Source organism: Brassica napus, chromosome C7, assembly GCF_020379485.1.
Source record: "Brassica napus cultivar Da-Ae chromosome C7, Da-Ae, whole genome shotgun sequence".
NCBI lineage: Eukaryota > Viridiplantae > Streptophyta > Magnoliopsida > Brassicales > Brassicaceae > Brassica > Brassica napus.
Window position 1 is genome coordinate 16,109,940 of NC_063450.1, and position 72,089 is coordinate 16,182,028.

Consider the following 72,089-nt stretch of genomic DNA (forward strand, 5'->3'; position numbering starts at 1 on the left):
TCCTGCACCTCAAAAGGCTCCAAAATCACCATATTTCTCCAGAACGTACTTCAACCTGTAAACACTCTAAATATACTCTATATAGTAGTAATTAGTTATTAAAACAATTATAGACCATGACTAAAAGTGGGTAAAATCCATGGTCTATCAATCATTTTATTTATACATATACAATATTTTTTTTTTTTATTATATAATTTCTTTCGATGGACCGGATCAATTTTTATTAAAAGTTGTGGAACTAAAATATAATTAATATATCATGGATTGATCATATTAGACATTAAACAAATTATGACACAAAAACCTTATTTTTTTCCACCGAACACATTCTTGAAAAAAATGAACAGTATTGTTTCCACAGTTGAATTATTTTAACATTTATCTTCCATATGGTTTTGAAAGATTTCTGATCAACCATCGAGTTGATACATGTCATTTAAACGCTTTTAGTCGTATACTTAAGGAAAACTTACATTTTTTAATTTAAAGTCGTTTTAAAATAAACAAAATATAACATATAAGAAAAAATATAACATATAAGAAAAATATAACATATAAGGTTTCCTCATTTTGTAATTTAAAGTCGTTTTAAAAAATTTAAAATACAACATATTAGGTTTCCTCATTTTTTTAAATTTAAAGTCATTTAAAAAAAATCAAAAAATAACATATAAGAAAAAAATCTATTTTTTATTATATGATTAATCTGATTGTTTAATTTTTTTTAATAATATAAAATTAAACAAAAATGAAGAAGGATGCAAAATTGTTATCAAATCTTTATTATTCATAGTCATTAATTGACATATATATATGCTAATCATATTAGGTCATCCATGTATCACAAATCAATTTCAATTTTATATCAATCCTTATATGAGAAGAACTTTCATTTCTCAAACCAACCATATGTTATCTACGAACCATAAGTGTATACACATACTTTAATGATAATATAATAAATAAATCAGAAGCATAACTTTATGTGAATTCTCAGTGTCAAATACATAATGAGCATCCCATAACTAAAACAGCAAAGCCTTATCTATAATACCCATATGTTCTACATGGCCATTGAACTCTTTGGGTGGTAAACCTTTAGTTAGCGGATCCGCTACCATCATGTCCGTCCTTATGTGCTCAAATGACACTCTCTGTTTCTGAACTTCTTCTTTAACAGACAAGTACTTCAACTCCATGTGCTTAGCACCTTTCGAGTACTTATCGTTCTTTGAAAAGAAGACAGCTGCAGAATTATCGCAGTAAATTCTCAACGGCTTGGCTATAGTGTCGACAATTCGAAGCCCTGAGATAAAGTTCTGCAGCCATAGTGCATGAATTGTGGCCTCAAAGCATGCCACAAATTCAGCCTCCATAGTGGAAGTAGCAATGACAGACTGCTTTCTACTTTTCCATGATATTGCTCCCCCAGTTTGTAGAAACAAGTAGCCAAACGTCAATTTTCTGCTATCAACGCATCCATCATAGTCTGAATCTGAATATCCAATGACTTCTAGCTGATCAGATCTCCTATATGTAAGTAAGCATGTGCTTTTGGTGCCTTGCAAGTACCTGAGAACCTTCTTTGCAACTTTCCAGTGGTCCATTCCGGGATTACTTTAACATCGACCCAACATTCCAACAGCAAAGTTGATATCGGGTCGAGTACATGTCTGAACATAATTCAAACTCCCAACCACCGATACATAGGGAATTCTTTCCATTTCTTTACGCTCCAATTCATTTTTAGGACATTGCATTTTACTGAACTTGTCCCCTTTCTGAATTGGAGCTATTCCTGCAAAGCATTTCTCAATTTTATATCTCTTTAAGATCTTATTGATATATCCTTTCTGAGACAAACTTAACAGTCCTTGTGATCTATCTCAAAATATTTCTATCCCGATCACATAAGATGTCTCACCCATATCTTTCGTTTCAAAGTTGTTAGAGAGATATTTTTTCACATCATGTAACATACCCATATCATTTGTAGCAAGAAAAATATCATCAACATATAGAACTAATATAACAAACTTATTCCCAATGATCTTAATATAGATACATCGATCAACAATGATCTCTACAAAACCATATGACATGATGGTATCATTAAACTTTATAACGAGAACACCATTAACCGAAACATGTCAGTGACAACATATCATATTGATTAAATCAAATACGTATTTCCTTTGATAGATAATTCACGTTTATGCACACTAAATGAATTGCCATGTGCTAATGGTTATGCATATGCTATCAAAGATTTCATACACGTAAAAGCTTATTCCATTGTAAATCATTACGAGAATAACATACTTGATCTTGTGATACCAAATCATTATATACGTTCTTTTCTCTTACGATGCCTTACTTTAAGGCCAAATTAATTACTATGATTTAAAACAAATCTCATGAACACTCTTTAAAATGGTTGATACCATATATGTTCATGAACAAAAAAGAGAATCTATTCTAGATTGAAATAATTAATTTATGCATGTGCCTTAACGATAACAACCGAATGTTGGTAAACTCAAAGTTGGCTTGAGAAACAAGCTATCCTAATCCTACCGAGTTATGGTTATCTAAAAGGATTATGATATACCTAAAAGTGTTATTACTAATAGGATTAGGAGTTATCTAGTCTTATATAAGGAGATGCATATGTTGTTGCGTAACTTAATGAATTGTGTGAGTGATTGAGAGTTTAAGGTTTTGAGTGATTTTCCTTAAGAGATTAATAAGAGAGTTATACTTATTAAACAAGTTCTTAGTTCGTGTGTGTGTGTTATTGAAATCGTGATAATAACTTGAAACCGAGATTATATATTTGGAATCAAAGTCGATATCACAATGAACGACGTCAAAGAAGAATATGAGATGAACGTCAAAGAAGACGGACCTTCCTCGATTAGGTTTCCAGTGATGAGGTCTATGAATTATACAGTCTGGGCCATGAAGATAAAAATTGCTCTCAAGGTCAACAAAGTGTGGGAAGCCATTGATCCATGCAACAAAATCGAAGAGAAAAACAACATGGCTATCGCCTTGATTTTTCAATCAATACCCGAAGAATTGACTCTACAGGTTGGAGATCTTGACACAGAGAAAGTAGTGTGGGATGCAATCAAGGCGAGACATGTTTGAGCTGAAAGAGTAAGAAATGCAAGATTACAGACGTTAATGGCAGAGTTTGATCGACTCAAGATGAAAGAAGGAGACACGATTGATACATTCGTTGGAAGACTGTCCGAAATATCTTCAGAGTCGACCTCTCTAGGAGAAGTCATTGAAGAACCTAAAATCGTCAAGAAATTTTTGAAAAGTCTTCCAAGGAAGAAGTATATTCACATTGTTGCGTCTTTAGAGAAAGTTCTCGATCTAAACACTACAAGCTTCGAGGACATTGTGGGAAGGTTAAAAGCTTACGAGGAACGAATATGTGAAGAAGAAGAAGAAGAAGAAGAAGAAGAAGAAGAAGAAGAAGAAGAAGAAGAAGAAGAAGAAGAAGAAGAAGAAGAAGAAGAAGAAGAAGAAGAAGAAGAAGAAGAAGAAGAGGAGCAACAAGACGATCAAGGAAAACTGATGTATGCCAACTCCGAAACTCAAAAAGATGGATACGGAAGTTACAGTGGTAACAGAGGAAGAGGACGAGGAGGTCGCTCTACCTGGATAAGAAGAGGTCGTAGTAGGTTTGGAAACTTCCAAGCTCAACGAGATGCGTATAAACAAGGGCTAGGACGAGATACTTCTCATATCACATGCTTTCAATGTGAAAAACTAGGTCATTACGCGTCAGAATGTCCAGATAGGTTGCTGAAACTTCAAGAAACAGTTGAGAAGAAGACTGAAGATACAGAAGAAGCCGATGAACTGATGATGCATGAAGTAGTCTATCTCAATGAGAAGAAAGTAAATCCAACCGTGTTTGATTCTGATCCCGATGCTAAGAATGTATGGTACCTTGACAATGGAGCTAGCAACCATATGAGCGGTACTCGAATGTTCTTGGTGAAACTCGATGAGTCAATAACGGGAAAGGTGAGGTTTGGAGATGATTCCCGCATTAATATAAAGGGAAAGAGATCGATTCAGATTCTCTTTAAAGGAGGAGAGAAAAGGATCTTGAACAACGTCTACTATATACCCGGTTTGAAGAGTAATATAGTTAGCTTGGGTCAAGCAACAGAAGCCGGATGTGAAGTAAAAATGAAGGATGATCTACTGATATTGTATGACAGGTTCGGAAACTTGATAGTTAAGACGACCAGATCCAAGAATAGATTGTATAAAGTCACTTTGTCTGTCGAGAATCTCGAATGCTTGCAAATCACGGCAATGACCGAGTCATCTAAATGGCATGCCCGCCTTGGCCATATCAACACTGATACGATGAAGACAATGGTTAACAAGGAACTTGTGATTGGGGTACCAACTATGCAGGTCGATAAAGAAACGTGTATGTCATGCCTTCTTGGGAAGCAAACGAGAAGGCCCTTCCCTCAAGCAACTATCTACCGAGCAACTAATCCTCTTGAACTTGTCCACGACGATCTTTGTGGGCCTATCACACCGCCTACACCAGCAGGCAAGAGGTATATCTGTGTACTCATTGACGATCACACTCGTTACATGTGGACTGTGTTGTTAAAGGGGAAAAGTGAAGCGTTCGAAAAGTTTAAACGATTCAAGTTGTTAGCTGAGAAAGAAACAAGATCAAAACTTAAAACGTTTAGATCAGACAGAGGCGGCGAGTTCATGTCACATGAGTTCCAATTCTATTGCGAGAAAAATGGCGTCAATAGGCACTTGACAGCTCCATATTCTCCTCAATATAACAGAGTTGTCGAGCGATGGAATTGAACTCTCCTAGAAATGACTAGGAGTATTCTTAAACACATGAGTGTACCGAATATATTTTGGGGTGAAGCTATAAGGCATGCCACTTACCTAATCAATAGGATCGCAACACGATCGGTTGTTGGTAAGACACCGTACGAGGCTCTACGATGCAAGAAACCAAACCTTGCGCATCTGAAGATATTTGGGTGTGTCTGTTATGCCAAAACAGATACGATAGGAAGAGAAAGAAACTCGATGATAGGTCTAAACTCTTGGTCTACTTGGGAACGGAACCTGGCTCTAAAGCCTACCGACTACTTGATCCTGAAAAGAAAAGAATAGTAGTCAGCTGCGATGTTGTCATTGACGAAGACATAAGCTGGAACTGGAGCAACTCCCAGTCAATGGATTACAACGACATAAAAGGTTTTGAGGTTACATTAATAGGAGTTAGTGAAATTATCGAGATAGAAGGCACACAAACTCAGAATGAGACTGAAGCTATTGTTGAAGATGACTATGGAGGTGAGGAGAATGATGATGACGATGACGATAATGATGAAGAGGAGCAAAACCAACTCAGATGATCTTCGAGAGTTAGCACCAAACCCGCATACTTAGAGGATTATATACTTATCGCCGAAACAGAGTGTGAACGTCTTCTTATAATAATTAACGATGAGCCCTGGGATTGGTCTGAAGCTAAGGAGCTAGAAGTCTGGGTTGATGCATGTAAAGATGAGATCTTCTCAATAGAGAAGAACAATACTTGGAAACTCGTGGATCTTCCTGTAGGTATAAAACCCATAGACTTGAAGTGAGTATTCAAGATTAAGAGGAACGCTGATGGTAGTATTAGCAAATACAAAGTGCGGTTGGTGGCAAAAGGTTATGTTCAACGTTATGGAGTTGATTATGATGAAGTCTTTGCGCCGATAGCTTGTATTGAGACGATATGTTTGGTCATTGCAATCGCAGCATCACAAAAGTGGGAGATAGATCATCTTGACGTGAAAACTGTGTTTCTACACGGAGAACTGAGAGAAGAAGTGTTCGTCACGCAATCAGAAGGGTTCCAAGTCGCATGCAAAGAAAGAAAGGCTTACAAGCTAAAGAAGGCTCTTTATGGCTTAAAACAAACACATAGGTCTTGGAACACTAAGTTAAACAAAATAATTAGAGAGTTCAAGTTTCAGAGGTGCTCCAAGGAGCCTTCAATGTAATAGAAAAGACGAGAAAACTGGAACTCTCATCGTGGTAGTATATGTCGACGATCTGCTCGTCACAGGGACTTCGATAAAACAGATTCTTGAGTTTAAACGAGAGATGGCGACTAAGTTCGAGTTGAGTGATCTTGGCAAATTGACGTATTATCTAGGAATTGAAGTGCTTCAGTGTCAAGAAGGTATTGCGTTGAATCAAGAAAGGTACAATAATATCTATGCTGTAAAGCCTCTAAAACCAATGAAGTTAAAATCTCAATCGGATCCTAGTATAAGATGTCAGGAAATTATACTTTAGCAACGTAATCAATATCTATGGACAACAATAGGACCATAGATCTAGATTTTTGTTTTGGTAATTGTGATATACAATGTCAAAGGTTTTTGAGTTGGTCATGACAGCAAACAAATTATTATTATGGAACAGAGGCCCGAAAGCCCAACATGATAATTATTACAAACATCTTAAAAAGTCAAAAGTACAAAGTGTGCCCTAGAATCCGGAACTTCATCTCTTTCTTCCCCCCCAAATTGAGCCGCCGTGGCAATCTCATTCTCAGGCCGTCGCCTAATTGCCGGAACATGTCGCCAAATTCTCACGCTTAATCAAAGAATCATGTGAAAAGAGCTTCAATTTCGCAAAAAAAAATGGATACGAAATCGAAGATCTCGCAGTCCCGCAAGAACCATAACAAGTCAAGCAAGAAGCACGACGCCAACAAGAAACATCAACAACAAGAGGACGATGTCGGAATCACGAACTCGTGGATCTGCAAGAACGCGTCTTGCAGAGCCAACGTGCCGAAAGACGATTCCTTTTGCAAGAGATGCTCTTGTTGCGTGTGCCATTCTTTCGACGAGAACAAAGATCCAAGCCTCTGGTTGGTTTGCGAGTCCGAGAAACCAAACGACGTCGAGTTCTGTGGCTTGTCGTGCCATGTCGAGTGTGCGTTTCGTGAAGACAAGGTTGGGGTTACGAGTATTGGTAACCTGATGAAGCTTGATGGGTGTTTCTGTTGCTACTCTTGCGGAAAAGTCTCTGAGATTCTTGGGTAAGTTTTCTTCTTTTGATCAGGAGACATAGTTAGAGTTTCTGATGTGTGTTTTGTATGATGAAGATGTTGGAAGAAGCAGCTTGTGGCGGCAAAGGATGCGCGAAGGAGAGATGTTCTGTGTTACAGGATAGAGATGAGTTACAGGCTTCTCGATGGGACTTGTCGGTTTTCTGAGTTACATGAGGTTGTTAAAGCTGCTAAGTCTATGCTGGAAGATGAAGTCGGTCCTCTTGATGGGCCTTCTGCGAGAACTGACCGTGGCATTGTTAGTCGGCTTCCTGTTGCGAGCGACGTGCAAGAGCTCTGCACTTCTGCTATCAAAATGGCTGAGGATTGGTCAGCCAACGTAGCTAGAGGTTTGATTGTAAAGACATCTTTGGTTTAGATATGTTTTGCTTAAAAGGGAGAATGGTGATATAAGTTTTGTTTTGCAGATTCGATTCCTGCTGCATGCAGGTTTCATTTTGAAGATGTTGCGTCTACACGAGTGACTCTTCGTCTGATTGAGCTTCCTAGTGCTGAAGAATGTGGAGTAACGGGTTATAGGTTATGGTGTTTCAAGAAAGGAGAGACGCCTGAGGATGACCAGTTTCTTGATTTGAGTAGAGCAGAGAGGAGGATATTATTAGCTGACCTTGACCCGTGCAAGGAGTACATGTTCCGTGTTGTATCTTACACAGAAGCTGGTTGTTTAGGTCATTCTAACGCTAGATGTGTTACAAAGAGCGTTGAGATATTGCGTGATAACTCTGTAGAGGGTAGGACGAAGAGGAGGATTAACGTATTAGGAAATGATCAGGCTTCAGATCGAGAGGAGAAAAGCAGCATTTCCTCGGGATTCCAAATCGGGCAACTTGGGAAGTATGTGGAATTGGCTGAAGCTCAGGAGGATGGCCTGCTTGACGCGTTTTACGATGTAGATACTGATAAAAGCAGTGAGCCAGAGGAAGAAGTGCCACCTCGACGACCACTTGGGTTTGACCTTAATGTAGTTTCAGTACCAGACTTGAATGAGGAGTTCACTCAACCTGATTCTTCTGGTGGTGAAGACAATGGAGTGCCATTAGATTCACTAGCTGAGGCTGATGTTGGTAACGGTAATGGTAATTATAATGATGATGATGATACTGTGTCTAACGGTACACAGAAGAACAACAATTGCTTGGTGAGATCAGATGGAAGCGGTGATGATCCCGAGTTTGATTTCCTCATGACCAGGAAGAGGAAAGCAGATTCAAACAGTCACGGATCAGAGAACAACGAGTGTGACAGTTCACCGATTGATGACACTATTGAGAAATGCATGAAGGTGGTTAGGTGGCTGGAGTGCGAAGGCCACATCGAGAAAACATTTAGGATCAGGTTCTTGACATGGTTCGGCTTGAGCTCGACTGCTCAAGAGCAATCTGTTGTGAGCACGTTTGTGCAGACTCTAGAAGATGATCCAAGCAGCCTTGCTGAGCAGCTTCTTCATGTATTCTCTGATGTTATCTCCAACAAAAGGCCAAACAACGGATCTGGAAGCAGTAGCAAGCTCTTTTACTAATCAATTCTTTGTTAGTATTAGTATTTATGAATAATAGATTGATAGAACCAAAATAGTCCATGATTTCTCCCTAATATGGATTTCGGATATTATTCTATCTTTGGATTGGGTGTAGGATTTGACCTAAGACTCTTGAGGGCAAGCATTTTGCCTTTCTTCCTTGTTTATGTTCATATCTATTAAAACTAAGAGGTCTTGAACTATTTGCTTTGCTGTGTATCTCACTCACTATGAATAGTTGTTATTATCTCCCTGCCAAGTTCAAATAGTCAGGTGTTTTTGTAAGACTAAGTGGAATTAAGAGCATCTCCAATGTAAAACTCCATTTTTTCCTTCAAAATGGAGTAAAAGTGGAAGTAAGTAAAATTGTTCCAACTTTACTCCATTTCCCACTCCATTATAAAGTGATGAACAAACAAAAAATAAACTACTCCATTTATGGAGTAAATTTCATTATGGAGTGAGATATGGAGTTGGGTTGGAGCATTCCTTACTCCATATCCACTTTTAATCCATTTTAGAGGAAAAAAATGGAGTTGGGATGGAGATGCCCTAAACAAATGCTACATGTTGGTTAAGTTATAAGGACAATGGTTGTACTATTGCCTGACAGTTGAGAAATGTTCATGGTCAAATATCAAAAACCTGAACACATTAATCCTTAATCTCCTTGCTATAATGAAGAGTATCCACGGCTTGTTGCATCAATGGGCCGTTTATTCATGTTCCACTTGGTGGATATTCTGATGAGAGTGCCATTTCTGTCCCGCATTCACTAGATAATCATTCTGAAGTCGTAAGTCGTGGATCAGTTATTTCCCCAAGCTTTGATCATGGGACAATTAATATCGCCCGACAACTATGCTTTTGCTTCTCTAATTTAGTACTGTATCTTTCAGACCAGCTAGAATGTAAGCAAGATCACAACAGATGTGAAAACATCTGACTTTGTTCCGGACCACATACCTACATTACACAACTGTCTTGAGATTGAAAAATCGTATGTAAATCAGAATTGTAGAACAAAAGCTAATGTTATATAATTTACCTGCTTTTTAAATACTTAGGAGGTTCGTATTTAAATCGGCATATATCCGTAGTTTGATTCAAGATAAAATAGTCTGCATTGTGTTGCTGAAGAAAATCCAAGCATGGGTATTAGTCTATAAGATCATAAACAAAAAAGAGGAATAAGAAGAAATATGGAAATAAATCACTACCTCATCAAGCATATGCTACTCATTCTGAGTTCTCGAGCAGTGGAATGCTACTGCTATTACGCTGGATCGGGTGAGCGGTTTCAGACCCATATCTTGTTGCAATGCAATATACAAGGTCGTCTCTAAGATTCTGGCCAAACGTCTGGAAAAGGTCCTCCCGGGTATGATCTCCTCCTCTCAGTCTGCTTTTGTGAAAGGGCGACTTCTGGTGGAAAATGTGCTCCTCGCCACTGAAATGGTACATAGGTTCGGTTCCAAGAATAACTCTCCGCGAGGCTTGCTGAAAGTTGATATTAGGAAAGCATTTGATTCTGTTGGCTGGCCCTTTATCCTCCAGATTCTTGAAGCGGCTGAGTTCCCGAGCGTCTTTGTAAACTGGATAAGGAACTGCATCAGCACAACCTCCTTCTCTGTAAGCGTCAACGGTGAGCTCTGTGGGTATTTCCAAGGGGAGTGCGGTCTCAGGCAAGGGGACCCTATTAGTCCAACTTTGTTCATCATAGCCATGGAGGCTTTCTCTGTCCTTCTCTCTGAAAAATTTGATGCTGGTTTGATTGGGTACCACCCCCTAGGTCTTAACCCAAAGGTCTCTCATTTGTGCTTCGCGGATGATCTTATGATCTTTTTCGATGGTAAATGTAGCTCGCTCAACGGCATTGCAAAGGCCTTTGATGATTTTAGAGATCTTTCCGGTCTGGGGTTAAACAAGGAAAAGACTTCCCTATTCCACTCGGGTCTGGACAGCCAGGAGGAGATTGCGCTATCAGACAGTGGCTTCGCTTCCATCAGGGTACCCTACCCATTAGATATCTTGGCCTTCCTCTCCAGTCTCCACAGTTGGCAGCTCAGGAAATCAGAGTACCCCCCTCTCATCGATAACATTAAAAAGCGGCTGCAGAGTTGGAAAGTTAGACTTCTCAGTTATGCAGGTAGGCTGCAATTGATTAAGGCAGTGATCTACAGCGTGGTTAATTTCTGGCTCTCTGCTTTTGTTCTCCCAAAAGGCTGCTTAAAGGAGATTGAAAGCTTATGCCGGAACTACTTGTGGTCTACAAACCCAAATGCCCACAGCAGTGTAAAAGTTGCGTGGAAGGACTTATGCCTTCCAACAAACGAAGGAGGTTTGGGTCTGAGGAACTTCTATCTCTGGAACAAGGCCTTAATGCTGCGGCTGGTTTGGTTGCAGTTTGCAGGAACCAACTCTCTGTGGGTGGCTTGGAACAGAGAGCACCGTCTCAAGCGTTGCACCTACTGGACTGCTGCTATTCAGCAAAGCCACTCATGGGTTTGGAAAACGCTGATCTCTCTGCGCCCCTTAGCTCGCCGCCTCATAGAGTGTATCATTGGAAACGGCTCTACAGCGAGCTACTGGTGTGACGATTGGCTTCCACAAGGGCCCTTGATTGACCTCATTGGCGATACTGGTCCCTGCAGATTGGGTATCCCAATCTCGTCTACGGTCCTCGAAGGTTGCTCTCGCAATGGTTGGATCCTCCCTTCAGCTAGATGCCGGACAGCGTCGCTTGCTGCTCTTCGCACTACACTGCTAGACATCGAGCCACCAGAACCTAATGACCCGCCTGATCAATATACATGGGGCATCTCTGGAAACAGAGCACATATGTTCTCAATCGTAACAACGTGGGAGTTTATTCGGGAATCTGCTCCCTTAGTATCTTGGGAGAAAGCAGTCTGGTTCAAGTTTTCCGTCCCAAAGCATGCATTCCATTTTTGGGTTACTAACCTTGACCGGCTCCCTCTTAGAGGCAGATTAGCTAAATGGGGTATGTGTGATCGAGATACTTGCTGCCTTTGTGGGCAAGCGCAAGAAACAAGGGACCATGTCTTTCTTCATTGTGGAGTGGCGACTCAGCTGTGGGATATGATCATGCCTCGTCTTGGACAGGCAGGTTTGTCATTTGTGAATTGGTCTTCTCTTATCGATTGGTTGCTGTCAGATACTGCAGGCCTATCAACTGTCCTGAAAAAACTTACTGTCCAGAATGTCATCTACTCTCTTTGGAGGGAGAGAAACAGTAGACTTCATGCCAATGGCCCTGACAGCGCGATGGTCCTGTTCCGGAAGATCGACAGATCACTTCGGGACGTTCTCCTGGCTCGCTTACCCCATAAGCGATGCCGTGGTATTCTTGCCCAATGGTTTAGGTTTGCCTAGCATGCCTCTAAATTGATCATAAATTCATTATTTGCCTAGTTCCATCCTGGTTTTTTATTTTTTTTTGAGCCATATGTAACTTCTTGCTGTTAAAGCCTTGTAAAAAACTCTTGTTCCATTTTGGTATAATATTCACATTTTATCAAAAAAAAAAGTGGATACAAAAGCTTTAGCTGCTCCAATGGGCTATCTTAACATGTATAATCACTACTTAATCCCTCAAAAAACATGTCCTATAGATTTCACTTGTTCCAGCAACTCATAGTTTTTGTGCCCAATCAAATACAATTTACACAACATATATAAGGTCTTTCTAAAAACAAGAGCAATCGTTACCATCTATGAACCAACCTATACTCTCTGACGTTCTTCATTGTTTTCCTCAGTTTCCCAAAGCTGAAGACTCTCAGATTTTGTTCTTCCACCTCAAACTTCTTATGAAAGTTATTATACGTAAACGAGAAAAGTGCATTTGATAAACTGATATGTACGAGAAACAAATATGAGAGGCTTGTAGGCCATGGAAATATGGAACGAGGTTGTTGTTTCAAAGACTTCAGAAAGTTTTCCATTGTTGATGGATATATATATATATTTGTTTTTAAGAATTGTAATACATCTTTTTTGTGCTATTAAAAAGTTAAAATCTGCAATTGTCAGCCCAAAAAAAATTTCAAGATCAAGAAACGAATATTATCTCTCACTCAAAGCTCCCAAAAAAAATCCTTAAGGTTGCTAGGAAGACAATCCAACCCAGATCAACAACACTCTCAAAGGCTGAATGGAGAAGCTGGTCCTTCTGAAACATGCAAACAACCGCAAATGCACTTAATCCCAACTATCGCCAAACGGAGGATGGATTTTTAAGCTCCTACATTCCTAAGTTTTTAGTCATAGCAAGCTAGAACTGTTGTGGGTTGAGGAATCTCATAACGGTCTAACGCCTAAAAGAGACCCAGAAAAGAAACTCCAGGCATTGTCTTCGTCATGGAGACAAAAATCCCGACGCAACGCAATGGTCATTAAAGAGTTGAAATGGTTTCAGATGAAGGTGTTTTGCATTGTTTCCCCCACATAGTCCAGGAGGTGTGGCTTTTAACTAGAATGGAAATATGATTTCAATCTGACTGTTCAGAGGACATCACAAACTAAATCGGCACAAATATATGTTACAACGACTCTTATTTCCATGATATCTTCACCTATGGGGAACCAGACCATTCTAAAAACATGCTGTATGGAATGAATTAGCTAGCCTACATCCAGATTTAGGAGGTGCATGGTTTCTGACATGAGACCTTAATGAAATAGTAAACAATAGCAAGAAGTCTGGTCCAACCAGACAAAGAAGAAGGTACTTTTTGTTCGTTCATCATGTTCCTATCTCAAAATGACTTCTTTGACCTGAAGAAATTTGGCAGATTCCTTTTATGGCGAGGGAAGAGACACACTCATTTGGTCCAATGTAGACTAGATCAAGCTCTGAGCAACAGTGATTGGGCATACTTTTTCATTCATGCAGAAGCTGATACCTAAGGTACGAAGGATCAAGATCACCAACCCCTTCTATCCTTCCTAGATACAACAAGGAGGAAAGGACATATAATATTTAGATATGACCGTTTTCTAAGAGAGAATATGGAAATCAAGCAGCTCATTAAAGACATTTGAACCACTTACTCATATTTTCACGTGGAAGAGAGGCTAGCTATATGCTATAAAGCTATCTTCAAATAGAGCAAAGAGTATCAAGATAACTACATAAAGCAAATTGAGAAAAGATTGGTACATCTTAACCTAGCTATGGCCAACCCATTTCCAGATGAATGAACTCAATACCAATTCTAAAGGCTTCCAAAAGCGAAGGAAGAATTCTAGAAACAGATCGAGCCACCAACTATGGTTAACCCTGGGTGATTCAAACATGGGTTATTTCATGGAAAAACCAAAGGAAAGCAAACCATATACTTTTGGTTCTGGAGGGCGAAGATGGCTCACTTTGGTTTTAGGAAGGGTAATCTACAAATATTATGACAAGTTTTTCACCTCCATTCTTTTTGGCGACATACTTATTGTGGAAAGGCAATGTCCCCATGTGTCTCACAACAAAGGAATGAGGAGCTAATCAGAGAGCCAACACCTACTGAAATTAAGGATGCTATCTTTGCAATCCATCTAGATAAGGCACCGAAACCTGATGGTTTCTTAGCCAGTTTTTCAGCCCAATTTGGAAATGATAAGATCTTCAATAGTCAAATAGATTCATTTATTCTTCAACAATAAAAGTTCTCTCACCATAATTGAATGCAAAACACATAAGATTAATCCATAAGGCTATAGATGCAAGAAGCGTGGAAGACTAACGACCAATAGCCCTTTGCAATGTTTATTATAAGACTATATCAAAGCTCCTAACCCCATGACTGAAACAGGGTTGAGTAATATAATTTCATAGAACAAGTCTGCGTTTATATAGGGAAGAGCTGTATCAGACAATGTTTTCATAGTATATGAGGTTTGCAATTCCTGAAGACATTGAGCCCAAAATATGTTAATAGCAGTAAAAACATATATGTCTAAGGCTTATGATCGCATTGAATGAGATTTTATATCACTAGTGCTCAAGAGAGTTGGTTTCCATGAAACATGGATCAAGTGGATCATGCAATGTATTACAAAAATCTCGAACTCCTATCTAGTGAATGGTGCAGTGTATGGTTTAGTAAAAGTTCACTGGGTCACTAGGCATGGAGACATGCTTTCTTCTTATGTGTTCATCCTTTGCGGGAAATATTTTTTTGGGTTTTATAGAAGTGCATAGAGTTTGGGTGAACTCAGAGTAATCATAGTTGCAAGGGTAAGCCCACGAGTAAATCATCTTCTATTCGAAGATGATACCATGTTTTGTGGAAGATGTCTGTAGAAAGTTGTCATTCACAAATGTCAGTCTTCTCGGAGTACGAAAGAGAATCATGGCAGAAAATAAACAGAAGCAAGTCAGCAATCACATTCTCATCAAAAACACCAATCAATATTAAGGAAGCAAAAAAAACTATGATTGATATCAATAGAGAAGGAGGAGTGAAAAAGTATTTAGTCTTACCCGATCAAATTAGAAGGAGAAAAAGGGAGTTCTTCACTTCAGTGGTGGACATGATAAGGCAAAAAGATGTCAACTGGTTCACACGGTTCCTGTCCAAGGCAAGAAAGTTTTTGATAGCAGTTCATACATATATTCCTACTTATAAAATGTTGTGCTTCCAACTATCATTTAGCTTCTGCAAGCAAATTCAGTCAACATTAACAAGATTTTGGTGGAATGGACCAAATCACTAGAGGAAGATACATTGGATTTCCTGGAAGACCATAACAAAGCCTAAATCGAATGGTGGTTTGGGACTACGAGACATACAACTCTTTAACCAAGCCCTTTAGCTGCACTAGTAGCATGGCGAATCATAACTAATCAAGACTGCTTACTCTCTCGAGTAGGAAAATATTGTCATAGCAAAGGACTCCTAGAAGCTAATGTACATGTTGTTTGCTCCTATGGATGACGAATCATCCTTCACGGTCGTGACCTGCTAAATTCCAACCTAGGAGAGTGATGAAGCGGAAGCAATGATAAACAGCTCAACCAAGGGATTATGGAACCACGCTTGGGACCTGCTAGCTCAACCAAGGGATTCTAGGGAAACCTTGCTTGGGACATGCTTCTTGATCGATGAATCTAATCAAATCAATACAAAGGATAAATAATATTATTCTCCCAAAAGCCAAAGGTCTTTATTAATCAAATCAAAACTAAATACAATTTTAGGCTTGAATACATATTTATAATAAATTCTTAAATCTAAGAAACCCATAATCTTAATTAAAACAAGAAAACCAGCCAAATATGAAAAATACAAATAAAAGGTAATTATCATATAAACTAGTAAATAATCAAGATATTTGGAAGTATTCCAAATATCCAGCTGCATCAGAAAGGCGATAAAAAATAGTGAATCAACAAACGTTTGGCAAAATTATTGGATATCTATTAGTGATAATATCAAACCTTTAGGACCCTGTCCAGAAGCGGTCATAGACCTGAGAGTGTATGACTGTCTCACCAATGACCTTGAATGGAACAAGAAAAGGATATGACCTTAGAATGGAGCAAGAAAAAGATACAGAAGATCCTACCTAATCTTTCTTCGCAGATACAATGCCTAAAACCAAGCATGAGAGGAGCAGAAGACATGACATCTACATATGGCAACCAATCCAATCATGTGTTACTCTACAACTTCAGTTTACTTTACAGCGACTATGCAAAATCCAAGTATCAACTCCCAGCAATCTGAGCAGGATTTCAACTGGATTTGAGATGTGTGGTCATGCTCCTTCTCCCCAAAGATGAAGGTGTTCCTTTGGTCCATCATACAAAAAGCGTTACTTTTGGGTGATAACCTGCAAAGGTAGAGGTATACTATCATATTTGGGTTGCCACAAATTCTAGGAACCAAAATTTCATATGAATACCTTCTTTTGTTCTCCTTTTCCGTAAAGGTTTGGGACAAGGTACAACTCCTCATAGTAGTTTTGTTGAAGATGACTTCCAGTCGATGTTAGTCAAATTGCGGAGAACCATATGCCTTCCACCATCAGAAGTAACAAATATTATACTCATGTGGACCTGTTAGGCATCTGGACGACCAGAAAAAAAAAACTGATTTTTGAAGATCAGATTTTCTCCCTGAAGAAGTGGCAATGAATGGTCTCGTGTTAGCAAGAGAATGGAATCAAGCTCAAAAGTAAATAGAAAAGACAACGACATCTTTAACTGATCATTCAGACAGCTCCAACAATCAGTTCTCCAAACCAATATTTCATATAAGCCCCCGATGACATGCATGACAGACGCTTCGTGGTAAAAGGTCTCAAAGAAGGCATGGCTAGCTTGGATTATCAAAGCTCAACGAGGCGAAGATGCTAGACAAGTATCAGAGACTCAGGATTCCGTCAACTCCCCCACTGATGGCTGAGGCCTTAGCAATCAGATTGGGTATCACCATGGCAGCAACGCTCACTCGAGATTTTCAGTCTCTCAAGTATGCTTCGACTCATTAACGCTCATCAGACCAATAAACAACAAAACATTTGACAAAGAGATCTATGGAATCGCCTCTGACATCCATCATATTTCCTCTATGTTCAACTTCATCTATTTCTCGTATATCTCTAGGTCGGAGAATTCGAAAGCTGATAAGTTAGCAAAATTATCTCTTGGGCTTCATTCTGATGTATTGGGCCTATTAGTGGGCTTGACTCTTTCTTTTGGTTTTAATACAGTACTAGTTGCACAAAAAAGGGTTGAAACTAATTTTCAAGTGTGAAGGAATCATGAGACTGCCCTGTAGGTTATACACTTGATAAAAAAAATTATGATGACTTATCTATAAATGGAAAAGTTGGGGAAAATTTTCAAAACCTACTTTGGCCAGTTGATGAAGAAAAAATCAAAGTCTACACGTCTTTTGACTTTGAAAGATTACTAATGTTAAGAAAAAATTGACTGAAGGATATATAGAATGAAGCCAAACCAATGTCATAGGAGATACCGAAATAGTACCAACTTATTTTGTGGTAGAATTCCAACCTAGATAGATTTATATTTTCCACTAAATTTTTTGGCTACCAATTTAACATTGCTTGGTTTTAGGTTAATAATGTTTATATGATATTGTTTATAAAAATAATTGGTTATTTGATAGGGTATAGGAGTCCAGCATATTTGGTGTGAATTAGCATCAATATGGTGACTTAGTATGGCATCTGATTTACTTACTATACAGATCACCACATTAACATCAAAGTCAACTTTTTAACACCACACCCACGCAACTTTGCAAATACCCGACCGACGAGATCCCAAGCATCGTAAACTACCACAAGCAGTAGGATACAATGACTCGAGAGCCGATGACCACTAGTCGCACCAAAGAGCCCCGAACGCGCCAACCGCTAGATACCTCTAGAGCCACGAAATCACACTTATTAGGCTCGACTTCGAAAACAAATGCGAGCCAGAACAATAACTCGGGATGCAGCAAGAGCCACATCTTGATAATGCTCATCCAACCCTACACATTGAACAAAATATTAACCCACCACCGGGGACCAAGTGGCCAGTCGATGACGCTGGGATGTCCAACCGAGAAACATGACTCCCATAAAGATCAGAGACCCTGAAGACCAGACAGAGAACCAAGAACGTCGTCACGAGCTAACACCGAGAATTGACGTAAGCTCCAAAGTGCCTCCACGGTGAGACATCAACAGAGGAGAACCACCGAGCACACCAAGAAACCACAAGAAGCCAGAGAGGAAGAGTCGCCACCTACAGGAGATGAAGCACAACATCATCAAAAGCAATGATGAACCAGAAGACAAAGGCTGAGCAACCACCAGAAAGACCAAAGATAGGTCATAGATAGCCAGCTTCAAATTAAAAACCGAAGGCCACACACAAAGACTGCCGCAGCACCAACAGACACACAGCAATCAACACTATGACGCTCGCACCTATGGAGATAACCTCCAAAGCCAACCTTGGCCAAAGAGTGTTGGGTATGTTAATTTAATTAACCAGGTGAGTCATTACAAATAAAGGGGCAACTTTGGTTGTTAATGAGGTTGTGTCTGTAACAAATAGCTAACCATAATATCATTACAATTTGTGGCTTTTCTTATTGCATTCTCATTTTTGTAAATCTCCATACTCATCTCTATACCTCTCTCTCACATGTGTCAACCAGAACACGTCTTTGAAATGCAACAACAAATCATTCTGATCATTAGAAATAGTCAACAAAAAATTAGAAACCTAATTTTTGCCGGATGTGTTCGTAGCCAATCCACTAGATCACACTCACATCAGAAGCAATTAATCTCTTAAGAACCACAAGAAGAGTCAAATATTTGTTTATAATAATACTCTAGTGATTTAACCCTCATTAAACGTGAGATTGCAAATGACTTCAAATTGACCCAGCTGTATTCACAACTAAACCATTGTTCTTGATCAAACCAATTACCGTTTTGATTCTTAGCTCTTTTTTTTTTTTTTAACACAACATTCATTAATTAAAAGAGTCATGTGGTCGTGCCACCAGATACAATGCATAGGGCCTGCTTCGCCAAGCGATCATCCTCAGAGTTTTTTTCCCTAGGAATCCAACAAAAGGTAGAGAATTCGAAATGAAGACAAGAAATTCTAATATCAGCCACAATTCCATAAAGTTCCGTCGGTTCCACCATTGAGTTCAACGCCTTTATAAGTTGAGCTGAGTCCGATTGGAATATGACTTGCTGGAGCCCCAGTTCCTTACTCTTCTTCACTGCCTCATGCATTGCCAAGGCTTCCGCCACTAGGGGCGAGCTCACGAGTTTGGCTGATCCCTGAAACGACAGAGTTTCCCCTGTTTGCTTGATGATCCATCCTATCCCGGAATTCTTGGTTGCATCATTCCAAGCTGCATCGGTTTGTATGATAGAGCTGTGTGATGGCACAGTTATCTGTGCTCGTGGGATCTTCGCCTTGCTTCCTTCCTTGTTCTGGGCGTTGAGCCATTCCTTTGCTGCTACAATTGCCTTTGTGATAACATCTTTCGGAGAGCAGATCTTATTATTAAAGATCAGGTTATTACGAGCTGTCCAGATTGCCCAAATGATCCAAGGTGCTAGCTGCCCATCGACAATGCCCACAGGTGGTAAGCATGGGTTCTCTATTAATCCCATCCAGGTAGCTTCCAAATCTATTAATCCTCTCCTATCAAATCTCCTTACCAACGGAGTTTCCTCCCAGACTTTATCAGCAAAGTCACATTTAAAAAGGAGATGAGTAATAGATTCAAGTTCACCACAGCGTTTGCACAAAGGATCGATGTTAATATGTTGATGGAGTAGCGCTTCTCCCACCGGAAGGGCTCCACGAAGAGTTTTCCAGAGCAACAGTTGCACTTTTGGAGCAGTCTTCAGGCTCCATACCCCTTTGTTCGAGTTCAGGTGTTTCAAAGGTTTATCTTCCTCCTGTTCATCCCTGAACTCGACAGCCGCCGCATATCCCGTTTTTGTTGTGTAGACTCCATCCTTTGTATGCAGCCAGAAGAGTTTGTCAGGAGCTCCGAGCTTGCTTGGTTTTATGCTTAAAATGGCTTCTGCATTAAACGGGAATTCTTGGTTGATCTTCGCCATGTTCCACTCTTGGGTTTCGCTACACAGGAGATCGGCCACCTTAAGTTCGCTGCTATGCTCTGGTTGTGGACCCATGGGCTTGGCCAGTCTTGACGTGCTAAGCCAAGGATCATTCCAAGCGTTTATTTGTCGTCCGTCACCCACTGCCCAGCCCATATTTTGCATCAGGAGGTTGATTACGCGTTTAAGCACACACCAATTAACCTAATGTGCCAACAATACCACAATCGAATGGTATGTCATTGTAGCATTTTAGGATCGAATCCACAGAGAACTAGAGACTTATAACACCAAGAATACACAAACCTTCCTAATCTAAGCAAACAAGAAGATAGATGATTTGTAACAAACTAATATCCTAGAAATATAAACAAGTGAATCCATGGGCTAAGGGAATTGATTTCAAGTAACTAAGATCCAATCTAGGTGACAAGCTTTCAATCAAAGTAATCTCTTAAGTCTAAACACAATTCTAGACAAGTCCTATGTCTAGGTAAATGCCCATTTGCTTAGAAATCATTAAACATCAAATGTCTTTGGCTTAATTCAATCAAGCAATCTTTAATTTCAAGTTCAATAACTATCTAGCAATTTTAACATCAAGTGTCCTTGGCTAATCTCACTAGAGCTTAGTTGAGTTGATTCAAACACTTCATCTAATCATGTCTGATGAGAAGTGTTTAGAAATCAGGTTTAGAGTGATCAAGACTAAACAAGCATTAAGAATACTCAACAAGCAAGTTCATACAAGGATCTAATACAATAACACCATAGATCTTCACTAAGTTACTCTAATCTCCCTAACCCATGAATTCTTAAGGAAACTACTCACTAATCTCCATGAAAACACTTAATCTCATAATAGATTGAAGCATATTCAAGTAGATACAACAGAGAATAAAGATAAACAAGGATTTAAACAAGCAAAACGAAATTAAAACTCAAGAACAGATGATGAACAATGAAGAACACTCAAGAACACCAAGAACAATTGTATTTCAAAGAGAGAGAGTTTTGACAAGTTAAATTATTACAAAGTTGGATAATATGTTTCTTGCCCACTCTTTTGATAATAAGAAAGCAAATATTATACAGAAAAGTAGGAAAAATCGTGCAAAGGAAAGGTGGGTGGAAGATAGTGGGAAGTTGGTTGATCCCATCAACTTTCAAGTGGTCCCCGGCAAGGATTGATACACCTATAGTAAATCGATCATAACTTGTCCAATACAGCTTCAAATGACTTGAAACCACTTCCATTGGAAAGCTAACTCAATTTCCAGTGTCTCCACAAATTTTGAGCTTCAGAAGAGATTTTTAAGGCTTTCATCCGTGTTCATCTTTCACTCTCCGGATTCGGGAGCGACCTCGCTGTGTCGCTGTGAGAGGTCGCTCCGGATTCGTTGTCTCCGGGTGATCAATACGCGAGCGACTCTTCCCTGTCGCTCTAGTAAGGTCGCTCCAGTAGGGTGATCAGAGCGACTTGGTGGTGTCGCTCCGGACTGGTCGCTCCCATGCCTTGCTCGCCCAATGACCACTCTAAACACTCCTTTTTGAGCTCCAAATGCCTCTGAAAATCCCACCAATGGTCCTCTAACTCATCCATGGTGCTCTCCAACACCTGATATGTACAAATGCAATGATATGAAACCTAAATGTGCCTAAATGATGCTCTAAATGACCAAACCATGCAAGAATAAGAAGTTAAAAACATGTAAATTCACAAGATATCAACTCCCCCACACTAGTCCTTTACTTGTCCTCAAGTAAACTTTCAAGTCCTAAGAAGGAAGAAGTTTGAAAAAGGGAGCTCATAGCCAAAAGACACACATCCTAGCTCTTCTACAACATTCCAAATGATCATAGCAAACAATCATTGGTCATTCTTTTATCAGTCTAGCTTCTCAATGCCTATCAACCTCTTTTTATTTCTTTATACAAAGTGCAATGCTCATCAATCAACAAGTAACTTCAACCAATTCTCACATTCATTCACACACACACACAAGGTGGATTCTCACAAATGGGCACATGATCTCAATCACTTGGCTTGGTAGATTAATGGTCTTTTTGAATAAAAAGAAAGGTTCAAATACAATCTTTTTAATGGTGGCAATCACTCAAGAACAAGGAGCATGATCATTATGCAAAATTTATCTAAGACTAGGAGCAATTCATGCATACATAGCTCATTCTCATCATTCTACTCTTCTTCCTAAGTGATTACAAATTCTACCCATCTTTTATATTTCAAAACCCAAGTATATACACTTCACTCACATTTCTCACCAAGTGAACTCTCTTTTTTTTTTTTTTTTTACATGATCAACCAACTAAGAACTTGACACTCTTTTTCTTTCCCCATTATGATTTTTCATTCTTTTTTTTTTTTTTTTTTTTTTTTTTTACTTTGGGGAATTCTAATTGACACACTTAAGAGTTTTTCTTCTTTTATTTTCTTGGTTCCTATTGGTTTTCTTTTCTTATTGACACTCTTTGATCTTTTTCTCTTCTCTCAAACCCAAGATATAACAACTTAAAAACACACAAACTCACTCACCATCCTAGATGCTAGTTCAAATGAGGATCTTATGCTAGCAATAGATGAGAACAAACATATGTCGCTCCCAATACTCTCAAGATTTTGCACATGACAAGCTATCAATAAGAGACCTCACTCAACAAATCAATATTGGTTTCAAAGAATGGCAAGGGTTTAAGGGTAGGGGAGTGCCATTTGGGTTAATCAAAGGATAATAAATGGAATAAGATAACCCAAATGTGTATGAAATCCATGATCAAGTATGCAAGTGCCCATATGCAAGAGAGATTAAATTCATTATGCCCAAGTTCAGTTTGTAATTGGTTTCAAGAACAATGTCAATATCATATGAGCAACATGTTTCAAAAAGAGTTTTCAAGGCTCGAGAGATGCTTGTAGATATGTTCTTTTCATGGCAATTTCAATCATGGCTCCCTATGCATAATTCAAAACTCACATTTTTTTTTTTTTTTTTTTTTTTTAATTTAGAAATCACAAAAAAATCCAAAATGCAAATCATTAAAATCCACACAGATGCAAAGTGCTAGATATGTCAAATGCAAATCATCCAAATAAAAACAAGCAAAATGATCAGTTTTTATAGTACCCCCACCACACTCGAATCACACAGTCTCTTGTGTGACTTTGAATTTGGAGTGGTTTACATGATAAGTAAAATAAAAATTACTAGAGATGTGGAGAGAATTTAAACCGGATTAGAGTACTTACCTTGTGACTGTAGCGACTTGAGCATGTCACTATGGATATGTCGCTATGAGCATGTCTCCACAGCACTTGTGTTTCTTTCCTAGCCTCTTTTGAATCTTTTCCTTTTCCTGAGCACCTTCCAAACTGAAATCACACACAATTCACACAAACAAACACACAAACAAGGATAGTTCACACAATTTATTAAAAACATTCACACATATATACAAAGGATACTCTTGAGATTTCCTCCCAAGTGAGCTTGTTTTAAGTCTCTAGCTTGACTTTGTGTGCTTGCTAATCATAAGTATCAAAAGGCTGAGCCAATGCACCTTTGGTCCTTCTCCTCCAAGAACAAGGAACCAAGTATGCAAAGGAGCACACTACTGTCCATAGAAAATAGACAAATTTTTCCTCAAAGAGCTTCACTAAAGATATGACATGAGTTATGAAATGCTCCTTGAGGTTCAGATGATCATGAGAATCAAAAGCATTAGGTGGAAACACAAAATCAACTACATGTTCAAATGAGGTTTTAACAAAGTAGTCAACTCTATCTCCATCAATCAAATAATACACAATGTTCACATTCTCATGATAGTTTTCAGCATGGGGGTTTTCTATCTCAAGCAAGAGCTTATCCACATCAAGTTCATCCCCTAAATCAGGAAGTTCAAGAAGAGGTCTAGGTTCATCAAGAATGAAAAACTCAGATTCAAGATCAAATGAAGCACATAGATAGCTCTTGTCAAAACAAACTTCAATATGATCTCTAACAAGCTTTTCTATTCTCAACTCATCTAGTTTCTTAGTTTCACATATCAGATCAAGACATTCATTCATGAGCACAAGAGAATTAAGACCAGAGATATTATTCTCACCACAAGGCAAGCATATTTCCTCGAGTTGAAGTTTTAAAGTGGAAATTTCTATACCTTCCAGTTGGAGTGGTGGAGCCCAATACATTACCTCATTAAGGGCACAAGCAGCATCTAACTCATACTGGGTAACCTCCCTTTCTTCAAACTCTGCTCGGTCCCTAATGAGGTGTATCCGGATAAGTTGTGCTAGGTTTCTCTTTGTCTTGTCCCGATTCTCTTTCATTCTCTGAAGCCGATGCAACTCATCCCTTTGGTCTGGTGTGAGTATGCGTATATCAAAGGGTGGTGGCTCCACAAACACATAGGGCTCATCTTCAATGTGATCTTCAAATGTGTCATCCTCTTCTTGTGGCTTCTCAAAGTAGCTTGAAGCCATCACTACAAAAGAGAAAATCTAGAATAAAAGATTAGTAGCTATACAAAAGCAAAACAAAACATAAGAAAATAAAGCTTAGTCTCAAGAAAGATTGAAATCCTAATGATAAATCCACTAGTTCCCCGGCAACGGCGCCAAATTGATTACGCGTTTAAGCACACACCAATTAACCTAATGTGCCAACAATACCACAATCGAATGGTATGTCATTGTAGCATTTTAGGATCGAATCCACAGAGAACTAGAGACTTATAACACCAAGAATACACAAACCTTCCTAATCTAAGCAAACAAGAAGATAGATGATTTGTAACAAACTAATATCCTAGAAATATAAACAAGTGAATCCATGGGCTAAGGGAATTGATTTCAAGTAACTAAGATCCAATCTAGGTGACAAGCTTTCAATCAAAGTAATCTCTTAAGTCTAAACACAATTCTAGACAAGTCCTATGTCTAGGTAAATGCCCATTTGCTTAGAAATCATTAAACATCAAATGTCTTTGGCTTAATTCAATCAAGCAATCTTTAAGTTCAAGTTCAATAACTATCTAGCAATTTTAACATCAAGTGTCCTTGGCTAATCTCACTAGAGCTTAGTTGAGTTGATTCAAACACTTCATCTAATCATGTCTGATGAGAAGTGTTTAGAAATCAGGTTTAGAGTGATCAAGACTAAACAAGCATTAAGAATACTCAACAAGCAAGTTCATACAAGGATCTAATACAATAACACCATAGATCTTCACTAAGTTACTCTAATCTCCCTAACCCATGAATTCTTAAGGAAACTACTCACTAATCTCCATGAAAACACTTAATCTCATAATAGATTGAAGCATATTCAAGTAGATACAACAGAGAATAAAGATAAACAAGGATTTAAACAAGCAAAACGAAATTAAAACTCAAGAACAGATGATGAACAATGAAGAACACTCAAGAACACCAAGAACAATGTATTTCAAAGAGAGAGAGTTTTGACAAGTTAAATTATTACAAAGTTGGATAATATGTTTCTTGCCCACTCTTTTGATAATAAGAAAGCAAATATTATACAGAAAAGTAGGAAAAATCGTGCAAAGGAAAGGTGGGTGGAAGATAGTGGGAAGTTGGTTGATCCCATCAACTTTCAAGTGGTCCCCGGCAAGGATTGATACACCTATAGTAAATCGATCATAACTTGTCCAATACAGCTTCAAATGACTTGAAACCACTTCCATTGGAAAGCTAACTCAATTTCCAGTGTCTCCACAAATTTTGAGCTTCAGAAGAGATTTTAAGGCTTTCATCCGTGTTCATCTTTCACTCTCCGGATTCGGGAGCGACCTCGCTGTGTCGCTGTGAGAGGTCGCTCCGGATTCGTTGTCTCCGGGTGATCAATACGCGAGCGACTCTTCCCTGTCGCTCTAGTAAGGTCGCTCCAGTAGGGTGATCAGAGCGACTTGGTGGTGTCGCTCCGGACTGGTCGCTCCCATGCCTTGCTCGCCCAATGACCACTCTAAACACTCCTTTTTGAGCTCCAAATGCCTCTGAAAATCCCACCAATGGTCCTCTAACTCATCCATGGTGCTCTCCAACACCTGATATGTACAAATGCAATGATATGCAACCTAAATGTGCCTAAATGATGCTCTAAATGACCAAACCATGCAAGAATAAGAAGTTAAAAACATGTAAATTCACAAGATATCAGAGGTCCCTGCCTAATAAAATCCCACGCCATCCATGAGACTCCGAAGCTCTCTCCGGGCAGTGCAGGAATTCTTCGTGGGTGCAATATTTCCCAAATAGAACTTTCGCTAGGAGGCAGGATGGATTGTGTAAGATTCTCCAGCGTAGTTTGGCGAGAAAAGCATCATTGAAGCATAGAAAATCTCTGAATCCTAAGCCTCCATTAGCTTTGATTTGTGCCATATCCTCCCAAGAAACCCAAGCCATTTTCCTCCTATTATCAGTATTGGAATCCCAAAAGAATCTGGTTATGGCCGACTGAATCCTCTTGCATAGAGAGACCGGAAGCTTAAAACAGGTCATAGCATGAGAGGGTACAGGTGAGAGCACGCTCTTTATCATAACAAGTTGCCCGGCTGTAGAGAGAAATCGAGTGGACCAACTTTTAGCTTTTTGCTTGATCCTGTCTACAATCGACGCAAACAGATCTCTTTTGCGTCGTCCAAACTGCTCGGGTAGGCCAAGATATTTGCCAACGCCTCCCTCATTATATATTTGAAGAGTATCTTTCACCACCGCTTTGAACCACTGTATATATCATTTAACAATTGGATGCGTGACACCATTTCATTTAATGCAATTGTAATAATAATGGTTTTTTCAATCGCAAGCATGATAACATTTTCATAATTAGTGTACATGTCCGACGTATTAAATTCTCTCTATTGCACAAAGAGTGTCAGTTTGACATTTTACATGCAAACTAAAAGTGATCAAAATGTATTTATGTTTTTTTTATTACATATTTTTATATAATCAATAAAATTTGAAAAATAAAAATATTTTTAAGAACAATGCAGTTTGCAATTAATATAAAAATTAAAGTAAATATAAGTTGCACTATAATCTAAAATAAGACTTTTTGTTATAGAAATAGTGTCAAAATAACACTATACAGAACAGAGGAAGTATAAGAAAAGTTTGGTAAAAAAAAGATATCATTTTCCTAATTAATGATAAATTTTGACCCAAACCTTTCTGATCTCTTTTCAACAGATAAAAATAGAGCATGTGCGGATTCACCGGGGTGGGGGGGTGGGGGGGGGGTGGGGGGGGGGGGGGGGGGAAGTAAAGAGTTTAAAGATATTTTTCTTTGGGTTAATATAAAACAATGTCTTTGTAAGAACTTCATCTGTTAACATATTTTATTCAAAATATGGATATAAACTTAGCTATGTGTACAATTTCAACAAACGATTCCAAAGTGAGACAAACGATTCCAAAGTGAGATGATTATGAAGTAAACCAAAAACAATATTTGTTTTCGCTTTGATTGATTTTAAAGATGGATAGATCTTCTACCCACAGTGGTGGCCCTGGGGGAAGTAAGAGAAGCTGGTGTCTTTCGACCGCCAATAAGTTATGAATATTATTGGCCACATTTTGACACAAGTTTTTATTAGCTCTAAGTGGTGGTGACATGTATAAAGACTCGCGAGGTTGAGGATTAACTACTCTCCAATGCTCTTTAGTAAATAATTTTATTTTGAGTGAATTGGCCCAAAATTTATAGAGAATTGACAAATTAGTAAAATGCCCAATATAAGATTTGTGTGGGGAGCAATTTGCAAGTGGGATATGCAAAATGACCAACCTGCCTTTATACTCCATAGAAAATAAGAAGCGTACGTCGATTAGAAGCTATGGGGTTTTTGTAATGATTGGACTAGGGTATAACCCCCGCTCCTATTACGTGAAACTAGATAGGTAGTTTGGGCGATCAGAGGCTGTGCACGTCTGACACAGTTTGTAACGGTCCGGTTCCTAGCCCAAAAATTTCTTAAGGAGAGCCCGTTAAGACTGCAGTCCATTAGGGTAAATGACCTAGGGTTCCCTCCTTTTTCTAAAAATGAAGCAGTCTCCTCTCATTTTTCTCTCATTCTGAAACTGGAGCGAAGCTCTGCAGAGATTTAGAGAGACTAGGAAACCCTAGCCGTCAAGCTTCTCTTTTCCTTTTCTCTCTTCTTCTCTCACGCCTCTCTTTCTCTCTCTCTCTCTCCCTTTCCTTTCTCTTTCTGTTGGATCTCTTCCTCTCTTCCTCTCTCCTCGCCGCGAGTCCCCCGAGAGCAAGCCGAGCCGCCGGTGGTGGTGGTGGTAGTCGTCCAAGTGGTGGTGGGGTGATCGTCCGAGTGTGGTGATGGTGGTGGCTGTGTGGTGTTGTGGTGGTGGCCAGATCTCGTCTCTCTCTTGTTTACTTGTTCCAGATCTGTTCAGATCTCATCCTCTTTGTCCCTTGTTTCAGATCCAGATCTAGGCTAAGGTGGAGTGTCTTGAACCCATCTTGTTCTCATGTACTGTATACTCCTTTATGTTGGAGTTAGAGTTGATTAGACCCTGTTTGAAAGCTAGGATGATAGATCATGATTATTGCTAGGATGTTAGATGAATGGAACACGAGGCATAAGAACCCTCATATTGTTAAATGGGACTTAGTAAACTGAAATGGAGTTGTGGTAGCGATGATTGATTGGTAATTTATGCTTGTATGTTTGGATGTGTAGTCCCATGAGTGGTTTGTGATTAAAGCTAGGATGCTAGAGAGAAATGAATGCTAAGCTGATAGATGAGTAATGATTGTTAATGTTATTGAAGTAGAACTTGAGTGCAATGTGTATTGTGTGTGGCACCGATAACGGGTGGCGTCTAGTGAATGAGTCCAAGTACAAGTCTAAATGAAAAGGAAAGCGAATGAGAATGGGAAGGGATAAGTGAAAATGATAAGGATGTGAAAGGATAAGTGAAAGTATGAAAGAATAAGGTTACGGTTAAGCATGGGTGGGGAAAGCATATAGAGTCTAAGGAAAGTATGTGTGGCAGTAGTTCACGCTAGGTATCCATAGGAGATGTGGCGAATCCACAAGAATATGGAAGCACCCATAGGAGATGTGGCGAATCCACATGAATATGGGGTAGAAGCCTAGTGGGAGCTACCCACTGATGATAAGAACGAAGTGCCAACCGCGAGAGGCGGGATATAAAAACGTGCATCATGGTCGGGTAACGGGGAGTTAAAGGTGTCATAGGATCGAGTCAGTCTGGTATGATAAGTCGGTTAAGTCTAGGTTTTAACGTGTGTGGCAATGAGTGAGTTCATTGTAATGATTGATCACTAGGTTGCTAGAAATGTATGGAATTGAATGTGGACAATTAGTGATGACAGTATGAAATGATAAAAATACATTACCTGATTGTAGTGGCTAGTCAGTCCTAGTTCCCGCATAGAGTAGTATAGAGTGTCATGCGGGCAGGCTGGTCTAGAGCCACTTCACTGAGTAACTTGTTGCTCACTCCTCCATTTCCATTTTCCTGTGCGCAGGACTGTAAGTAGAAGTATATGGATGTGGGTGTGACGGTATTTCAAAGAAGGTTATGCGCCCGTCGGCTCTCGGGATCACTAACGGGACTCGTAGGGTTGTCTAAATAAGTAGACACGTGTCCATAACGCCCTTTCGATAACCCCGGTCGGATGCCGGGGGATCGGGCCGTTACAATTGGTATCAGAGCGGGTTAAGATCCCTTAGTTCTGTCCTAAGGGATCAGCATTTCCGACGTTTAAAAAAAAAACTTGTTTTCGTTAAAAGAAAAGAGTTTGTGAAAGTAGTGATTCTCCTAAAAGTTCTGAAAACGATTTCAAAACCACCCACTATATCTATAAGTCTATTAAGGTTTTGATCAGGTCCATTTTACTTGCAGAATTTCTTTCTAAGCTTAATTCATTTATTGGTTTTTAAAAAAAATCCCGAGCAAAGTTGTTCTCGCCTTGTGTGCCTCCCTTGTATGATGTGTGATTGTGTGAGTTCCTTTCGGGATCGGGTGTTAAGTTCGGGAGTCTGAAGCCTTGGAATTCGGGGACGAATTCCGATTAACAGGGGAGAATTGTAACGGTCCGGTTCCTAGCCCAAAAATTTCTTAAGGAGAGCCCGTTAAGACTGCAGCCCATTAGGGTAAATGACCTAGGGTTCCCTCCTTTTTCTATAAATGAAGCAGCCTCCTCTCATTTTTCTCTCATTCTGAAACTGGAGCGAAGCTCTGCAGAGATTTAGAGAGACTAGGAAACTCTAGCCGTCAAGTTTCTCTTTTCCTTTTCTCTCTTCTTCTCTCACGCCTCTCTCTCTCTCTCTCTCTCTCTCTCTCTCTCTCTCTCCCTCTCCCTCTCCTTTCTCTTTCTGTTGGATCTCTTCCTCTCTCCTCGCCGCGAGTCCCTTGAGAGCAAGCCGAGCCGCCGGTGGTGGTGGTGGTGGTCGTCCAAGTGGTGGTGGGGTGATCGTCCGAGTGTGGTGATGGTGGTGGCTGTGTGGTGTTGTGGTGGTGGCCAGATCTCGTCTCTCTCTTGTTTACTTGTTCCAGATCTGTTCAGATCTCATCCCCTTTGTCCCTTGTTTCAGATCCAGATCTAGGCTAAGGTGGAGTGTCTTGAACCCATCTTGTTCTCATGTACTGTATACTTCTTTATGTTGGAGTTAGGGTTGATTAGACCCTGTTTGAAAGCTAGGATGACAGATCATGATTATTGCTAGGATGTTAGATGAATGGAACACGATGCATAAGAACCCTCATATTGTTAAATGGGACTTAGTAAACTGAAATGGAGTTGTGGTAGCGATGATTGATTGGTAATTTATGCTTGTATGTTTGGATGTGTAGTCCCATGAGTGGTTTGTGATTAAAGCTAGGATGCTAGAGGGAAATGAATGCTAAGCTGATAGATGAGTAATGATTGTTAATGTTATTGAAGTAGAACTTGAGTGCAATGTGTATTGTGTGTGGCACCGATAACGGGTGGCGTCTAGTGAATGAGTCCAAGTACAAGTCTAAATGAAAAGGAAAGCGAATGAGAATGGGAAGGGATAAGTGAAAATGATATGGATGTGAAAGGATAAGGATGTGAAAGTATGAAAGAATAAGGTTACAGTTAAGCATGGGTGGGGAAAGCATATAGAGTCTAAGGAAAGTATGTGTGGCAGTAGTTCACGCTAGGTATCCATAGGAGATGTGGCGAATCCACAAGAATATGGAAGCACCCATAGGAGATGTGGCGAATCCACATGAATATGGGGTAGAAGCCTAGTGGGAGCTACCCAATGATAATAAGAACGAAGTGCCAACCGCGAGAGGCGGGATATAAAAACGTGCATCATGGTCGGGTAACGGGGAGTTAAAGGTGTCATAGGATCGAGTCGGTCTGGTATGATGAGTCGGTTAAGTCTAGGGTTTAACGTGTGTGGCAATGAGTGAGTTCATTGTAATGATTGATCACTAGGTTGCTAGAAATGTATGGAATTGAATGTGGACAATTAGTGATGACAGTATGAAATGATAAAAATACATTACCTGATTGTAGTGGCTAGTCAGTCCTAGTTCCCGCATAGAGTAGTATAGAGTGTCATGCGGGTAGGCTGGTCTAGAGCCACTTCACTGAGTAACTTGTTGCTCACTCCTCCATTTCCATTTCCCTGTGCGCAGGACTGTAAGTAGAAGTATATGGATGTGGGTGTGACGGTATTTCAAAGAAGGTTATGCACCCGTCGGCTCTCGGGATCAGTAACGGGACACGTAGGGTTGTCTAAATGAGTAGACACGTGTCCATAACGCCCTTTGGATAACCCCGGTCGGACGCCGGGGGATCGGGCCGTTACACAGTTGTTGCATGGCAAGGAAAATCGAGACAAAAGATAATTGGTAGTTTTAGTAATGATTAGCCTAAGTATTATCTCCCGCTCCAAGTACGTGACACAGGATAAGTAGGAAAGTTTTGACGATCTGTCTATAAAAGGAAGCCAGTCAACGAGTAATCTCCACAACCTACATAATTAAAAGTGTGAGAAGGGTTACAGTGGCCAAGCTTACACGCTTTCATGGCCGTGGTGGTGCGGGAACAGTGACAACGGGTTGCTGCAACTCGCCTACCTTCGAAGTGAGGGATGGACGTAGCATCTGACGCAGAGCTCTGACTCTTCTCCATTTCTGGAAATAGCGGAGGAAGAAATTGGGGTTACAGATAAAGTTAGGGTTATGTAATCGGGTATTTTCTAATTGTGGGGTTAAAAAGAGACGTGTAAGCTTGGGAAAAAACATCTGAGTTGAGACACGTTCTATATCTAGCCCAACAACGATTTCTTGTATAATGAGTTAGTAACTTATCATAAGATATAGGTGGCTGGTTAACAAGGCCCAAATACGGTATAGTGATTACCACATAACTCATGAAAAATCGATTTTACACTTTAAAAATGTCGAATTAGAGCAGGCTAGAAATTGTAAATGTGTTTGTGATTGTTATAGGCTAGAAATAAGATTACACAAAAAAAAATATCATAGCCAAATGACAATTTCATTAACCGCTTTCTAAACCATTTAGATTTAAACAATTAACTTACCATAAGATATAGGTGGCGGGTTAACAAGGCCCAAATATGATATAGTGATTACCACAGAACTCAAGAGACATCGATTTTACACTTTAAATATGTGAAATTAGAGCAGGCTGGAAATTGTAAATGTGTTTGTGATTGTTATAGCAGGCTAGGAATAAGATTACACGAAAATTAATTATCATAGCCAAATGACAATTTCTAACCGCTTTCTAAACCCTTTGGATTTAAAAATGTAGAGTTAGCATTGCGCGAACAGAATTGTAAATGGCAAAGTGATTGTTCTAGCCGGCTATAAATACACACTTACAACTACTAATTGACATCAATTTTAGACTTTAAATATGTAGAATATGATTAATATTGAAAATATCTACGTGATAGTTCTAACCAGCTAGAGATAAAAATATACAGAAAATATTAATCGTAGCAAATGGTTAATCTAATTAAATGGTGATAACCACTATATAAACTAAAAATACGTATTATTAGCATAACGAGAGTAAAATTCTAAAAGTCTATGTTATGTTGTATCCGTCTAGAAAAAAGAATATACAAAGGCTGATTCACATAGCAGAGTAAATTTACAATTGCCAATACGTTATATTTATATTCACTTTACCCATAAGGCATCGATAATAAACTTTAAATATGTTAAATTAGCCTTGCACGAAATAATAATATAAATGTCTTTGTGGTTTTTCTTGCCGGCTGGAAATAGGAAAACACAAATACACGTTAACATAGCAAGAGATAATTTGGAATTCTTAGAAGTTGTTCAAAAAAACGGTAGACGATGATCGTTATTACATAGGGGTAGACAGTACAACACAACACCATAACAATGATCATCGTTGAAAGCTTCGGTCACTAAATTCAGAGGACTCCAATGTTATCTTCATAGATCATGACTGCAATCTTTCCACCTCCACGTCAAAAACATCCTATGTAATGCATTTTAAGACATCAATACCCCCAACAGCATGAGCTTGAATAAGAAGAGTTGCGGTAATGCCAAAGTCGAACTGGCTGTGGTTCTGGGGAATAGTATGGGGTCTATCAAGGGATAATGTCTTCAAATCTTTGGCATTTAGTTGTTTCCCGGCTTGTCTCAGTAGAAAAAGGAATACTTGGCAGGTAATTTTGTTCGACTGCAAAACTTTTCTGAGGACGGACGAGATGAATACAATGGCCCTGTTCGTTTGCTCACCCAGGTGATCCATCTAGGTGAAGATGCAAATCGATGTTCGTTTTGTGCATTATAATGCTACATCCAGATGGATCACCTAGCTTAATTTTTAAAAACTCATCTCAAATTCTCACCCAAATGAAGGTTAGTCTTGATGGTGCATCTGGATGCAGATGCATCTAGTTCAGTCCAAAATGATTAATGACAAAAATGACTTTTTAAAATCAAAATATTATTTTCAAACCGTAAATTCTATTTTCTTGCATATACATTTTTCCGCTATAACCAAAAAATACATTTTCTCGCAAAAACTGAAAAACACACATTCCCGCCAAAACCGCAAGATCCATTTTTCCGCAAAAAAACGTAAAACGCACATTTCCATAAAAACACATTTTTCGGTCAAACCAGTAAAATCGTACTTTTCGACCAAAACCGGAAAAACGCATTTTCCCGTCAAAACCGAAAAAACGCATTTTCCCGCCAACCCCCAAAAAACGCATTTTCCCGCCAAACCCCAAAAATGCATATTCCCGCCAAAACTCCAAAAAGCATTTTCCGGTCAAAACCGCAAAAAGCATTTTCTCACCAAAACCAGAAAAATGCAATTTTCCCGCCAAAACCAGAAAAACGCAATTTTCCCGCCAAAACCGGAAACACAATTTTCCCGCCAAAATTGGAAAACATAATTTTCCCACCAAAACCGGAAAACAGAATTTTTCCGCCAAAACCGGAAAACGCAATTTTCCCGCCAAAACCGGAAAACACAATTTTCCCGCCAAAACCGAAAAACAGAATTTTCCCGCCAAAACTTAAAAACGCAGTTTTCCAGCCAAAACCAGAAAACATAATTTTTCCGCCAAAACCGGAAAATGGATTTTTCCCGTCAAAACCGGAAAAACACATTTTCCCGCCAAAACCGGAAAACACAATTTCCCCCCCAAAACCGGAAAACACAAATTTTCCCGCCAAAACTGAAATACGGAATTTTCCCGCCAAAACCGGAAACGCAATTTTCCCGCCAAAACCAGAAAACATGATTTTCCCGCCAAAACCAGAAAATAGAATTTTTCCGCCAAAACCGAAAAACGCAAATTCCCGCCAAAACCGAAAAACACAATTTTTCCATCAAAATCGCGAGAAAGCTTTTTCCGCCAAAATCACGAAAAAAAACTTTTCCCGTCAAAATCGTGAAAAAAAAATTTTCCGTCGAAAACACTTTTCCCGCCAAAACCGCAAAAATACACTTTTCCCGTCCAAACCGCAAAAACGTATTTTTCCGCCAAACCCATAAAAATGTATTTTCCGCCAAAACCACGAAAATACACTTTTTCGCCAAAAACACATTTTTCGTCAAAAACCGCAAAAATATTTTCCGCCAAAACGGTAAAAATGTTATTTTTCCGCCAAAATGTAAAATTTATATTTTAGTCATTTTATTAACAAGTCCACCTGGATGGAGATGGAAATTAAAAAACGAAAAGCAAACGAACATAGTTACATTCAGATGATTCATCTGGATGCATAGACGAAATGAAGAAACGAACAACACCCAGATGGAGCATCTAGATAAGACATCTAGATGGACCATCTGGATGCATCTTCCAGATGTACAAACGAACAGGGCCAATGTATATTGGAAATTTATTGACAAGCGTATCCATAGTAGAAATGATGACTACTAAAGTTTTCTAATCTTCATACCTTGGCCGATAAATGGGAAGACCTTTCAATAATTAGAGACAACTCTCTGCTTTCAAGAGAGAGGCCACCAACATTTATGTCGCTGCAACAAGTATCAGGATTGGATTAAAAACAATTTTCATGGCGAAAATGATAGAACAACATTCTATATAAAAAATTAGCCGGCTAAGTAAGGTATTCTTACAATGGAGATTTGAGCTTCTCTGATAGTGAACGAAATTTGGCAGCATAGTCATTGTTTGGACTGCTACAAAGAGCAGTAACATGTGCTTCCCACGCACGCGTGAGGAATTGTTTATCACACTGGTACTCTCCCACTAGCGCTCTCGGAATAACCTTTGCTGGCTTGCTTTTTTCTATATGGCGGCACAAGAGGATCATCGTCTGCGGCATGAACTGGTACTTCTTGGTTGATAAATTGGTCGTCATGGGAAAAAATAGACCCTGTCGACAGTCTGATTTGAAAATAACAACAGAGGAACAAAATTGTCAAACATGTTTGGGTTCGGAGAATTCGTAGAATTCACAAAAAAAAACCATCACGGTATTGGCATCGCAGTCCACCAAAGGTGATGTTGGGTTATTGACAACGCCAGTAGACGAGGGTTCATTGAGGTTGTTTACAGCCGTCATATTAACATCGATCTGAAAAAGTGGTCAAATTAACAAACTATGTATTAGGAAATGAAACAAGTGTAAGTAAAGATCCAAACATGTACTACATATCATCAGCAGTTTACCCTTAACAAGTATTTACAATAGTTATTCATAACAGCTAAATACATATATAACATATATGTTGGCGGGAAGATTTAGATAAAGCGTTAACAGTAAATTGAAAACTAAAGTGGGGCTAGAAGAGCATAAAACAAAGAAAGATTACCATGTCTTCTCCAACTCCAGAAGCATCCTCAGCGCCAACAGGGGCTTCTTCAGTTGTGTATTCATCAGGCAATGGAACCTGCCAAAGCAAAGGGTTTACAAAACCATATCATTAAAGCTACATAAATTAGTAGCATGTTCGTAAGTCTGTTTTTGCTAACATGTGTTCAGCAAAATGAAGAGGTTGCGTTGGACTAGAGTAGCCAAACTCAAAGATAGCTTACCGTGTCATCTCCTATTCCATTAGAATTGCCTTCGTGCTTCTTCGAAATCTTCAAGTGTCTTGACATAAGGAACCAGCCAAAGCACCTAGAAAACGGTGGTTTCTCCACAATTTCAACAAGCTTCCGGAATGGGGACACTATTACAGACTTGACTTCGCACTACAAGAAAACATAATCTTAACGAGGGCGGTTTTCCTCGTTATTTCGTCGTAAAAGAGGCTTTACGACGAATTAGCGAGGAAACGCGTTTGCTCGTTACACGTCCGTCTTAACACATATTTCCTCGCTAATTCGTCGTAACTTAGCGAGGAATATATTTCGTCGTAAAGACGAAGTAGAACGATTCGTCGTAAAGACGTCGCTACAATTCCTCGTAAGGACGTCGCTACAATTCCTCGTAAGGACGTCGCTACAATTCCTCGTAAATAACTCGAAAACAGTTCCTCGTAATCTACACGTAAATACCTTGAAAGATTTTCCTCGTAAAATACACGTAACAACCACGAAATGATTTCCTCGTAAAATGGTCGTAAACATTTCCTCGTTATTTCCTCGTAAATAATTCATCGTAAAATACTCGTAAACTGTTTCTCGTCATTTCCTCGTAAGATTTCCACGTAAAGAGGTCATACTTTAGCTACGAATTTACTTCGTTTTTATTATTTTACAGAATTTTAAAATATAATTAAAAAATAATTAAAATTATTTAATTTAATAATAAATTAAAATTCAAAATAAAAATAAATTCATATGAAAATATTTTATAAATAAATAAGTTTTGAATTTATATAATACAACAACAAAAAAAAAACTAAAGGTCGTTCATCGCCCGGTAGAATTCATCACTCCTCCTCGTAACATCCGCCTCGTTATGTACGTCGTCGGATGACTCGCCATGAATGGGATGTTGTTGTCGCATGTTCCTCAACATGGACTCCCATTCCGGATTTGTGGCCGCAATAACGTCCAAGAAGCCCTCGACTCCACCCATACGAGATTTTGTCGCGGTCAACTCGTTACGCAGCTGAGCGGACTCTCTACGCAGCTCCGTGACTTCATCATCCCGTCGCTGACCATAAGACGATGTCGCTCTCGGAACATCGTTGACAGAACCAATACCCAACGTCCGTCCCTTTTTTTTAGGGACAACCTTAAAAACAAAAAATAAATATTGTAAGTAAATATTTAAAGTTAAATTAAATGAATAATTAAAAATTAATTTTTTTGAAAATTTACCTCCTCGTAAATCTTATCCACTTCAAGTGTGGATAAGGTGACGGGTAATCCGTCGGTAGACTGCTGGGTCAGCTGAGTCTGGCGGTCTTCAACCCGAGCAACTACGTCGTTGTAGATTTGCTCGGACTTGCCATCTACAAATACGCCCGCCTTGTTCTTGTGGGTCCTCTCGTAAAGTTCCATAAGAGACGGGAGATGTCCCGTCTCTTTGGCCTAAAAAACAGTTAATATAATTATTAAAAAAATTATTTAATAAAATATTTAATTACCATTTCCAAACGGACACCGGCGTGGGGTTTTTGGCCCGTAGTGTGAAGCATCGGCCCGTTCCCGTGCTCATCGACCGTGTTACGGGAGTTAAAGCAAGCATGGGCGATTCTAATCGAATCAGGAAGGCGCCAATAACGGATGAGGCCATCCCACACGTCCGTGGTGAGCTCAGCGGGTTTGCCACGCTCATACCCCTTCACGATCCAGTCACCCTTCCAGTTGGAGACCGTGTCCAACAAGCGAACTTTCGCTTTCGCGTTAAACTTCTTCCTCACCCTCTCAGTGATCCCCAAAGCCCAATTATATTTTTGCTGTTGGAAAAAATAAATTAACAATTAGTTTTTTAGAAAGTATATATATAAATCATGAAAAAATTAAAATATATATAATTAATTAATAGAAACTTACAGCGTAAATTTTGAACCACGTCTTTCTGACGTAGTGAGGCGTCTTACTCCAGTTTGGATGTGCCATGGAGAAGTAACCCTTGATCGTGTCGGTTACGTCCGATGCAAGACATCCGTCAACCCCCCACCTGGAAAATACAAATTTAAAATATAAATTATTTTTTAATGTTATAAAAGATATTTAAACGAATTAAAAAAATTAATGCAACATACCACAACGTTCCGTCCGGTCGGTCTGGGTCGATGACTGGTAAACCTTCTCTGCCTGGCAGACTGAGAATGTCCTCTACCGTGTACTGCGAGTAAGGAGCACTCGGAGGCACCATCAGATCAGGATGAATATCAGCGACCATCGGAGGTGCCATCGGAGGAGGCACAGGAGGAGGCATCGGAGGAGGCACATGAGGAGCCGATGGTGCACTAGAAGAAGTAGACCCAGAGACTCTCTGAGTGTACTGAGTCTCGGGGACAGTCTCCTGGCCCGAAGAACTGGGAGCGGAAGAAGAGGCCGGGTCTAAACGACTACCCGGCTCACCGAAGATCTCTCTGTAATGGGCAGTAAGTCTTCCTTTTCGAACCTGGAAAAAAAAATGAAATTTTTAAAATTAACATCAACAATATATTTTCCAACATTATCCACCTAATCAACACTAAATAACATAAAATCCGCAAACCTATCTAAATTCCCTATACTAACCACCTAATCTATCCTAAACTAACCAAATTAGAGAGGAATCAGCCTTACCATTGCCACGAAATGGAGAGGAAGTAGAGAGGAAAGAAAGAGTGAGCGGTCGGGTGTATATATAAGATTACATATCGTCGCAAATTCGTCGTAAATTTACGACGAAATAGCGAGCAGTTACAAAGGCCGGTGTTTTTTTTTACGAGGAAATGGCGAGGAATCACAAAGGCCCGTGTTTTTCTTTACGTGGACTTTACGACGATTTTTCTTACGTGGAATTAACGTGATTTATGTTTAAATCTTTTTACGTGGTCTTTACGACGATTTCATCCTATGTGGAATTAACGAGTGTTATGTTTAAATCCCTAGAACCCCAAACCCGAAACCCGAAACCCGAAACCCCAAACCCCAAACCCCAAACCCCAAACCCCAAACCCCAAACCCGAAACCCGAAACCCGAAACCCCAACCCCGAAACCCGAAACCCGAAACCCGAAACCTCAAACCCGAAACCCCAAACCCGAAACCCGAAACCCGAAACCCCAAACCCCAGATTCCATATTTTCTACTTCATATATTCCAAACCCCCATCTTTAATTTTCTACTTCATATATTCCAAACCCCAAACCCGAAACCCGAAACCCCAAACCCGAAACCCGAAACCTGAAACCCCAAACCCCATATTCCTTATTTTCTACTTCATATATTCCAAACCCCCATCTTTAATTTTCTACTTCATATATTCCAAACCCCAAACCCGAAACCCGAAACCCCAAACCCGAAACCCGAAACCCCAACCCCGAAACCCGAAACCCGAAACCCCAAACCCGAAACCCGAAACTCGAAACCCCAAACCCGAAACCCCAACCCCGAAACCCGAAACCCGAAACCCCAAACCCGAAACCCCAAACCCGAAACCCGAAACCCGAAACCCAAACCCCCATCTTTAATTTTCTACTTCATATATTCCAAACCCCCATCTTTAATTTTCTACTTCATATATCCCTAGAACCCCAAACCCGAATCCTGAAACCCGAAACCCGAAACCCCAAACCCGAAACCTGAAACCCGAAACCCGAAACCCCAAACCCCATATTCCTTATTTTCTACTTCATATATTCCAAACCCCCATCTTTAATTTTCTACTTCATATATTCCAAACCTCATATTTAATTTTAGGTTTCGTCGTTATTTCCTCGTTGTCTTACGTGGTTTTTACGACGATTTAATCCTACGTGGACTTTACGACGATTTTATGCTACGTGGACTTTACGACGATTTCATCCTACGTGGACTTTACGACGATTTCATCCTGCGTGGACTTTACGACGATTTCATCATGCGTGGACGTTACGACGATTTCATCCTACGTGGACTTTACGACGATTTCATCCTGCGTGGACTTTACGACGATTTGTGCTTACGTGGAATTAACGAGTGTTATGTTTAAATCCCTAGAATCAGAAACCCGAAACCCGAAACCCCAACCCCAACCCCCAAACCCATACCCTAAACCCGAAACCCCAAACCCGAAACCCGAAACCCCAAACCCGAAACCCGAAACCCGAAACCCAAACCCCCATATTTAATTTTCTACTTCAAATATTCCAAACCCCCATCTTTAATTTTCTACTTCATATATCCCTAGAACCCCAAACCCCGAAACCCGAAAGCCCAAACCCGAAACCCAAAACCCAAAACCCGAAACCCGAAACCAAAAACCCGAAACCCCATATTCCTTATTTTCTACTTCATATATTCCAAACTCCATCTTTATTTCCATTCCAAACCACAATATCCCACATTTGCTTATTCATAAAACAAACTCCCAGCATTACCTTATTCATAAAACAAACCCCACATTATCTTATTCATAAAACAAACTCCCTCATCTTTTTCATAAAACAAATACATCAATCGGATACATCGACATTCTCGTCATCACTAGAAACATCATCATTTTCATTAAACTCGTCTTCAACAGCTTCGTCTGTGGCATCATCGGTAAGATCTTCGTACTCGTGATTATGCGGATCAATGAGAAGGATGTCATCAATTTCTTGTTCAGGTTCCTCGACTTCATTTATCTGTTCTTCTTGCAATGGTGGTTCTTCTCCACTGATGATTCATCCTCGAGGTGTAACTTTGATCACTGCTAACCAATTTATACCTGAATCTCTCATCCGAGGGTATGGAAGGAAGCTAACTTGGTCTGCTTGTGAAGCTAAGATGAAAGGCTCGAATTTGTTGTACCTTCGTCCACCGTTGACATCAACTACACCGAATTTGTTAGACCGAACACCTCTGTTGACGACGGGGTCGAACCATTCACATTTGAAGAGGACGCATTTCAGCTTCAGTATCCCTGGAAATTCGACTTCAATAATCTCCGTCAAGATCCCGTAGAAATCTGTTTCCCCTTTCACACATATTCCATAGTTACTGGTCGCCCGCTGTCTACCATAGTCATATGTATGAAAAGTATAGCCTCGTGTGAAATACATCTGTGATGTGGTGACCTTTACAAGTGGAGATTGAATTACTTCGTGTAACCACTTAGGATAATCTGCATCGTCGTCGTCATAATCAACCTGCAAAAATAAAGAGAATGTTAATGAAATACAGATAATGTATGAAAAAAAAGTTTTAGTTAATACCTGATTCCGCAACCACTTAATGAAGTGTTGATCTTTCCTTTTGTCTACGTCACTTGTGGATATACCAGGAAATGTTTCTTCGACTTGAGAAACAAATAGGCTGTAAAATCACATTTATAGGAATGAATCTCTCGCAATTATACAATTAATTATAGTTATATGTGTTTCGAAGTGTCAATATATGTTACCTTTCAAAATAACGCATCAATGGATCTTCGCAATTGAGTAGAATATAGGTGTGTGCACTATGAGCGTCTTCTTCACTCGACCACCAAACCTCTTTACACTTCCCACCGAGTCGCCCAATCTGGCTAAAGATGTCTGGAACACCAGCAACTGCATATGTTGGCGCAACACCACCATCATCATATCTTTTTGACGCAAAGTAGTACGATGTGAAGTGAGAAACTTCTTCCGTCAAACTTCCAGCAATTATAGAACCTTCAACTTTGGCGAGGTTCTTTGCTTTTCCCTTCAAATATTTCATGGCTCGCTCATACTGATACATCCATCCGTAATGTACAGGTCCACGAAGCAATGCCTCATATGGGAGGTGGACACCTAGATGCTCCATGACGTCAAAAAATCCGGGAGGAAATATCTTCTCCAAGTTGCACAATAAGATGGGAATGTTCTCCTGAAGCTGTTCCACAACTTCTTCTTTAAGAGTGCGTGTGCTCAGATCCCTGAAAAATGCTCCAATGCCTTTTATATTCAAAAAAAAATTAAACACATTGTTAGTCATATATTATTTTGTAAATTATTGTGATATAATACACTACGTACCTGCAAGTGCTTCATGTACGTTTGTTGGAAGTAGCTCCGCAAATGCAAAGGGCAGTAGTCGTTGCATAAATACATGACAATCATGACTCTTCATCCCGGAGAACTTTTGACCCTTTTCAACACATCTAGAGAGATTCGAAACATACCCATCGGGGAACTTCACTTCTGATGCCACCCAGTTGAACAACACCGACTTTTTTTCTGAAGATAATCTGAATATCGGAACGGGAACTTGTCCATTGCTTTTAATATGTAACTCGCTTCTTGAGCAAATATCCGGCAAGTCCAACCTCGATTTTATGTTGTCTTTTGTCTTCCCTGGGACATTCAATATTGTATTCATGATGTTCTCAAAGAAATTCTTCTCTATATGCATCACATCGAGGTTGTGGCGCAGAAGAAGATCCTTCCAATATGGCAACTCCCAAAATATACTCTTCTTGTGCCAGTTGTGATGAACACCGTAAGAATCTGGCATATTACGAGGGACATGCCAATTACCACCCCAACGAACTGTTTCGTTAGCTCCGTAGTAGTCGATTTGCGCTTCAATTTGTTCTCCAGTTAGATATGGAGGAGGAGTGTCTCTCACAACCCTTTTGTGCCTAAACAAATTCTTGTTTCTTCGGTAAGGATGGCCAATGGGAAGAAATCGACGGTGACAATCAAACCAACTTGTCTTCCTACCATTCTTCAGTTGAAACGCATCTGTCGTTCCATTACAATATGGACAAGCTAATCTCCCATGTGTAGTCCATCCAGACAACATCCCATAGGCAGGGAAATCACTTATGGTCCACAAAAGCATCGCTCGCATCGTAAAATTCGTCTTCGTTGAACAGTCATACGTCCTCACCCCTGTTGACCACAAATCCTTCAACTCTTTTATCAGTGGTTGTAGGAAAACATCCAGGGACCTTTTTGGATGGTTCGGACCAGGTATTAATATGGTCAAGAATAGTAACTCCCGTTGCATGCACATCTCCGGTGGCAGGTTGTATGGAGTAAGAAAGACTGGCCACAATGAATATTGTCTCCCTGACATTCCGAACGGACTAAATCCATCTGTGCATAATCCGAGATACACATTCCGGATATTGCTAGCGAAATCTGGATGTACTTTGTTGAAATGTTTCCAGGCTCTTGCATCTGATGGATGAGTCATCTCACCATCCGTCTGAGTATGCTCGGCATGCCATCTCATCTTTCCAGCAGTCTGCTCTGATTGATACAATCTTTTCAATCTGTCTGTAATTGGTAGGTACCACATCCTTTGGTACGGTACCCTATTACGTCCCCGTCCTTGCGGCTTGAATCGTGGCTTCTTGCAGAATCGACATTCTTCTAGCTTCTCATCATCTCCCCAATAGATCATGCAGTTGTCGATGCAAACATCTATCATCTCCGAAGGCAACCCAAGACTATAAACCAGTTTCTGAATCTCATAATAAGAATCAGCAGACACATTGTCTTCCGGCAAATACTCTTTAAACAAGTCCGCCCATTCGTTCATGCAACTTTCAGGTAGATTGTGATCAGTTTTAATATTCATCATTCTAGCAGCTAACGACAATTTAGAGAGACCTTCTCTACAACCACTGTAAAGTGGTTGATTCGCCGCGCTTAACATTTCGTAAAACTTTTTTGCATCTATATTAGGTTCTTCATCTCCATCATGAGCTACGAATGCATCAGCTACCATATCATGAACCCTATCATAATCTACCATCTCCTCCTGCTGGTAACTATGTTCATTATGCAAATGATGATCAACCGGTTCTTTTTCCTGAAAATTGCTATTACTACTACTAGCTTCATTCTGATCATAATTAAAACCTTCTCCATGTTGAAACCAGATATAGTAATTTGCCGTGAAACCTCTATTTATTAAATGCTTCCAAACATTTTCACGGTTTGCCAGTTTCGAATTGTTGCATTTCCGACAAGGACAGAACATCTTACCACTTTCTTGGGCGAGCGGTGTTGAATCTGCTTGATGCATAAATGTCTCCAGACCCGCAAGGTATTCTTTCGTCACTCTCCCGTTAGCATCTCTATGCATATACATCCACTTCCGCAACTCGTAAATATTCCCGGAGCCAGCCATTTTTTTTTCTTTCACGTTTTTTGTTGTTGGTGTGTTTAAAATGATGTTTAAACATCCATATTTATAGGAAAATTCGAATCTGGTAGTTGTAATTTTGCTATGAATTTACGACGAAAATTAATTAGGTGGGCAAAAAAAACGTGTAACACCTATAAAGTTGGTGGATTCAAAAATTTCTTCGCTAAATACACGTAAACTATTCCCTCGTAAATACCACGCAAAGTTTACGTCGTATTTACGAGGAAATAGTTTTTCCTCGTAAAATACTCGTAAAGTTACATCCACTTTACGACGAAACAGTTTTGTCGTTACGTTACGAAGAAATAACGATGACTTTAGTTTTTCACGTAAATTCGTCGTAAACTCGACGCAAATTTACGAGGATTGTTTTTCTTCGTTAATTTTCGTCGTTAAGCATGTGTTTTCTTGTAGTGTCGTTTTCATCAAGTGCGCTCAAAATTTTGCTTATACAGTAAGGTTTGTGATAGGGGGAAACTGTGACGCCCAGACCCGGTATCCCTTACCGGCGGTTCGTCCTCAGTTCACTTCCCTCGACCAAACTGGCCAGATCCGAATTTTTCTCTTAACTTAGGATTTTTATCCAGTTTTCCTCCATGAGGTTCAGATCAGATTCGAGTGTTCGCTAAGTATATCCAGCATCCTAGCGAATCACTACAACAGACAGTATAATAAACATATACCTTACTGCCTCAGTGCTTCGTTATCTGAAAATCCATCCGTACGCTCCATCTTATCCAGCCAGCTCAATCAGATACTTAACCGAATCCCCTTGTTCCTTAGTCACTCAGCCAACCATCCCCACGTGACCCAAGCAAGCAAAGAGAGACGGCTTGGTGTCCAACCAGCCATCCAGAACAGACAGTACGCTAACCTTATTAGCGTTCCAGAAACAGTCACCTGATCACCCCCGGATCAGTCAGTACACAGTCGGCTCCACAACCATCACTTCAGTCAGTCCTGATCATATCACGATCAATCAGTACACAGTCGGCTCCACAGCCATCGCTTCAGTCAGTCCTGATCACATCAGGATCAGTCATTACACAGTCGGCTCCACAGCCATCGCTTCAGTCAGTCCTGATCACATCAGGATCAGTCAGTACACAGTCGGCTCCACAGCCATCGCTTCAGTCAGTCCTGATCACATCAGGATCAGTCATTACACAGTCGGCTCCACAGCCATCGCTTCAGTCAGTCCTGATCACATCAGGATCAGTCAGTACACAGTCGGCTCCACAGCCATCGCTTCTGTCCGTCCTGATCACATCAGGATCAGTCATTACACAGTCGGCTCCACAGCCATCGCTTCAGTCAGTACACAGTCGGTTGGCTTGGTCTCCAACCAGCCATCCAGAACAGACAGTACGCCAGCCTTGCTAGCGTTCCTGAAACAGTCACTGATCACACCTGGATCAGTCAGTACACAGTCGGCTGGCTTGGTCTCCAACCAGCCATCCATTCAGTTAGTTCTCTTCACGGCTACCCTGCCATCGAACTATCCAGTTCCAGTACGAGTCTCAGTCCATTAAACACCGATCCATCAAGACTCGGCTCAATGCCATAACCAGTATAGATCCCGAGACTCGATCCTGATTCCAGTCGATCCTCCTTCAGTACGGCACTGGTCCCGATCGCCTTCAGCGATCCAATCACGACAGTACCACATCTCTCCATGGCGAGGATCGTTCCAAGCTCAGTATCCGATCCTCCGTTCAGTTCATCAGAATAGGCTGATAGCGTATGCTGTCGCACACCGATCACACCCAAACCGTACACAGTATCCGATCGGGGTTGATCAGATCAGGGCATCGAACCCAACTCAGGCCCGCGACCACTGCATCTCAATCTTAACCACCGCAGATAACTCCAGACGCCTCCAGTCAGATCAGATCGGACAACGTCACAGTGAACCGACAGCCCAGCGGTCTCTACGAGACTCCGATCCGCCTTCCTAGATCTTCAGTCCGACCCTTGGCCCAGTCCGCAAGGATCAGTACGCAACTAACCCAGACTCGCGGTCACCATCGATTGCTCGGATCGGCTTTCCGGCCATGTATCTCACTCTTCTCGTCCCAGTTTCTCCTTTCTTTCCTCTGTTTTCTGTCTCAGAACAGAGTAAAACAGAGTAACAGAGTAGAACAGAGATCACCTTTATGATCCGCCGGGTTTCCATTGCTCAGTACGCGGCTTACCTCTTACGACTCGGACTAAGCCGAACAGGCACCATCGCTCTCCGACGGTGGGATTAGAACCCGATCAGTCCTTCTCCACGAGCCCAGTCTCTCTCCCGATCCCCTTTCACTCTCGGTTCTGTTCTCCGTATTTCCGTCTAGGAGAACCAGTCCGCTCCGGATCAGATCAGGCGGAGTCGCAGTACACCAGACAGACCCGTGGCCAATAACTGAGACCCCGATCCCCTTCCCGGCTAACTCCGCTTTCCGGTTCACTTCTCGATCTCTCCGATCCGATTCCCCCTTTTACGGTAATTCTCCCTCTCTGTTTTCTGTCTCAGAAAACCCGCGTCCCTTTCCCTGATCCCCGAAATCCCACTTAAGGGAAACAGATGGGCGGTTTCTCCACCAACCCCACCGACACTCACTGTTCCAAACAGTTATTTACTTAACCCCCCGACACCCCGCGCTCCAAGGCGTTCCATGCGCGAGTTTTTCCACTTTTCGGACTTTAACTGTTCCCGCCAGTTTTACTTAGGCGAAAACCGAGCTAGAGCTGACTGATCCAGTCAACAACTCTAACCTTGTCCGAATCAGACTGATACTACTGAATCAGCTCATCTCAGCTTAGCCGACAGTCTTAACCGACTTGTCTGGCCGTCCTGATAACTGCTCGGTAACTGATCCAGTAACTGATCCCGCCATTCTACTTAGCTAATCAGTTCATGTTCAGCTCAGTCTCAGTTCCCGTCAGAACGTATACAAGTCAGTCCACACATTGACTAACTTGTCTCGGATGACAAGACCAGATGCCTTCTCTGAATCCGTCCAGTTTAGTCCAACAAGCTCAACTGCTATGTTCGGACAGACAGTATCATCTTAATCTGATTAGAACTATCCAGATGACATGTCCAACATGTCTGTCCCGTTTGATCAGTCCGACCTTGGACTGATCCAGTTCAGACATCGGGACAGGGATGCTACAACTCTCCCCCACTTGGAATGAACTCGTCCTCGAGTTCAGCAGGCAATAGAACTTTGTTCTACCGATTCAGAACAGTCTCCACCACTTGGAATAAATCCCAATCAAATGGCACTCTTGCCTTGACTCAATGCTCAGGCTTTCGGTCACTCGACCATTTCTGTGTTCCAGACTTCGTGATCACAATCACGCTTGGAGTCCATTCCAACAGACTCGGTTCAATACACCAACTCACTAAGCATAGTAGTCCTTACTTCCGAGCAATCTCTTGGTGTTTGGACACACACTTTGGCGAGAACGCTAGACTCCCAACAGTGCTGAGCAGTTTACCTCAATTCTCGAAGTGTTAACTCCCCATCTTAGTTAAGTTTTTTTTCCAGCTTAAACCTTACCCGATCACAGTCACATATTGACTCAGTTTCGTCCTTCTGGAACTCAGTTCCAACCAGTCTCAGTCCAATCATGACTTGACTGTTTGATTCTCGCATTCCAGTGTTCCTTAGCATGGCCTAACTCCGAGTACTAGGAACTTAACCTTTTCAGAATGCATGGATCTCATCTTGATCCTTACAGTTGTTTCCTTCGGATCACTCCTTGATCCTAACCAGTCCTCGACCACTTGTGATCGACATAAGCTTTTCTCAGATCTTTATTGATCTTTATGGACACCTCCCGGATCATCCGTGATCCTTACAGACATTTCTTACCGGATCCTACACTTGATCCCTTGTACAGTTTTTCTTTCGGACTCTCAGTCCTTCCCGGTTCACAATTCCAAAATGGCAAACTCATCTAGTTCCCATTGACTCAGTCACGGTTATGTCTTGGAAACTCAGCAGTTCCCAACGACATCAGTTCATACAATACGTACCTAACGGACATACGTCCTACAGACATGTGATGGCAAACTCTCACTAGTTCCCATCCATGATTTCATCGCGATCGGAAACCCACAGTAGTGAACTCTTTGAGTTCCAGTAATCAGTATAGTTATGCCTTGGAAGGTACATCTCCCACAGACATCAGATTGGGTTTCCGCAGACACGCGATGGCGAACTAGTCTAGTTCCCACCGACGCGATTACAGTTACGTCTTGGCAACTCTCCGGTTCCCACAGACGTCAGGACAGTACACGCGATGACAGACAGTCACGTCTTGGAAACTTTCGGTTTCCATAGACGCCAGAACAGAAAGTATCTGTACAGTTATGCCTTAGCAAACCCATTCAGTTTCTAAGGGCATATTATCACCACTCATCATCAATAGCATCTTGTACCTCCGAGTAGTTTCTTGATCACGTAACAAGTCTTTGGCAAGAACACTTGACTTCCAATCTCTTGTTCCGATGATCTCAACTCTCGGACAGCACAAACCTACTAAGACAATCAAGCTTAGACAGTCTTGACAATTCCATTGTCCTTTTCTTTGTACCCAGACTTGCTTACACTCGCCACTTGCTATGTGTAAGTCTTACACAGATTTTTCCAAATCCTTTCATGGAACTTCCAGTTTCAATTTCCCAGACCAGCTTGTCCTTTACCTTGAAAATCTTAGAATCCGTCTAAGCATTCTCAGCTGACGTCCCATTCGAATGTAAGTCTCTGTACTTCACATTCCAGCATCAGTGCCTTAGCCATTAGTCCTTAGGCTCTTCCATGGACGACTTGTCCAATTCAGTTTTCCGATTCCCTGACTCTTTCAGGTTATCCCTTAGCAATCCAGCTATCGCCTTAGCCAGTTCATTGAGATGGATTCCATCTCAATCCTCGGACCACCTGTCCCACTTTGTTTCCGTTCACAACCTTCAGCTCATTCACTCGGCTATTCTGCCTTGAACCTTTCCGCTGAAGTCTTTTTTTTCCAAATTCAGTTAATGGACGTCTTGTCCATACAGAGTTAACTCATCAGCTCCTTGGCTCCATATCCGACATCATTGTCTTTGACAGTTCCTTGTCTTACTTAGACTTTTCCGAAGCATCCTTGGCTTCCTCGAGCCACTTGATTCAATCCGAGCTCCAGTCAGCTTATTATCCTTAAGCTTCAGAAAACACTTCGTCAATCTTTCCCGTTTCTTCACTTCAGAATTCGAGTCCATTGACTTAAATAAACCTCTCGGTTGTTTCCAACTCTTAGGTAGATTTATTGGATAACTCTTCTCGAGTAATCCTGAACACCTTTAAGCAATCCGATCATTCTCCAAATGATCTTAACTCAGACTTCATTCAACCAATCCAATCATTCATTAATGATCTTATCTCTGGTTCTTTACAGTTAGACTTTTAACTCACATTTGCCCATACAATCTGTAAGTCCGACTTGATCACTCCCAAGATCAAGTCTCTCATCAATTCTCCAATGCTCGCGCTCAGCATTTTCCGTGTCCACTCGGTCTAGACAAATCTTGAATAACCCTTCCAACTCTGTCCTAGAACCGTAATCGCTCTGATACCACTTGTGACGCCCAGACCCGGTATCCCTTACCGGCGGTTCGTCCTCAGTTCACTTCCCTCGACCAAACTGGCCAGATCCGAATTTTTCTCTTAACTTAGGATTTTTATCCAGTTTTCCTCCATGAGGTTCAGATCAGATTCGAGTGTTCGCTAAGTATATCCAGCATCCTAGCGAATCACTACAACAGACAGTATAATAAACATATACCTTACTGCCTCAGTGCTTCGTTATCTGAAAATCCATCCGTACGCTCCATCTTATCCAGCCAGCTCAATCAGATACTTAACCGAATCCCCTTGTTCCTTAGTCACTCAGCCAACCATCCCCACGTGACCCAAGCAAGCAAAGAGAGACGGCTTGGTGTCCAACCAGCCATCCAGAACAGACAGTACGCTAACCTTATTAGCGTTCCAGAAACAGTCACCTGATCACCCCCGGATCAGTCAGTACACAGTCGGCTCCACAACCATCACTTCAGTCAGTCCTGATCATATCACGATCAATCAGTACACAGTCGGCTCCACAGCCATCGCTTCAGTCAGTCCTGATCACATCAGGATCAGTCATTACACAGTCGGCTCCACAGCCATCGCTTCAGTCAGTCCTGATCACATCAGGATCAGTCAGTACACAGTCGGCTCCACAGCCATCGCTTCAGTCAGTCCTGATCACATCAGGATCAGTCATTACACAGTCGGCTCCACAGCCATCGCTTCAGTCAGTCCTGATCACATCAGGATCAGTCAGTACACAGTTGGCTCCACAGCCATCGCTTCTGTCCGTCCTGATCACATCAGGATCAGTCATTACACAGTCGGCTCCACAGCCATCGCTTCAGTCAGTACACAGTCGGTTGGCTTGGTCTCCAACCAGCCATCCAGAACAGACAGTACGCCAGCCTTGCTAGCGTTCCTGAAACAGTCACTGATCACACCTGGATCAGTCAGTACACAGTCGGCTGGCTTGGTCTCCAACCAGCCATCCATTCAGTTAGTTCTCTTCACGGCTACCCTGCCATCGAACTATCCAGTTCCAGTACGAGTCTCAGTCCATTAAACACCGATCCATCAAGACTCGGCTCAATGCCATAACCAGTATAGATCCCGAGACTCGATCCTGATTCCAGTCGATCCTCCTTCAGTACGGCACTGGTCCCGATCGCCTTCAGCGATCCAATCACGACAGTACCACATCTCTCCATGGCGAGGATCGTTCCAAGCTCAGTATCCGATCCTCCGTTCAGTTCATCAGAATAGGCTGATAGCGTATGCTGTCGCACACCGATCACACCCAAACCGTACACAGTATCCGATCGGGGTTGATCAGATCAGGGCATCGAACCCAACTCAGGCCCGCGACCACTGCATCTCAATCTTAACCACCGCAGATAACTCCAGACGCCTCCAGTCAGATCAGATCGGACAACGTCACAGTGAACCGACAGCCCAGCGGTCTCTACGAGACTCCGATCCGCCTTCCTAGATCTTCAGTCCGACCCTTGGCCCAGTCCGCAAGGATCAGTACGCAACTAACCCAGACTCGCGGTCACCATCGATTGCTCGGATCGGCTTTCCGGCCATGTATCTCACTCTTCTCGTCCCAGTTTCTCCTTTCTTTCCTCTGTTTTCTGTCTCAGAACAGAGTAAAACAGAGTAACAGAGTAGAACAGAGATCACCTTTATGATCCGCCGGGTTTCCATTGCTCAGTACGCGGCTTACCTCTTACGACTCGGACTAAGCCGAACAGGCACCATCGCTCTCCGACGGTGGGATTAGAACCCGATCAGTCCTTCTCCACGAGCCCAGTCTCTCTCCCGATCCCCTTTCACTCTCGGTTCTGTTCTCCGTATTTCCGTCTAGGAGAACCAGTCCGCTCCGGATCAGATCAGGCGGAGTCGCAGTACACCAGACAGACCCGTGGCCAATAACTGAGACCCCGATCCCCTTCCCGGCTAACTCCGCTTTCCGGTTCACTTCTCGATCTCTCCGATCCGATTCCCCCTTTTACGGTAATTCTCCCTCTCTGTTTTCTTCTGTCTCAGAAAACCCGCGTCCCTTTCCCTGATCCCCGAAATCCCACTTAAGGGAAACAGATGGGCGGTTTCTCCACCAACCCCACCGACACTCACTGTTCCAAACAGTTATTTACTTAACCCCCCGACACCCCGCGCTCCAAGGCGTTCCATGCGCGAGTTTTTCCACTTTTCGGACTTTAACTGTTCCCGCCAGTTTTACTTAGGCGAAAACCGAGCTAGAGCTGACTGATCCAGTCAACAACTCTAACCTTGTCCGAATCAGACTGATACTACTGAATCAGCTCATCTCAGCTTAGCCGACAGTCTTAACCGACTTGTCTGGCCGTCCTGATAACTGCTCGGTAACTGATCCAGTAACTGATCCCGCCATTCTACTTAGCTAATCAGTTCATGTTCAGCTCAGTCTCAGTTCCCGTCAGAACGTATACAAGTCAGTCCACACATTGACTAACTTGTCTCGGATGACAAGACCAGATGCCTTCTCTGAATCCGTCCAGTTTAGTCCAACAAGCTCAACTGCTATGTTCGGACAGACAGTATCATCTTAATCTGATTAGAACTATCCAGATGACATGTCCAACATGTCTGTCCCGTTTGATCAGTCCGACCTTGGACTGATCCAGTTCAGACATCGGGACAGGGATGCTACAGAAACCCTAATCCCCACTGGTTCCTCGCCAATAGCAAACATCCTAGAAGGCATAGAAGGAAAAGGGGTTGTTCCATCGGCGGATTCCAACAAAAAAAAATTGAGTCTTAAAAATAAATATTGAGTCTTGAGGTTATGATTAGAAACAGTGATAATGAAATTATTAAAATATGGCAACTTGTCTGACATTGTACGTTTCGTGTAGTATTGTCAGAAAATAAATATCGAAATAAAATTTGTCTAGCAAACATCGTGGCTAATCATCAGGAAGCGGTAAGAGTACAATGGTCATATAAATTTCTAACAAAGAGCCGAAAATCCCAAATGTGTATTTACCTAAATACTAGATAATCCTCGTGTGGACACTGCAATTACTCTTTTATTTTTCCAAAATAAATGTGCACAGCATGCCATTTTTTAGTTATGCTTTCAGCACAGTACGGGCCGGCTCTGCCTTGACCTCCTCGTCCTCTGTATTCTAGTCCGTGCGATGTGGATTGCAAGTTTGCAACTGCAACTCTTTAGCTTTTGTTGAAGGTTTAAAGGTTTTTCTCGAAATCATTTTTTTCAGGAGGGTGACAAAAGATCTATTGAATTTGTACCCTAGTGCAAATCCAATTGATCTTCGTCTTCTTTTTCCAAAGAGATTAAAGAAGCAAACTTATTTGAACCCAAACCAAGCTAGCCTATTATCAGGCCCGACCCTGGGCTAAATCCCGTAAAACAAGGACTTGGGCGCTACAATAAATAAGTTAGTTATGGGCGCCAACTGATCCATTGGTTCCTTTAGTCTAGTGGCTTTAGCGGTCAATTTAGGAGCTTTCACCCTAAGTTACGGGTTCAATTTTCAGCTTGGGCTAAAATATATATTTTTGATAATAACAACCGGTTAAGACACGCTCTTTTTTTCAAAAAAAAGGGTTTGACACGTTCTTTTTTCACAAGATACAGTTTTTTTTCCAATAATTTAGTTTGTTTATATATAAAGTATAAAATAGAGACTAGATAAAAAAAACCTACTGCGTATATCTTTTTTAGTTCTTCTCAAGCAGATTCTTTTTTTTTTCTCTGAAAAAATTGTATCCTCCATGATTATTTAATTTTCGATGCTCACTGGTATTTTTGCATTTCCCAGTATTTCATGTTACCTCTTTTCCGCTTCTTTTTTTTTGTCCTTTCTTCTTATTCGGAATTTTTATAACATGTATTAGGATTTATGGAATTTGAACAAACATAACATTCATAAAGTTATGTTTCTGAAAACTATTAAAGTAGATAAAGTTATGCACGTTAAAGTTAATGTTAATCTGAATTGATAATTAAAATTGCACTTTTTCTGTGTAGATTATAATTGTCTTTCAATCACTAATATTTCTCTGATTTCAGGTTTTTGTACAGATTTTTTTAAAAATGATTAAATAAGCTGAAGATAATATTAATTGTATATATAATATGGTTGAGACACATGTGTAAAATATCAAAAAAATGATATTCTATTAGTGTTTTGCATTATTCTAATTTAATATTTAAAATGTAATATAAAAAGTCAATAATATATGAGGGGCACCATTTTTTATATGCGCTTTAGGCACCATTTCAGATAGGACCGGCACTGCCTATTATGCTACTATCTTTTAGAACTAATGTTGAAGAATCCGTGTGTTGCAGACTTGGGTAGTTTCCATTGGCTAAGAAACAGTGTTGTCAAATTAGGGTTCATGAGATTTGAGGATTTTTCGAAACTACTATAAATCCATATGACCTTGGCTTGGTTTGGTTAGTTAGGGTGTTTGAGAACTTAATTAGAGAACTTTCTAATTGAAGAACTCATTTGATGCTTAAATTTTGCTTAAAAGCCTTATTCTTTGCTTACATCCATCTTTTGTGGCCTTATATCAATAACTTGTGTGCAATGAGATAGTTTTGCTTAAGCTAAGTGATCATGAATTGAATTCACATTTGCATTATCAAGTTTCCTACTTCCATTTGCTTATCATTTTCCAAGGTTTGATATTGTCAGGTACAAATGGGGAGAAAAGATCAACACAAGATAGAGACCGAGAAACAAGAACTTGCCAAGCAAGAGACAGCTAGACATGGGAAGCCTTTAACCTCTGAATCTACAACGGGAGGAACTTCTAGGCAACAAGCCTTGGCAGCAAAGAAGAGAGATGGCAAGCGGGTTATAACTGCCGAGGGAGTGGATGCTAGCGGTAGAAGGTCAGCCCCTACCAAAAGATCTAAGGAACCAAAAGGCAAGGGGGTAGCTCTTCCTCAAGTGGAGGAAAATGAAGACATCACTGAAGAAGACCAAGCTCCCCTCAAGAAAACCAAAGTGTCTAGAGGGAAGAAGGTTGATACTGAGAGGGATAGAACCAAGACACCAACTGAAGATGAGCTATATGGGCATTTGAAGAATGGTGTGTTGTGGCCTCCAACTCGATTTGCGGATATCAAGATTATGGAAGAGTTGGAGATAGGTGACGACATTAAGCAAATGTTGGAGCACATGAACATCCAAAGCTTCTTCACTATGGCCTACTCTACCTATGAAGATGAGTCATGTCAGTTCTTGGCATCATTAGAGGCCACCTTTCACACCACCAAACATGTGAGGCAAGGATGGGGAAAGATCAAATTCAAGATCCATGGGAAGGTTTACTACATGACCTTCAAGGAGATCGGACAAGCACTTGATCGTAAGGATTTGGAGGAATCATCCATCCCCATACCTTATGATGCAACTAAGGAGGAGAACATTGCCAAAATTGTTTGGAAGGTGTTGGCGGGGAAGAGTCGCAAGGCAAGCCGCGAAAAGAACACCTCCATTCGCCATCCTTCCGTGCGCTATCTCCACCGGTTGATTGTCCACACCATTTTCCCAAGGACAGAACCAGGCACTGTTAATGATGAGGAGCTACAACTTCTTCACCAAACCGTCCAACATTATGCTCACCCATCTCAGTTGCCTCTTGTCAGCACTGATTTCTACAAGAATTTTGGAATGGTGGGATTCTTTGTGAAGCGCCTCATCCACTACAAAGAGTGGGCTTGGACAACGAGTGACTCGGAACCTCATATTGGAATTGGTGGCTTGATAACTCCTTTGATTAAGTTCAAGGATATACCCTTAGAAGATGATCCAACTGGTCCCGCTTTCATGGATGGAAGCTACTTGAAGAAAGCTCAGTACTTCAGTGGCAGGTTCGAGGGAACTTGTGTCTACTCTTACCTACAGTCTACAAAGGAGGTTGAAGTGCTTCTCCCAAATTGGGACCTCACGAGCTTGACGCGACCAGGAGCTATTAGCTTTGATATTGGGGAAAAATACCTCCTTGGACCCCATGGTCCTCTAGGCCCCATGAGATCTCCCAAGAAGAAGAAGACTGCAGATAGATGTGGTTTGTTCCAAGAGGACACTTTCAGTTTAAACTCTGAGCTCCTCTATGGTCCTCCTCGTTACCACTTTGAGCAACGTCCTCGAGCCTTACCCAATGGTCCCCTTCGCCAAGCTCATGAGCATATTGGCAACCTCCAAAGGTGGAACAAAGCTCAGGACAGAACTATCTTCAAGCTCAAGGACAAATGTAAGGAGTTGAGTAAGACTGTGAAGAGACAAGCAGAAGCTTCAGCTCAGTTCATGAAGAAGGTGGCTGATATACTGACTAGAGGAGCTGTGGCAGGATGCTCATCATCAGACTTTGACTTCCTTACCCCCCAGCCGCAGTCCCCAATAGATCTTTTGGCACTCAGTTTCCCCGCCACCAAGAAACAGCTGCTCCGCCGGAAGAAAAACCCACCAGCTCAACCATCCGATTCAGGAAACAAATTTTCATCCCTTGCCTCGACAGATAAGGAAGCTGACACCAAGGATGAGGCATCGGCCTCTTCCCACGCTCCCTATTGAGGTACTCCTCCACCTTTCCATTGTATATACCAGTTTTTCTTTGCATTTATCTCTCTTTTCGGTATCTCCTTCAGCTTCCTAACACAGAGACTGTGTGAACTAAGTTTGGGGGAGGTACCAAGTATTTGATCATGTTTTCTTTGATGGTTTTAGTCTCACGCATTGCATTGTACATACATATATGCATAGAAAAACCAAAAAAATTGAAAATTTTGAAAAACACAAAAAGAAACATGTAGTTGCATCACTTGCACTTTTAGGATTGAGTCTAGAGCATATATGTTGCATTCACTTGCATTGGGAACAATGATTTAAAATGGCTTGTAAAGTAACTCTTGTCTAGAACTCAATGTGACACCCTAGTTAAACATATCAAGTAGCTTAAGCATCTCTTGAAAGTCTTGCACGTTTCGAGCCTTGAAAACTCTTCTTGAAACTTGTTTGTTTCCTTGATATTGGCATTGTTCTTAAGATCAGCTCCAATCTGAACTTGGCTTGAATGAACTTAATCTCTCTTGCATATGGGCATTTGCACACTTGATCATAAATCTCATACACATTTGGGTTATCTTATTCCTTTATACCAATCTTTGTTAACCCAAATGACACTCCACACCCTACAACCCTAACCATTCTTTGAGACCACAGTGAATTGCATGAGTGAGGCCTCTTTTGATAGCTTGTCATGTGCAAAATCTTGAGAGTATTGGAGGCGGCATAGATTGGTTCTCATCTCTTGCTAGCAAAATGAGCTAGCATTTGGGAATGGTGAGAGAGGTTTGTGTGTTCTAAATTTCAATATCTTGGGTTTGGGGAGTGAGAAATATGAGAAAGATGAACGAAAGAGTGTCAATAGAAAAGAAAACTCTAGGGACAAAAGGAAAGTATGAAGCTCTAGATTATGTACAAAAGAACCTTCCCCCTTATAAAAAAAAAGAAAAAAAAAGAGAGAAAAGAATCAACGAGAAGGTGGGGAAGGAAATGAGAAAGAGCTAGAGCATGTAAAAAGTGAATTAAAATCCCTAGTTGGTTGAGTCAAATGAAAAAGAGAGTTGTTCATTGGGTGAGTGATGTGAGTGGGTGTTATTTTGGTTTTGAGATGATGATAAAATGGTAGAACTTGTGATCACTTAAAAAAAAAGGGGGTAGAATGATGAGAATGAATCTATGTATGCATGAGTTGCTTCTAGTCTTAGATAAATTTTGCATAATGATCAAGCTCCTTGCTTTTGAGTGATAACCACCTTGAAATGATAACATTTGAACCCTTCTCTTCATTCATATTAGACCATTGCTTACCTAGCCAAATGATTGAGATTATGTGCCCATTTGTGAGAATTCACCTTGTGTGCGTGTGTGTGAATCAATGTGAGAGCTGGTTGAAGGGACTTGTTAGTTGATGAGTATTGCGACTTGTGTAGAGGCATAAGAGTAGGGATAGGCCTAGAGAAGCTAGAGTATAATATGAGAGTTGCTCATGCTGTTTGCTATGTGTCTTTAGGATGTTAAGTTGAGTGCTAGGAAGTATTACTTTTGGCTATGAGTTCCCACCTTCAAACCTCTCTCCTACATGAGTTCTTGCAAGTTCACTTGAGGACAAGTAAAGAACAAGTTTGGGGGAGTTGATATCTTGCATATTTGCATCATTTTAAGTCTCCAATTTGCACATATTGATCATATAGATTAGGAATTTAGCATCTTTAGGATCCATATTGCATTCATATGTCTTAATCAGGTAATGAAGTATCTCATAGAGTGATTGGAGGTATTTAGAAGCATTGTGGTTCGAAAAGAGATGAAGAATGAAGTTTAGTCGAGTACAGATGATTGCAACGCGGGTTGTACCACGCGGGTTAGTGAACCCGCGTTGACATGAAGCAACGGGGAACTCCGACGCAGCTTGAGCGACGCGGGATGCTGTACCCACTCGCACAAAGAAGGAGAAGCGAGACGACACCATGACGCGGGGTGTAGCGACGCGGGTTCCCTTACCCGCGTTGTCGAAGAGAAACCATCCATGGGTCACGCGGGGACAACGATGCGGGATGCTGTACCCGCTCGCGTGATCAGCAGGCGTAACGACACCACGACGCGGGTTCCCTTACCCGCGTTGTCGAAGAGAAACCATCCATGGGTCACGCGGGGACGACGACGCGGGATGCTGTACCCGTTCGCGTGATCAGCAGGCATAACGACGGTCCGACGCAGGGAGAGTGACGCGGGTTGGATCCGATCATCTCTACCCGAGTCAAGGTTTATCCTTAGTCGAATTTTAATGTTTTTAAAGGGCTTTTTAGACTTTTTAATGGAAACCATTAGGTTTACCAAAGACATATAAATACTCTTGTAATCTCCAAGTTTGAGGGGATCTTGTTTTCTATCTAATCAAAAAGGAACCTTTAGGTAAAAGATCTAATCTTGATCATTATCCTTTGGGATTGCTTTGTTAATTTGATCACTAATCATGATTAACACCAAATCATCATTGATTTTTGGGTTTGTCATGAAGATTAGTGAGTAGTCATATTTGGATTCATGGGTTAGGGAGACTAAGGGTGATTAGGCTAGATCTAAGGTGTTGTAGCACATATCCATCTTGTTCCTTGCTAGTAAAGTGCTTTAATACAGTCTTAGAGTTGGCTTCTCTAAAGTTGAGCTTTAGGCATTTCACACCCGAAAGGTGTTCGATGAAATGCCTGAACCAACTCTACTAAGCTTTTAACATTCTTTACCAAAGAGATTTGATGTTAAAGGTGTTAAGATGGCTAATGGACTTGAAATTAATGATTGCTTAGATAATATTCAACCAAAGAAATTTGATGCTTGAGTTATCTTAGTGAATGAACATTCATCTAGAGATAGAGTTTGTTTAGGATTGTGTCTAGTTCTAAGGTTGATAGATTGATTGAAAGATACTACCTTTAGATTGAAACTTGATCACCCAAGGTCAATTCCCTTAGCCCATGAATTCTCCCATCTCATAAAAAATAAAAGCTTTGTACTTTATTGCATTTTAGTAGTATTCTAGTTCAAAATCATCTTGCCAATTGATAGCATTTAGATTAAGCATGATCTTACGGTCCTTTTGCTTTAGAATCACTTAGAACTGGTTTGACATCATTTATACTATAACATTTGATTAGGAACCTTGAAAACTCGTAACATCAACTTTTACATGTTCTTAAGAATCGAAATAGCGGCTAAAGAAACTAGATCATCCATATCAGCATGCATGACTTTAGAACTTCATCTTTTACTTTACAAGTATTTTAAGAAAATCCATTTCGAAACACAAAATGAAAATTTACAACTAAAGTTTAAAGCATTTTATTATACATTTTGTTTTTAGATTTAGCCTTATTTGTTGATTCTCTTCGAAGCTCGTAGTAGTTAAAGTAGCTGAGAAAATATCTTATGATTCATTGAATACTGAACACGTGGTGAGCATGTGAGCATACAGTATGGACATGCATTGCATGGAGATATCATATATGAAGGTTAATGGAATGCTATTTATGGTGGAGAAGGAGAGTAGGAGCCGGCTTTTAAAGGCAAAAGGCAATTTGTGCTCTACTCCCTCTCCATTCATTTTCCGCATTTAATAAGCTGTTTTTTTGTTTATACTCCTTGCGTTCCCCAAAATAAGATTTTCTAGAGTATGCACGCTTATTAAGAATTTAATAAATGTTTATAATTTAATTTATTTTTTATTTTATTATACATTTTCTAATAATTTTCCACCAATGAAATATAATCAATTCAAATATTTTTAATTAATGTTCCTAAAAAGTATAAAAAATTATCTTAACAATATAGAAAATCTATCTTTGTGGAACAAGGAAAAAAATCTAATTTTTTTTACTTTCGAAAACGGAGAGAGTATCCTTCTAATCTACTAAGGATTCATTGACAAACCTGATACTTTATTCACGGAATTTTTTAAAAATAAAATATTATCAGAAATCAGATTCTCTTGATCCGATTAAATCATGCTTCCATTTATATCAGAAACAAAATAATAAAAAAACTCCAAGTAATATGATGTTTTTAAATAAAAAAGTAAAATAAATAAAAAATAGTAGTAGTTGCCCAAAAAAAAAAATTTTTTTAAACAATATTTTAACATCGTCAGAAAAACACTAAACCCTAAATCCTAAATTCTAAACACTAAACTCTAAACTAGGGTTTAGGATTTACCCAAGGGTTTAGGGTTAAGACTTTAGTGTTTTAAGAATGAGTGTTTATGTTTTAGGGTTTAAGATTTATCCAAGGGTTTAGGGTTTACCCAAGGGTTTAGGGTTTAGGGTTTATCCAAGGATTTAGTGTTCTACTGACGGCCTTAAAAATATTTTAAAAAATCTTTTTTTTTGGCAACTACTACAATTTTTAATTTATTTTTACCTTTTAAAATATATATATATATATAACTTTGCAAAATTTTATTATTTTGTTTCATTTTTTTAAAGATATGGAATATGAAATAACAAAACATTATTGATTGGTGATCCCAAGAAAAACTCTATATGGACGGAGGAGTATTACTTCAGTTCGACATTTGGTTAACAAAGAGTTAATTAAAAGAGTGTGTACGGGTAAAATCATTTAGGTACAGAATAGTCCATGGATTTCTGCTCCTCGACTGAAGTCATCTATCTCAAAATATCAAACAATTTTTAAAGTCGCTTCTTAGGGTGGAAAATCTGATTAATCCCCTAATTGGTTTTGAAATGTGGATTTGCTTAGTGCATACACCACCCGGATAATGTTAGCATCATTCGCGGTATGGCAGTCAGTAGGTTTGCTTAACTGGATTCATATAGATGGAACTTTACGGTGTCAGAAAAATATACTTTTAAATCGGATTATAAAAAAGAAAAGTTATATTGAGACAAGTATTTAGTCCAAGAATTTTATGGTCCTGATACAAAGTCTTTATTGGCATTTACATGGAAGTTTCAGTGTTCACCGAAGTTAAGGCATTTTTTTGAAAAATAATATCAGACATTCTACCCGTTACAAAATATTAGAGATCTCGTAGTATAAAATGTGATACTCAGTATGTGTGAATCGAAAGAAGGATCGATAAATTATGTCTTGTTTGAATTTCCCCCACAGCGGTACAGATATGGGCTATATCACAAATTCCTTCTACCCAGTGAGTTTTTCCATGTGCATCGCTTTTTGCGACTATGGATTATATGTTTTGGAGACTATCCAAGGAGCCTGACTTTAAGTTTTTTCATGGATATTGTGGTACATTTGGAAAAGTAGAAATGATAAAATTTATAATAATAAAAATGGGAATCCACAAGAGACCTTGTGTATTGTTGTAATCAAAGGAGTGCTGTGGACTGAGGCACAATTAAAGATATTTATCCACCAAAAAGGAGACTGTGGCTCCCTCTATAAATATGGGAGATATTGTATGGTGTTTTGTGGATGGAGCATGAAAAGAAGGAAATGTTTCTAAAGGACAAAGTTGGTTTTGTAGTAAAAAAGGTTGTACTGACCGCATGATGGGAGACATCTATATCTGATGAAGTCTATCACCTTTACATGCATAATGTGAGGCTCTGATCTAGGCTATGAAATGCATGAAGACCTTTAATTTCCAAGAGGTAGTATTTGCAACAGACTGTTCTTAATTGTTGAAGATGGTTTTTACACCGACAGAATGACTGGCCTTCACTACTCATATGCAAGAATTTAAGTGAGGAATTTAAGAGAAGTAATGAGTTATTCCCCAAATTCTCAATCCAACATATTCCAAGGGCAAATAATACAATGGCTGATAAGCTTGCGTGTGGTGCTCGGATTCAGCATTCTGACATGGTTTGTTGATTCATTTCCACTGAAATAGCTTCCGCGTCTCTAGTGTAACATTGAACCGACAATCTTAAACACTCTTCCGCTAAGGACTAACAGCTACAGATGTGACCCAATCAAAGGATGATTTTTCCGGTTGAGAAGAGGGTGGTTAGAGTTGATTTGAGACTTAAGAGCCGCTTTGAAAATCTGATCAAGATGTTGACCGTTTACGCACAACAAAAGGTCTCGTTGAGAACTTTAATCTGACAAAGAAATAAGATCAATAAAAAGATTAAAAAAAAAAAGAATCTGATCTAACAAGATCAAAAAGTTTAAACAAAAGATTTTAACTCTTCTCTTCCTCTCTCTCAAAGATTGTAGAGAGAGAGAGAGAGAAAGAGACTCCAATTTAATATGATATACAAAGTTATATACTTTAAAATCTTTTGTTTTTGTATTTTAAAGATTAAATTTTTATACTTTACCTAATGCAATTTGTTTTAAACTAAAAACAAATTAAAATCTAAAATATAAGTGGTATAACCTTAGTAAAAATAAAATAAAAATTAATAGATAAAATATTTATTTTTATTAATATATATATAAATTCCAATAAATCAGTTTTTTAATATGGAATAAGTATCATATTTAACGGGATTGTAGTCATCATTCTCTACATTTTATTAATATATATTACTTTTTTGAATAGATACACAACAATTTTTCACAGTTTAGCACCCACCAATAATAATTCACTACAAGAAACAAACGCTTTACGACGACCGTTTTCGTTGTTTTTATTTTTGTCACCTACCCATTTAATTAGACCAAGTTTGGTCAGACGAGACAGACCTCTTAGGAGCACTTCTATCTGTCTGTGATTGATATCTATGGGAAATAATAAATCCCCTCGCCCTAGCCTCTTTCACTAGTTGGTCCGCCCAACCATTCTCGCTCTGGGGAATATGATGCAGACTCACGCTTTCGAAGTTATCTTGTAAACTCCATAAAGCATCAATCTCTGAAGCAAAAGCTAACCAATCCATCGGGTGGTCATATCCAATAGGTCTGAGCAATCCGACTCGAAGCAGATCGATGGAATCTTCATATCTCTTATACATGAAGCTGCACAAAGTAATCCTTCCATAGCAGCGTGTAAAACCGAGAGGCTTCTGTAACATGCACATAGTCCGAATGATCCAAAACCCATGTGATCCTTAAGACTCCACCCTGTGCCACTAACATTTCCATTACCAATCCATGAAGCATCGATTTGGCAAGTTGGGATTCAAGGTATCTAAAGGGGTACTGTCTCAGAAACTGTAGTCTGAATCATCGCGATCCTCGTCCACTTCCTCCTCTTTTTGGTTAGCCTTTTTCCAATGTTCCGTGTCTACCATTTTTGTGGTTCATTCTCGTAAATGGAGTGTTACGAAAAATTAACAATGATAATGGATTTGTCATAAATCACCATGTCGTAATGGACCGTTCGTCATAAATTCCTCGTAATAGTTGCGATGAAAAAAATTCGTCGTAAACACCATGCATAGTTATTCATTGTATATTCGTAGTTAACCTACGTGGAAAATATCTGTCGTAAAGGCCTCGTAAAGATTAGTTGTAAACTATTTCGTCGTTCACGATATGTAAAAGTTACGATGAATTTACATGGATGCAGATATTAATTCCTCGTAAAATATCACGACGAATTCACATGGCATACATGTAAATTTGTCATAAAATATTACGAGGAATTAACAAGTCCTACCTCGTAAAGTGCTCGTAAATGTAACTAAAAATTTATTTCGATTGTTCTAATTTTTGTTTTGTAAAATAATAAATTTTAAAATAATATAAAATTTATGAGATATAATTTTAAAATATTAATATTTAAAATTATTATAGAAAAACGAAAATAAAAACCAAAGATAACGGTTGAGAACATTGTCGAAGAGCTTCGAGCTGCTCACGTCGGCTATTCTCTCTAACTCCACCTCTTCCTCCGTGGAATGGGTTGGTGGATCTGGAATCCCGAGTTCATGCCGTTTAACCTGCAACATCCTCTGCATTTGCGGGTTTCCGACCGCCAAAATGTTGAGAAGACCTTCGACGGATTCCAAGCGAGCTTGCGTCACATCCAAATCAGAACATAGCCGAGAGGACTCCTCATCACGTATCTGGGAATAAGAAGATATTGTCTTTGGACATTGTTAGCGGATCATATTCCCAGTGTCCGGTCTTTTTTTAGGGACCACCTTAAAAAGAAATAAAAATGATGTAAATTATATGAAGTTATTAAATTAAAAATAATAGATATAAAATAACGAAAGAGTATGCTTCCTCGAAGATTTTTTCTACCTCTTTTGTGAACAATTGGACGGCAACCCATCCGGAGAGTGCTACGTCAGTTGGTCTTTGTACAGCTTTTCTGACCGGGGATCCACGAAAACACTGTCTTGTGTCTTATTGTAGCCTGAAAATGGTCGGATAGAGATGGAAGCACTCCTTCCTTTGCGTCCTAAAACCTAAAAGTTAGAATAAAATTAATGAAAATATAAAATAGGACCTTTTTTATTAAAATCACTTAGCATCTCTAGACGGAAACCGGCGTATGGTGTTTGGCCAGAAGTGTGAACCATCGGCAAATGTCCATGTTTGTCCCTCGTCATACGAGAAGCGGAGAACTGCACAGCGACTCAGAGGTGGAAAAGATCAGATGAGACCATCCCATACATCGTTCGTGGGTTAGGGGGGCTTCGGAGGGGGGCTTCGCTTCATTTCCTTTGAATTTCCAAATCTGTTTCAAGTGAGAGCCGGTGCTTGCTAGGATTGTTTTTTTCTTCCTTTTTGGCCTGAAAATAAAAGTTAGAATAAAATTAATAAGAATATTAAACATGAATTTATTTTTTTTTCAAAATCACTTACCATCTGTAGACGGACACCGGCATGGGGTGTTTGGCCAGAAGCGTAAACCATTGGCAAACGTTTGTGCTCATCCCTCGTCGTACAAGAAGCGGAGCATTGCGTAGTGACTCAGACCGAGTGGGGGTTGGTCCTATAGCGGATGAGACCATACCACGCTTCCTTCAAGAGGGAGAAGAGCTTCGCTTAATAGCCTTTGAACTCCCAAATGTCCTTCTAGTCGGAGACAATGTTTATAGGGGGTCTTCGGTCTTCGCAACAAATGCCACCTTCACCTTCTCGTTAATCCCTATGGACAAATTATATTTTTGCTGAAAGTATACAATATTACAAAAACAATATTAAAATTATTTAAAAACTCTTAAATTATTTAAACAGAAATTTACCGCAAAACATTTGAACCATGTGGTCCTAATGTGCTCAGGTGTCAGAGTCCAGTTAAGACGCGGCTCCGTGAAATAGCCTTTGATCGTGTTAAAAAACTTTGTCCCACATGACCGTTGACCCCAAACCTGGAAAATAACAATAACAATAAGTTGGAAAATTAATGCAAAACAAAAATAATATAAATTAAAAAGGTTAATTATTAAAAAGAGTATGTACCAGTAAGTTCCTGGCTGTCGATCGGGGTCCAAGACATCTAACCTTCTCGTCCTGGTTGGGCGAAAAGATCCTCATTGTATAACAAGCATAAAGTGCATCTCGCGGCACCAACAAATCAGGATGAAATCCGGCTGCAGGTGTATGAGGAGCACCATCTGGAACCGCATGAGGAGCACTGTCTCAAATCGCATGTGGAGCGAGCGGTGGTGCAATGGGAGGAACAGAAGGAGTAGGAGGAAGAGGCGGTTGTGTAGCTCTATATGTGACGTCTGAGAGTCCGGAATAAAATCCAAAGCCGTAGAATGGCCGCCTGCTAAACTAGATGCGACAACATCTCCCGTGCCGAACATCTCACTATAACGTGGATGTTCGCCTCTATTCCTAGGAGCCAAAAAAAAAATTAATCAGAAAAGTATATATAGCAATATCCTATTCCACAACCTAATCTATAAATTCCATGTCTAATCATCTAGCTAGGCCGCGTACACAAATTATATAACCTAAACTAACTACATAAACTACATACAGTAGAAAATCTATAAATTAATATTGGATAAATTAATAAACACTATAAATTAATAAAATTCTCAATTTTAAAGTTTGACCGATGTAAAATGGGAAATTGCCACAAAAATCACTTTCATAATACCACTTTTGATGTTTACACTAAGCACTTTTACCCTCACTTTTAATGAAATGTAAAAGACATTTATACCCCTAGGGTTAATTAATCTAGACTTAGGGTTTAGAGTTGAGAGGTGAGATAGGGTTTTTGGAATGTAAAATTTAGGATTCTAATAAATATATAAATACTTAGAATATAACAAAAAAATTAAAAATAGTTTCAAACATAATTTTCGATTTCCAAAAAGAAATCTTTTAAAAAAAATATGGAAAAAGAAAATTCAAAAACAAAATTATAAAAAAATTCGAATGTGAAAAAAAAATAATTAGAAAACATTAAAAAATTACTTTATTTTTATTTATTTTTTATTTTTTCACTTTTTTTTATTTAAATAATTATTTATGATATATATAGATAACAGGGATAAAATGACACAATTCGATAAAATAATAAGATACTAATATTTAGAAAATTCTTAGGTAAATATATGGTCCCATTAAAATAATTAATTAATTATTATCATATACATATAAATTTTAAACATATACAAAACTTTCTCTCTTCAAAATGAATTTTATCTCTAATTTTAGTTTTAGTTTTCTCAAATTACATATAAAAGTGAAACTGTATTATATGATACTAGGGCAAACCCGCCCTACGGGCAGGCGATTCAATAAACTAATAGTGTAGTATGTTTTAAGAAAAATGTTTAAATTTTTCAAAAATTTATGTTTATATAACACCAACAAAATTTACTTAATTCAATTTCCTTAACTAATTGATTTAGTTAATGGATTAGTTAAATTTTGAACCGAAGTTTTCTCAAAGAAAAAAATTGACACAGAAGCATTCTCCGTTTTTATGAAACTGTAATGACCTGGTTTGCTTAACCAATTGGTTTAGTTAATGAATTAGTTAACATTTAAACCAAAGCATTTCTCTGGTTTTTTAACTGTGTGTATATATGTGTGCCTACATATCTAATTATTTATCTTTTGGTCAAAAACATACTTAATTATTTAGACCTTTTTCTATGGAGAAATTTTAATTATACCATAAGCTTAATACCAATTTTCAAATTTACCACTAATGAATGACTATTTTCAAAAATAACCTAAATTTGTGATAAATAACACCAAGTTAAGTTTTCTAAATATTTATAAAACATTTAGAAACCCAAACTAGACCCCTAAATATTAAACTCTAAACAATAATCACCAAATACTGAACCCAAATGTTAGTATATTTTGATTGATAGTATTTTTGAAAATGAGTACTCAACTTGTGGTATTTTAGACAATTTCTCTTTTTCTATAGAAATAACATAGCGATTAGTGATTTGATGAAAAAAAAAACATAGTGATTAGTGTAAGGCTATTGTATGTCTTTCTTTGAAAATGCATGGTACCTATCACATTCTATCTTCCTCTTTGTATTGGTTTAGACTATGTATATATAAGTTTCTAGCTGACTCTTTTTATTATAACTAAATTAGAATGAAAATTAAAATTTTCAAAAGTAAAATATATATATAAATAGAATTAACCATATAATCTATTAAAAATAATAAAATGAAAATAGTGGAAGTTTGTGTTGTATTCAATTGAGGGCAAAATATACATTTCTAAATGTTAACTAAAATTTAAATAGTTTCTGCTTGGCAATAATATAAACTGTTAATATTATCTTTAAAAAAAACATATGTCCAGTAAAAGAAAGGAACGTACAGAGCCTCTGCAGCTACAAAGATTGCAAAGCAAACATTTAACATCATATACAAAAGTTGAATCAACTGATGAAGACAGGAAAGGTAACAGCCATAGCGTCTGAAGCACATACTCTCTGGTGTACCTGAAAGGACGGAACGTACAGAGCCTCTGCATCGGTCGGTCTGTTGCATGGATCCCAGAGCAGAGCCACTGAAAGATCATGTAAAAGGCAAAAGATTAGTGTCCGAGAATAAATGAACCTGATGGAGTACCACATAAACTGATACTAACCAACTTTTAATGTGTATACATAGGACTGTAGAAGTACTTCAGGTGCCGATTACCTTCATAACAAAGCTTTTAGAGTCAGTAAGGCAGCAATGGTGTGTCAACTAATCGACATATGGGTAACTGAAGTACATATATACACATGTATTGATATTCTAAAAGAGACATTGCAAAACAAAAAGGGAATCGAATCTTTACCGGCGTATAACAACATACTCTATAAATGTGAACCCTGATTAACCACACCTGCCAGTCCAAAATCAGCAATGTTAATGATGGGTTTAGAGAAACAGATCTTTTACAACAACCAACACAGCATAAACATATATTATTGACAAACAACTAAACCATGATTGTAAGAGAGACATAGTGGCTAAAATAAATAGTCAATATTCATAGCGGATGTTTGAAGCTTTGTATCGATTGACACCTCAAGGCTACCAATCAACTGGCTTAAGATCGGTTGGAGACAACCACACTGATACATTTAAGAATCATCTTCAACAATGTAATATCCCACTTACACTTCTATATTAAGTTCAGCTTAATCCTGCTTGCTTCTCTTGGATCCAACAATCTCTCCTGAAACCTGATCACAAACACCAAATCAACATCTCAAGAGAATATCTTGCACTAAACTATAGCTCATACTGTTATACATACGGTTCATGAATCCATAAAGAAGAACACTGTCTTATAGTCACAGGCAAGAGAGAGAGATTGTGAAACTAAAAAAACCTTTGAACGCTGTAGGAGACAACAACGCTGGAGACTCCAGCTGGGATCAACTTTCAAACTTTCTCTTCCTGAAGTTTGGTTTCATTGTCTGAAACCGATCTAAAGGTATCAGCGTGGTTGATAACCTTTGGTTACAGTCTTTGATCTTATCAGCCTCTGGAAACAAATAATGGTGATATTCTATACATCTAAATCTGTTCAAATCAGCAAGTAGAACAGATGAGTAATCCATTATGATAAAAATCAATGATGATTATCAGGATGAGTTTCACCGGAAACCTGCTAATAATAAATAATAAATAAGGTTCACCGAAAATAATAAGTCAGGATCTGGAAAGAATACTTACATTAATGTCCACCATCAGCATATCAAGCCACATGAGCGCTTGACATTCCTGGCCTCCCAGAATCGCAGCAGAACACTTGTCGGACTTCAGATCGAAAAAAAACCTCTGAGTTAGCCATTAAGCAGTGAATCTTTAGAACAATGTAATAGAGTCGAGTAGAAGAGTGAGGAAGAGATTGTGATTTTCAGAAGAAAAATACTGACCTATTTATACCCGACCTCTCAATTGATGGGATATCACAGACCCGTTTCATGGACGTTGAGGAAGTTCTACCGTCATCGTCGCCGAATAAGGGAGAGAAGGGATGAACAGATTTGATTTTTTGACAAAAAAAATTAGGGTTAGCACAGACTATAGTTGACTGGGCCGAAACACTCGCTTAACCTAAGCCCAATAGGATTGTACGTACACATAACGAAGAAACAGCCCAAACGACAAACGGCAACAAACGAAGAAGCGCTGCGTTCTGTCCGTGATACATCCGTCGTCTCTGCGGCCAACGACTTAATGACCTGTCATCCGACGTGTCTTCACCTGGAAAGAAAGAACTGTACTTTATATAAATATTATATAGATAGATGTGTTCATCATACATAAAATATATCAATAATCTAGCAAAATAGTTCAAAATCAAATCTACAAACTCAAACTAACATATAATATCATGAATAAAATATTTTTTTTTCATTTTTCTACACTAAAAATATATATTTTTAATAAATATTAAAAAATTCTCTTAAATTAATAACTCTATCAATTAATAAATTCTTATAGTTCCAACATTATTAATTTATAGATTTTTTACTGTAACTAACTAAAAATAATTAAAAAAAAATCAGTTGACAACATCATTTGGAAAATATTCTGTAAACAAGTCGGCACATGCATCCATGCAATTCTCAGGTAAATTATGATCAATATTAATATTCATCATTATAGCTGATAGAAAAAAATTTAGAGAGCCTTTTTCTACAACAGTGTGGATTTGCTAATTCGCAACATCTAACATTTCATATAACTTTTTTGAATCCAAGTTAGGTTTTTCAACGTTTCCAATTAATCAAGTTATTGTTGAAGTAGTTTCTGGAAAAGCATCTATAACAATGTCATGAACCATCTCATGATCTACTATTTGCTCTTCATGATGGTAACTATTTTCATTATACAAATGAATTGATTCACACTATTACGAGCATCCTTAAAATTACCATTACTACTAATAAGCTTCGTTCACACCGATAACCTTCTCCATGTTGAAACCAAATATAGTAATGTGGTGTAAAAACTCTATTTACGAAATGGTTCCATACAATTTCACTATAGAAAAATTTTGTATTCTTGCACTTCCGACAAGGAAATAACATCTTATATATGTTTTCATGCGTAATCGGTGTACAACGAGCCTGATACATGAATATCTCCAGACCTTTGAGAAATTCTTTCGTCACTCTCCCATCAGAATCTTTGTGCGTATACATCTAACTCCATAATTCGTAAATATTGTCATCGCCAGACCCTTTTTTTTATCATTCACATTTTTGGAAGCTTTCTTTTTGTGTCTTTCATTCTCAAGAGAATGACATATATATATATATATATATATATATATATATGTGAAATTTTTCGTCATTGGTATGTAAGAATTTAACAACAGACTTACAACGAAATGATTTACAAATCTTTTACATCAGTATAACAATAACATTATGAGGAAACTGGTTAGGTGTAGCCCACTACAAACACGTTTTAACCTCCATTTCACTTT

General features: G+C 39.5%; 3 protein-coding genes and 2 long non-coding RNA genes across 10 annotated transcripts; 1 reads left to right on the plus strand and 4 right to left on the minus strand.

Moving 5' to 3' along the window:
• The first annotated feature begins 6,666 nt into the window (after nucleotides 1-6,666).
• Nucleotides 6,667-8,878, plus strand: LOC106418687 (VIN3-like protein 1). The gene is made up of 3 exons (XM_013859435.2): nucleotides 6,667-7,126; nucleotides 7,193-7,485; nucleotides 7,564-8,878. Exons 1-3 carry the CDS (start codon nucleotides 6,723-6,725, stop codon nucleotides 8,673-8,675), a joined length of 1,809 nt encoding a protein of 602 aa, XP_013714889.3. The 5' UTR covers nucleotides 6,667-6,722; the 3' UTR covers nucleotides 8,676-8,878.
• A 10,333-nt stretch (nucleotides 8,879-19,211) lies between these two features.
• On the minus strand, nucleotides 19,212-20,468 carry LOC106417299. The gene has a single exon (XM_013858124.1). The coding sequence runs from the start codon at nucleotides 20,466-20,468 to the stop codon at nucleotides 19,212-19,214; it is 1,257 nt and encodes a 418-aa protein (XP_013713578.1).
• An 821-nt stretch (nucleotides 20,469-21,289) lies between these two features.
• LOC125590260 lies at nucleotides 21,290-25,147 on the minus strand. Its single transcript, XM_048763660.1, has 2 exons — nucleotides 23,581-25,147; nucleotides 21,290-21,930 (listed from the first exon to the last, which is right to left on the minus strand). Exon 1 carries the CDS (start codon nucleotides 24,814-24,816, stop codon nucleotides 23,857-23,859), a length of 960 nt encoding a protein of 319 aa, XP_048619617.1. The 5' UTR covers nucleotides 24,817-25,147; the 3' UTR covers nucleotides 21,290-21,930; nucleotides 23,581-23,856.
• Nucleotides 25,148-33,254: 8,107 nt separating this feature from the next.
• LOC106418044 lies at nucleotides 33,255-37,071 on the minus strand. 3 transcript variants are annotated; one of them, XR_007326646.1, is made up of 6 exons: nucleotides 36,921-37,071; nucleotides 36,698-36,775; nucleotides 36,358-36,459; nucleotides 35,999-36,269; nucleotides 35,815-35,896; nucleotides 33,255-34,085 (listed from the first exon to the last, which is right to left on the minus strand). It is a non-coding gene; the product is annotated as an uncharacterized LOC106418044 (long non-coding RNA). The 3 variants fall into 3 exon arrangements; XR_002660310.2 differs by having other exon boundaries at nucleotides 33,257-34,085; nucleotides 36,352-36,459; XR_001283586.3 differs by having other exon boundaries at nucleotides 33,257-34,085; nucleotides 35,999-36,459.
• A 27,870-nt stretch (nucleotides 37,072-64,941) lies between these two features.
• Nucleotides 64,942-70,682, minus strand: LOC106416581. 4 transcript variants are annotated; one of them, XR_007326570.1, is made up of 12 exons: nucleotides 70,528-70,682; nucleotides 70,325-70,408; nucleotides 69,978-70,171; nucleotides 69,764-69,828; nucleotides 69,438-69,485; nucleotides 69,243-69,295; nucleotides 69,094-69,161; nucleotides 66,618-66,998; nucleotides 66,401-66,526; nucleotides 66,018-66,303; nucleotides 65,451-65,944; nucleotides 64,942-65,347 (listed from the first exon to the last, which is right to left on the minus strand). It is a non-coding gene; the product is annotated as an uncharacterized LOC106416581 (long non-coding RNA). The 4 variants fall into 4 exon arrangements; XR_007326571.1 differs by having other exon boundaries at nucleotides 66,018-66,325; XR_001283209.3 differs by lacking the exons at nucleotides 64,942-65,347; nucleotides 65,451-65,944; nucleotides 66,018-66,303; nucleotides 66,401-66,526; nucleotides 66,618-66,998 and having other exon boundaries at nucleotides 68,900-69,161; nucleotides 70,528-70,681.
• Between the last annotated feature and the right edge of the window lie 1,407 nt (nucleotides 70,683-72,089).

Excerpts from the sequence above, each read along its gene's own strand:
- LOC106418687 (XM_013859435.2), top strand. The coding sequence starts at position 6,723 with ATGGATACGAAATCGAAGATCTCGCAGTCCCGCAAGAACCATAACAAG. Across the intron at positions 7,127-7,192 it reads AAAGTCTCTGAGATTCTTGG|ATGTTGGAAGAAGCAGCTTG; the intron begins GTAAGTTTTCTT and ends TGTATGATGAAG. Across the intron at positions 7,486-7,563 it reads GTCAGCCAACGTAGCTAGAG|ATTCGATTCCTGCTGCATGC; the intron begins GTTTGATTGTAA and ends TTTGTTTTGCAG.
- LOC106417299 (XM_013858124.1), bottom strand. The coding sequence starts at position 20,468 with ATGGGCTGGGCAGTGGGTGACGGACGACAAATAAACGCTTGGAATGAT.
- LOC125590260 (XM_048763660.1), bottom strand. The coding sequence starts at position 24,816 with ATGGCTTCAAGCTACTTTGAGAAGCCACAAGAAGAGGATGACACATTT.